The sequence below is a fragment of the Pseudopodoces humilis genome, chromosome 5 (genome assembly GCF_049639895.1).
Source record: "Pseudopodoces humilis isolate 2021_Gansu_Grassland_sample_001 chromosome 5, ASM4963989v1, whole genome shotgun sequence".
NCBI lineage: Eukaryota > Metazoa > Chordata > Aves > Passeriformes > Paridae > Pseudopodoces > Pseudopodoces humilis.
In genome coordinates, this window is record NC_142204.1 from 32,554,478 (window position 1) to 32,626,566 (window position 72,089).

The 72,089-nt window shown below is 36.8% G+C and overlaps 1 protein-coding gene across 4 annotated transcripts; it reads left to right on the plus strand.

Moving 5' to 3' along the window:
* The first annotated feature begins 3,269 nt into the window (after positions 1-3,269).
* Positions 3,270-29,856, plus strand: RASSF9 (Ras association domain family member 9). Of its 4 annotated transcripts, none has more exons than XM_014249112.2 (2): positions 3,270-3,497; positions 26,203-29,856. In XM_014249112.2, the coding sequence occupies exons 1-2, from the start codon at positions 3,451-3,453 to the stop codon at positions 27,476-27,478; spliced, it is 1,323 nt and encodes a 440-aa protein (XP_014104587.2). In that variant the 5' UTR covers positions 3,270-3,450; the 3' UTR covers positions 27,479-29,856. The 4 variants fall into 4 exon arrangements, with proteins under 4 accessions (XP_014104587.2, XP_014104590.2, XP_014104589.2 ...); XM_014249115.2 differs by having other exon boundaries at positions 3,443-3,510; XM_014249114.2 differs by lacking the exon at positions 3,270-3,497 and adding an exon at positions 3,929-4,060.
* Positions 29,857-72,089: the final 42,233 nt, after the last annotated feature.

The window sequence follows — 72,089 nt, forward strand, 5'->3', positions numbered from 1 at the left end:
CCCCCTATTTCCAAGTTCTCCTTTGTTTACTCTCTTTTTTCTCTTAGTATTCCGTCCTTGCATCAGCTCTGGAAATCACACTGCCTGACTGAACTTTTCTGATCCTGAGGTAAGTCAACTCATTTCAGCAATCAGCCAAAGTAGAATAAACAAACTTTTTTGCTGGGTTCTAATTTGCATAGATTACATCAGTTTACAAGGAGATCAGATGAGATCCTGGAGACTGTTTAAGATAAACACTGGAGATGAGTGGTGGGTAAGAGAGGTGAGAAAGGGCAAGAGGGAACATTAGAACAACCATTCTTTGCTTCATTTAAGAAGTTAATTTGAAACTATACCCATGGACTGATATGGTTAAATCTGGGTTCTAAATCTGAATTAAAGGTGCGGTTTAAAGCATTTCTGTGCTGCAGTATTTTTGCAGAGAAGAATAAAACACTCAGAGTGACCTGCTTTGGAAGATGACAGGTAATACTCTAGTGCTTATAATTCCCTTTCCTTCTCCTTTAAATGTAGGAAGGAATTGTTGACATGTCTTTCTGAAGATCTCAAGATCCATACATATGTTTGGGGTTTTTTCCAAAATTTTTTCAAAAATTTTATTTTCAAAAAATGAGTCCTGCAAAATAGACTGCTTGTAATTCATTCATTATTTCTCATAGAGAGAAGATACTGTGATGGAGAATGATTTGGTCAGCTTGTGGGTGAAAAATGTCATGTTGGCAGCTAGTCACTTTTTAGATTTTTGCATGCAGAAAGTATGATTTGAAGGTGATCATTCTCAAAACTTGAGTGGTTGTTGCTTTTAATGTCAATGTGGCAAGCTGGGAAGTGCCAGGGCCCTGGTCTGGAATGTTAGCACAATATTCCTGGAAGATCAGAGCTTCAGTTTAAAGAAAACTACGGACATGTACATACAGATACAGATAATTTGAGGCACTTTGGAAGTTTAAGGACAAGCTAACTGAACTGTTGTGTCAACACTGCCTACAAAATAAACCTGTCTGTCTTACAAAGTTTTGCTACTATTCCCACTCTATCCAGAAAATAGCTTTTGTGCTGGGGAATGGAAATTCAAATCCCTTCTTTTAATAAGACCAATATCCATGCATTTTTATGTGTTTTTTTATGTTTTTCTTTAAACTAAGTTGGTCTTTTTGCCCCCTATGTTTCTTTTCTTTGGGTTCTACAGATTAATTGAATATTGGAAGAATCTGCTTGTAGTCACTCCTTTATGGTATACTAAACATCCTTTGCTCTTGTTTTTAGGAAAGATATATGTTCCTCATTCTTAAGATTCTCTCCTTTATTACTCTGTAAGACTTTATCATACACTCAAGTACTTTCTTCCTGGTTTTGGCTAGCCTAATTGTGAAAGTCCATAGACTGAAAGGCCTCTCTTTTCCCTCAGTTGTGGGGAATATGTCTGCTTATTATGCTGGAGTCTTTTCTACAACTCTTTGCATAGCTACATGAATGTAACAAACATTTTGATTTACTTGTGTAGAGGGACCCACATTACATATATTTGGTTGAAATTTATTTTGCATTTGCTAGGGGAAGAGGAACAATTTACATGATATTTTAATTTTTGAATAAATTAAAATTGTGAGATGACTGTTCAGAAGTAATAAACCCAGCTACAAATATCTTTGAGTTCCCATTTATTTTCATAATTAAAAGTGAACATTATTTTGTAGATAAAGCTATTTAATTTTAACTTCCCAATATAAATAGTTATTTGAATATTAATTATTCTCTAGGAAGTTCTACACTGGTTTGATTTTTTTATGCCAAATATGCCTTGAACATCTCTTAGGGACTGAAGAATTTTCCCACCCCTTTAGATATAAGAAAATCCCCACTTTGTGCTGTATATAACCTGATTAAAGCAAAAATAAAGACTTCTCTTAACGCGTGCTTACATTCATAATGCTGAAACAAGACTATTTCAAACCTACCCTGGCAGCAGGATAAGAAATCTGAGTAATTTCATTTCAGGTTCCCTATTTTTTGTGTTATTTGAATGAATACACAAACAAGGCTTTTAAGAGGCTCCGGTCCCTCTCTTTGTAGTTACAGTTCAGAGAATTCAGAGGCGTGGGACTGAACTGAAAATATGTGGGGTATTCCTAGAGCTGCCAGTAATAGGTAAACCATGAAATGGGCCTTTGCTTTGTTTTCTTCAGGAAAATTGAATTCTTGAACAAGGGAGGAAAGGGGAAATTTAGAAAAATACTTTTTTCAGATAAGCCCTTACTTTGGTCGGCTCCTATGTAATCATTGCAGTTAGTTGATAAAACAATTCCCTATTGTGCTGTACCTTTGGGCAGCCACATAAAGAATCGTCCCTGTGAGGGAAAAAAGAAAAAAAAAAAGTAATTACTTACATCTAATATGTACCTGTTAAATTACTGCAGAAAGGAGAGGGCTACGGTGTGGTAGGGCTGTGCACGGGACTTCCCACCTGCCCTGGCACCTTCACCCGCTGGCATCAGCCTTTTGGGCACAATGGGTTCTCTTTCCCTTGCCCTGCTCCGAAATGGAGGAGGGAAAGAAAAAATAAAAATAGCTTTTTCCTTCTGAAGCTCTACTCCAAATCTCTCATTCCCAGAGGGTTGCAGTGAACAGGAACCATGGTGTGTGTTCACTTCCCTTCTGGCAAAGCCAGTTTAAAATAATAACAAGAAAGGTCGTGGAACAGCTTAGTACGAATCCAGTCTTTCGTGTTGTTGCCTCACTTGTTCTCTGCTAGGCCACATTTTCGAAGGTGCATTTAGCCTGCCAAGGCTTCCATGCAAATAGCTCTTTTACTTAAAAGTCCAGGGAGAGCAGAGGGGCCACAGCGGTCTTTTTCCCTTCATCTTCCCCTTATTCGTTCAACATCTTGTAAAGCAGCACCGAGATACTGAAAAGGCAGGTTACTATGCATTGAGAACTGGTGTGGCAGCTGTAGCTTGCCCTGCATTAATGCGTGTGTTTAACCTGAAGTGGCTGGAGCCTCCCGGGGCAAGTTTTCAAAGCTTTTGTGTGTGAGTGTGTGTGTGTGTGTGTGTGAGTGTGTGAGTGTGTGTTCGCCTTTACAGAGTTCCACATGGGAGCAAACCCCCTCTTTCCCATTTGCTGCCTGCTGCCCTGAGGGAGACAAGGCTGAAAGTTTAGCGAGTTCTGTGCATAACTTCACATCACAGGAGCAAGTGCGTATTCCCCCCTCCCCTTTCTTTTTCCTGCTTCTAAACACCTCCTTCAAGTTCGCAGTTGGGCAGGACTCCAAAGGTGCAGCAGCAGCAGCAAGCTGGAGTTCAAAGTTAGCAGTAAATTGCACAACTTCCAGCTCATCGCTACGCTCGGTGACTATTAACAAGCTGGAAGGCGCTCAGGCAAAAAAATAGGGGAGAAGGGAACACCCTCGAATTGTTTGGGGATCGCTGATGTTATGCCGCTGGGATCATGGCTCCTTTTGGAAGGAATTTATTAAAAACACGGCATAAAAACAGGTAAAGTGCGTGGGTATGTGGAGAAAAAGGTAGGGCGCTATGGGATGAATTATTTTTTATACTTTTTGTTTAGCTCTGGGGGCAGGATGTGTTATCCGGACCCTGCCGTTCCCGGCAGCCGGACTCCGGGGCTCACCTGCGAGCGGGAGCCGGGCCGGCGTGGGCCGAGGGAAGGGGCTTTTCCCTTGCTCCCTTCCCCCGGACCTGTCGTGCCCCTCTTCGCTCTGGCTCTTCTGAGTCCTGGGCAGTATTTTCCGTGAGCGGGAGGTACTTTTCCGGACTCGGAACCTTCCCCGGCTAAAGCCAGGCGGTGCCCCGCTCTCGGAAGGGCTCGCCGGGGCCGGGAGAACCGGCTGAACCCCGACGTTCGCGCCCCGTCGGCGGCCAGGGGGAAGCCGGAGCTCTTCCCCCGCCCCGGGACAAAAGTCCCCGAGTTTCTCACGGGACGGCCGGACTCCGGGCCCCGCGCCTTAGCCCCGTTGCCCTGGGAGGCTGACCGGCAGCCTGCAACCCCTTCGGATCAAACCCGTCCCTTATCTTGTCCGCTGCTGTCAGCCTGGGAGGTAGGACAGCATCGTGCTCCCAGCGTGGGGGGTGGGATGGTTTTTCTTGTTTAGCCTTTAGTGCGGGATGGACTTGTACTGTATATACTTTTTGGTTTTTTGTTGGTTTTTTTTCTTTGCGTAGAAAATTCCTCAGAGGGACTGCTGTGGTCCTTGGGTCTGCTGCTGCGAAGTTTCTTTATTGGGACTTTGCCCCTTACTCTGTACATGCTTCCACATGCCCCACACACGGGCTGCAGAAAGGAGAAGGAGGGTTATGTAATCATGTTTGGTGCTAGGGTGGTACTAGATTTTTTAAGAGTAAATTTTCTTGGACCCTATGGAATGTACAGTGGCTGAGCCCATCTAGCTAAAGCTGAACAGAAGCAGGTCACTGAAATTTTGCCTCAGTAAGAAACTAAAATCACTTGTACTCTCATCCCCATTTTACCTAGTGCTCTTCACTGAAATTTAGTTTGTATTTAAAAGAGTGGAAAGGATGATCTTTTCTATGGGTAATATAATTCAGCGTACTTTAAGGAGTCTTGTAAAAATATCCCATTTCTTTTCCATGTTTGGCTTTTGGTTTTCACATTTGATTTACTGAAAATTATTTTGTATTTGTTGGGATTCTGTAAAAATATTAAGTTAGCATATTATGTGGAATATAAATTAGAAAGATTGTAACAGTTCATTATTTAAAAATTGGATACTATTTTAGAATTATTAATATTGTAGTTTACCAATTAAACAGCGTATTTTGCTAATGTGTCTGAACACAGTAAAACTTCGATACAATTCTCATGTTCCCATTTTTTGTTTAGAAAATCTAGAAAGGTGGACATGAATTTTTCTATGAAATTGCTTTCACATAGAGCTGGAACTGTATTACTCTTAAAGTAGAAGTTTTGTTCCTGCTACCACTTAGCTGAATAAGGACTAAATAACGAAGCACAGTTCCACTGTGTTCAACGGTGAAACTGTTTCTCTTTTGGTTATTTACAATATCTTCACAGTAATTGCGTCAATCTCACTATGTTTGCTGATGTGCCATTTTATTCCTCAGGAAAAGAAAGTCATAATCCAAAGCTTTAAATAGGCAATAAAAATTAAAATACCAAAGGAACCATTATTGTGAACATCTAGGACTTTCTATTCATTTTATCCTCATATCCCCAAAAATAAATTAATGCCTCTAATGGCTGAGAGGGTTTGTGGCAATAAGAAGGGGCTGTGTGACCACAGAAATGTAGGGGGAGTGGGGTCAAGAACAAAGTAAACTACATACTTCTTAAGATGTGTTACTATCTATTCAGATATCTAAATTTCTGCATATTTAATGTTAGCTTTGATATTTAATTTTGAGAATTAAACTTTGCTTATGCAGTTAGTAAAATGGTTTTGCAGTATGACTGAAGAGCTACATAATAATTATTTCTCATTTTCTTTGTATCTTGGTGAACTCGTTTGAAACCTTGAGAAGTGAGTTTAAAATCCTTCACTGTGTTTAGGCTGGTAGTTGGAATCAACTTGTGGCTCACTATTTTGTCTAACTACCTGTAAAGAAGGATCGAAAAGGGACATAGAGAAATGTGTATCTTTAACCTGCTGCTGCTTTTTAAAATAGGCCTAGTGCTCAGTCACATTTATGGGAAACACAGCTTTTTCCTTTTTCTCTGGAAGTTCTTAATGACCATTTGCTACATGCAAATATAACTCCTGAAAGTCATAAGATAAGCAAACGAGGAATAAAATCTATGTTTACATGAGGACATAAAGCTAAGTTGATGCAACAAAGGTAGGTGGAAGAAGAGCCAGAAGGAAAATGAAGGCGTTACAGTCATTTGCTCAGATAACAAGATGACACCACTGTAATTAGTGCTTGTCTTGCAGCATTGCCCAGAGGTTCCAGATCAGGGCCCTGTTTAATAGTAGGCTCTTCACATCCAGGTTGTAAATTGTCAGCCTCTGCCCCTTAGACCTCAGAGTTTAAACAAAGAGGTTACTCCAACTGAGTCTGTGCCTGAGCAAGAGGCGACGGATGTTGTCCATTATGCCACGAGTCTTTAGAGAAAGAAGCTGAGATTAAACCTCAGGAAAACAAAACATGTCCTGAAGTACTGTTAGTATTTGAAAGACTCCAGTGAATATTACTCTCTTGGGCTGCTGAAGTGTCACTCCCATAGAGACAGCACAAAGCCCACGTAGCCAACGGATCACTTCAGCCCTGGTTTGATTTCAGGGGAGTGGCCTCTAGGATTGTGACTCCAACATAGGTTTCTCGGCAAGAAAGATCGTAGTGATATTTTGATATCTTTTTCAAGAGCTATAAGTAGTTTTTACACAATTCTTTGTCCTTCTGTGACAACCAGAAGTAATCACAGTCCCCAGAATATGTATGTGCTTGTCGCTATGTCCCCAGGAGAACAATACTTCCAAGATGCCCCACCCACTTACAAACCCAAATGTGCACAGCAGGGACAGGTTGTACCCTCTAAGGCAACAAAGGAAAAACGAAAGTTTCCTGCAGGACTAAGGCTCTGCAACATGAATAAACCCAAAGGGATTTTCTTTTTTTTTTTTTTTTATACAAATCTCTTGATGCGTACTTTGAGAGTGAGAGGAATGTTCAGCTCACATCCCACTTCAGAAGTGTAGTGAGAGCAGGAAATGCTTAGCTGAAGGTGGAGGAAAAGAAAAGGCTCTGAGTTCTTTGCTCATCAGGTCTAGTATTGATCTAACACATTGCTCTGCATGGAGTCAAAACATCTTCCTATCCAGATATGAGAAATACAGGACATATATACTTGCAGTGTTTAGGTACCAGGGTTTCATATTGTATTCAGTTTCCTGGTTGCTAAGCAGAACAGGAATTTATGCTACACTGATTTTCGGTAGGATTAAAACTTCTCTGCTCTTGGGCACTAGATTTGATCACTTTTTAAAATGGGTCTTTAGGTTTGTTTAAATACTTCAAGGATATTTGGATCTGTGTCATAGTGATAAAACTGACCTCATTGCTATTTATTTGAGACCATTTCCTTGGGTTTTGCACATAAGCCTTAGACAAAATTGTTGAATCTCTACTGTTTCATTTGTGTTGCAGCTGGGATACTGAAAGGGAGAGGGTACAGATAATCCATCTTGATGCTGTAGGGCTGTCCTGTTACACTCAGCACCTTGAAAAATACATTTTGCCAATATACTTCATACTGGTCCTATGTTTACTACAAAAGTTTGTACATTCTGTTGGCATGTAACAATTCTGAACCCAGAGTAGTGTTTCAGGATTAAACAATTGTGTTACAAATCTGTTAATATTTAAATGTGTTTACTGGTTTTGCTTTTCCTTCCCATATGTTTTTTTGGCCTTTTACTGTTTACTATTTTCCACTGTTTTCCACTTTTACTCACTGCCACAGGAGTTAGTGTTTCTCTGTAGGAGGGAAAGACTTACTTTACCTGCCCCTTAATTCTGCCTGCCTTTCATCAGCTCATCTCTGGTCCAGAGTTAGAAAGAAAGACCATGTATCTCCATGCAATGTTACAGATATAAGAGAGAGTTCTTCCTGCGCTGGCAGTCAGAGGCCCCTCCCCACTGAGAGACACACTCAATTATTCTCTCAGTTTATATATTACAGTGCAGGGTAGTGAATTAGATTAGAGACTTCATCTGTCTGATACTGACCTAGCATTTCCATGATCCCTCCCTTTCTCCCTCCCTCCAGTAGTTTCTCATTGCATCTAGTTAGCACAGTGATTTGTGTATTACTCTGAACATCTCTCCTGCTCTACCTACGGTTGAGTACACCGCTGTACATTTTAAACCTTGATGAAGTAAAACTGAAAATGCTCAGCATTGAGGTTTGGACTGGTAAAGCTCTTGGAGATCAGCTGCTTGTCTGAATGAACTGTGTATGACCCACACTGTAAGTCTCACGGGATCATGTGAGATGTCTAATACTTCTCTTGGATGAGCATACCCGGATAAAAGTCTGTATGAAGCTATAAAGGTGCTTTTTGATACAAGACTACGAGGTATTTGGTATGTATATTGGAGGGGGTAGGTAAAAGTTTTAGAATCAATGGTGCTACCTGTATTAAAATTTTAGGTTGAAAAGATGGTGCTTGTTTGGTAATGGTAGAACTCATTCTCTTTACATATTTTTTTTTCTAACTTTTCCCTGAGTTTGAGATGTATTAGTGAACTTTCAAAGAAGTTGTTCTTTTCTGAGCCAGATTTCATACATTACGATTTATTTTCTGGTCTGCCTTGGAAGCTTTGTCTCAGGGGTCAAAATGGTTGCATACATTTTTTAATAATCTTTGTACATATTTGTTCACTTCACTTTCAGGAAGAGCTTTTCGTCTAGCAAAACACTAACCTTATTTCTAAAGAGTTAATTATCTACTATTCCAGGAGGGCAGGCAGCAATTTCATCCTGAAGGAGTAAATAAAATGAGTAATAGAAGTGTAATACTACACCATCTAAGAGCATGACTTAGGTTAAACTGAAGTTAATCTGAAACATTAATATAGTGTAGAGTCAGGCTGAGAGATACGTTTCAGATGTAACTCCCATTTCTTTAGTAAAATCTTAAAAAGAGGAAAAATCTTGCTGGTCAATGGTCCTTTCCTATTTTACTGTTGAAAATCTAGTATTGTGCATGAAGAAAGACACATTGCTAAATATGTAATTAATTCAGTAGACAGAAGTTTTCAGAGCTGGGCATTTTTTAGAATTCTCTTAACTTTAATAAAAATTAGTGATAATAACAGAGTAGTACCTCCTGATTTACCTATGCTCAGAAAAGAAGGTTTTTGTTTGTTTTATATGATTAATAATAACAATTTAAAACTCTGGTCTGAAAGACTATTATTTGAAAACATTAACATCTCATATGCTGTACAGGCCTTAATTAGTTCATCCAGCTTCTATATTTAGTATGTTGGTAAATCCTTATTAATAGTGACAGAAAGGATGATGTAATATAAAAATGTTAAGACCACGCATTAAGTGAAGCCTAGAACCGAATGTTGGACATGGTGGTACCCAGTTGTGTGCATAGGCAACTGGCTATCATTGTCACTTCTGTTGTTTCCCTTGTGTGTTATGATACTCTTGAGATGATGACTCTCTCTCTTCTTCTGTAGAGTGTTTCTGTGCTGGCAGTCCCTCAGGTATCACACAGGACAAAACAGATAAGAGAGTTTCAGGAAGCTTTGTCCAAAGGAATGCTTTTTTGAGCATGTTTCTGGAGCTTGACTCAAATGAGCTCCAGGATTTACCACATTGCCTTTCCCTGGTTTGACCTAGCCAGAAATACACTCAGGGTGTAGGTGTTGCAACAGTGATAACAATACCGATTTGTTTGTGACCTCAAACAACCGATAAGCTTACTTAGTTTTCCTTAGCTGTAATTTGGGTGTTAATATTTACATGCCTCAGGAAAATAAGTAGGACATGACTAGACGGTGTAGAATGCGTAGAAGCGCAGAATGTGAAAGCCAGTTTGTGGGAGAGGCATGAAATAAATCTGTGTGCTATTTTTTTCTATTCCTCATACAGTCCACTAAACCTAGATGCTGTGCAGGAAAGTGAGAATGCACTGTGGATTGTTTATGTGTTTATGTGGATTGTGTGGTTTGATTTTGTGTGATTTTTCTGAGGAACTTTTCAATGGCCTAAAATTTTCTAAAATGTTAAAAATATCTAGTAAGAAGGGTTTTAATGCCCCAGAAAGAGAAATAAATAAAGAAGTACCATGAGCATCTTAATATATTTTGAGGTGGTTTTGTGAAGTGAGCAAAAGCAAAGAAAATTGATTGCAGAAACTAAGAAAAAACAGAAAGGAAGGTTCTCATTAATAATGATAATAAAGCTGTCATGTAATTACATTTTTAATGCTATGAAACCCAAGTCCTGATGCCATGTGGAAATGAGCAAAACGCATCAAACTTGAAATAAAAAATTCTAGTGCATGTTTGGCACATCTCTCATGCACTTTATTTATACCCTTTATGTAAAGATGTGCTTCTCTCACCAACTTTATTGTTTCATTCTCACTCCTGTCTGCCTGAGTGCATTTTTGCCTCTGTCAGTTTGAGAGGTTTAAATTGTAGTTTAGATGGTTCTAGACATGCATTTTTGAGCATCAGCATTATAAGATGCCAGAGTATGTTGTAATCTTGGAGGTGATGTAAACCTCTGTTTTTCTGGGTTGTGGTTGCTTTTTTATGATTTTTTTCCACATTAATTAGTAAGTTACAGAATAATCATAGGAGAAAAACATGTTTATAGAGACAGTAAGTGTTTGCTGTGAATATAATATGTTGTTTATATCAAGGGTCAAAATCATGAATCTGATTAAGTTGCTTTCTTTATTCTTCACTCCTATTTGCTCTCTTTCATTGATGTAAAGAGTTCTGAGTTACAAATTTCCCATCATAATGGTAAATAAAAACACCTCTATTGAAAAGCAGATGATTTTATTTTTTTCCTCCTTTTAATAACACAAAAATATTGAAGCTTAAAATAAATATGCAAAAGCATAATATTCTCATGTTGAAGGACAAAATCAGGTTTATGAAAATTTAATAATCTATTAGACCTTTGTTTTGGTCAGGTATAAATATGTTTACCTTACTTTAGCTTGTAAGGGTGTATGACCTCACTGGAATAATACAGTTGAGTGAAGACTACTAATTTTTAAGAGAGTCTGCCCTTGGGTCTTGAACATGCAATTTGCTTTGTGTTAATAGATTCCATCATCCATATAGAGCATCTTACTTTGCTTTCCCCAGCCTCCTTCAATTCAAAGGAATTGTTTCTACAGAGGTTATTTTCCACTGTGAACGCACTTTTAACCTACAACATTTGTCAGAGCAACAGTTGGGACACAGTTTTGGTGACCTAAAGTATACCTCATTTGCCATAGGAAATTATCAGATTTTGCTCACTGATCAAAGAGTCATTTAGTGATATTTATAAATGTGAGCTCTTGTGCTGATCTTGTTCAGCTGCTGGTGTTTTGGTTGGTAAACTGATGTTCTGAACCAGTTTTGTTTGGACATCAGCTGCTGACAGACTTCCTCTGAACTGGTTGCTAAGCCACTGGGTATACTTTTTAAACTTGATTCTTGCCGATATCTCTCTCAGGGCTACTTCATTGTTAATATCCTGCTTTACTGAAAAGCCCTACACAAATTCAGTTTTCTAACAACAATTTAGGATAGGTATTGATTTTACTGCACTTTCCCAAACTCCTGGTACTTTAAGGATTAGGTAGATAACTAATAATTTTTGTTTGTTTATCTATAGAAGTCCCCACAGGTGTCAAAGATCTAAGTTATTTTCGGAACTGCAGTTGTGGATGGTCACAGTACTTTTGCTGACACTCATATTGCTCCTGAGATTCAAGTACACAGTAAAACACAAATGTCAAGCTCCATCTCACTCTACCTGAGCCACTGAAATTTAGGTATCTAGTCATCTAGGTACTCTTTGTAGTTAATGGATACATCTAAACACTTCCAGAGGGCAATTCATTCAGTCTTAGACAGGCTGTCAGTATGGGATTAGTCACCCTTTTGGAGGTGCCTATTTTATGCCACTGATTACAAGGAAGGTCAGAAAATTGTCTTTGACTGCACATCTACATTTTTAAATAGCTTAAGGTAGATGATATGAGCTCCACCCAATCACTTTTCACGGAGCATGCTCGGATTTGTTGGGCAGGTTATTAACCATCTTTTGCACCACTCATTTTGGAAATTAAAAAGGGAAACATGAATGGAGGGGTGAATTACAGGTAGATAATGTATGATTAAGGAAGAACCATCCTAATAGCATGGATGTCTTCCATGACCCTGCCACAAAATTCCTACCTAGTTTTGGGCAAGACACATAAACCACAGTTTACAGAACTGGTTATTCACTGTGTATTCCTCATTTGCTAATTCAGTGTCCTTTAAACTCTTTTACATAAGGGCTCAGCAAAAGAAGTTTATGGATGTCTTACCTTGCACATGGATATCAATTTAGTTAGACAGAGTGCGAATTTAAATGGGTGAATAGCTTTGGTTTGTAAAAAGGAGTTTTTTCCCTACAAGAGTATGTGGAGATAAATTCAGTAATGTCAGCCTGAAAAGCAATTGAACATCTGATGGTAAAGGACATATATTTAAAGTTTAAATTTTGAAAAGTGCCCTCTAAGGGGGTTGTACCATACCTAGGAGAAAAGATACAAATAAAAATACACACATATTGAACAAAGGTAAGTAATAAGAGCTAATGTTATGGAGGTGCCTAAGTGTAATTCTAGTCACCCAGGATAATCTTTAAGAATTTTGGATATTTAAATTCTGACTGGTAGCACTCCCCAGCCACCTGTACTCCTATCATGTCTTACGCTGGTCCTGAGCACCGTGTAATTTGAACTTCCCTCATTATTCATTTTCCAGGAAAGTCTTGTGAAGTTATTCTAAACTGAAATTCTCTTAGTATTTCATGTTGAAGCTGCTTCATTTTGTGCTGGCCTAAGTTACAGTAAGGCGGACAAAGACAAGGGTTAGTGTTGAAAGCTTCAGTGAGAGAAGGGACTCAGGTTTTGGGTTGCTGTTCTAATTAACATTTCTCTTTTTTTTAATGCGATGAACATTTGAACATGATGTAACAGCATCTAAGTCCTTCTCTTTTGTTCATGTTTCTGATTGCTTCAGGTCAGTTTCTGCTGAACTTGATGGTGTCAGCAAACCCCATTGCTGGGAGTTCAGGTCTTCTGTAGTACTTTCTGTGGAAGTTGAGATGTCCAAGTGAGCATTATGAATTTCAGCAGCAAGGAAAATACTTGAAAGTTGTAACATTCAATGTCTGCAATGCCTCAGTACCTTTTATGTTTCTGACAAAACTGAGTACCATCTCTAATATTCATTTAAGTGAGGCAAGTGACCAGTGTAGCAGAGAATGAATCTTTCTACGGATACACTGAAAACTACTTAAAATTCATTTTTGTTGAACTAAGTAGCATGGAAATCTTTAACAATGGCTGAAATTTCTAAGTACTTTGCTGCATGTTAAACATATTTCTTTGTGCTAAAGCATTTGTGCCTGATAGGCATATATTCAGTATAAAAATGCATTTATGACAGCTTGTGTTGGATGTGATCACTGAATGCATATGTATAGCTCATAAGATATACTGTCACATATGTACAATAAAATGTCTTACAACCCCCAAATCATTGTATATATAAACAATACATGCAGAAATAGCCACTTCCATAGATTGCATATTTATGCATCTACATATTACAAACCTGAGTACACACCAGCCTGTCAGAAGTGACAAACAGAATGTGCACATATCATGGAAGAAAGCTAAATATGTGTATTTCTCCCAACATGACAGAGCTGCTCACATGGCAGAGGGAAGCATGCCTTCACCCAGCTGTCACTGTGGTAACCACTCAGCTTATGAAGTACCTTGTTAAAAGGCCTTTTTATCCTCCCTGAGCTAGGAAGCCATCTGAATGGCTCATATGTTGAAAGGATCCCCACCTGCAAAGACATTTGGATATGTGAAATAAAGAAACATAGGATTAATTTGAATGTTGACTCAGTCTGACTTTCTGTGAACTAAAGAAAACAAGTAGTTTGAAATGTCTTTCTGGTGTCACAGCCTGCTTGGGATAATCACTATCCTGCCATAGATGTGTCTCACAAAACTAGCACCATTATTTCACAGGCCTGCCTTGGTCTTGGTCACAGTCACGCAGCCATGCTTAGCTTCAGCTATGCCCATTGCAGATCTTTGGCCTATACCTGCTCTCCCTGTTCATCACAATTCTTTTGCCAGGAGTTACCACCTTTTCAGCTGATTAAATTTTTGAAGTTTCTTCTTAACCGTTCAGTCACATTTGGATGGCTATCTTAGATGGTTTAACAAGGCTTTTATCTTTATGGCTTAATTCATCGTGACTCATTAGAGATCAGACAAGAAGCACAGCTCCAGTGGGAGGGTTGTGATGGACAACTGATGCAGTTATGAGCCTCTTCATATGGACCCAGCTGGAAAACAGTATCTGAGCCATAATATCTGTCATAGAACAGGTTTTGGGCTTAAGTCACAATTGTTCAAATATTTTAATATTCACATGGCCTTTTTATCTGAGTCACATGGAATGTCTTTCCTCTGCAGTTGGCTTTCCTCATCTTCTTACAGCTAAAAATGGGGAGGGGGTGGGGGGGGAGGCTACTGTACACCATTCTCTGTATCTCTCGTCTTTCACCTTTCTTCTTTGCATCAGTCTTGTACATTTCCCATTACTCTTGGTAATAATCATTATGATCCAGCTTTAAATTTGCTTCCAGACAGAAATTCATCCCTTTTTGCCTCTCCTATCTGTATTGCTCAGCTGGCTAGAGCTAGTTTTGCAGTCTCCTATGGCCTGTTTAATATCCATTGCTTGGGAAGAGCACAGTTGGTGAGGTTAATAATTTATTTCATTTGTTCAGTAGCTTCTTCAGAGAAGATGTGGTTATGTTTCAGAGACCCTATCAGGCTGTGGCTCACTAACTACATATTGAAGCATTCATTGATAGGCAATTTTAGAAAATTACTTGAAAGCATAAGCTGCACAAATCTCTCAGTCTGATAGTGGACAGTAAAAATGCTTCAGGTTTCTTTTAAAAAAAATTATGTCCACTCTTCTCGTTAGCATAATTATCTATCTAGTACTCAATTTAGCTCTTTAGAATGAACATTTATATAAGAGTCCACTTCATTATCTCTTTTTTTCCTTTCAGCTCTTCAAATACTATAAGTAATGGAACACATTTTTCACTGAATTGTCTTTCAGAAAGTTCGAGGGAGAAATTTAAAAGAAAAAAAAAAAGAAAGAATTTATTGTAAATTAAATCTTGATAGAACATCCTTTGAGATGATATTTTTCAAAATGATTTAATGAAAGCAAATGAAATGGGAAAGATCCCAATGTAGCTTCAGAGTGGGGTGGTTCATTCTGTAAAATTTATCGCAATACATACAGGAGAATATTAAAGCCTATCCTGTCTTTCTCACTCCTAGCCAATCGTAGAGAAATACTCAGACTGGAGTCTATAATACACAAAAAATCTGTGTTGACAAATCATTAGATTTTCAGCAGTTAGGAAAGGGTAATGATTGATGAAGTTGTTGATGAAGTTGTTGAACTGCTCTAAAGGCTTGCTGTTGCACAAAGAACAGTCCTAAGCCCCCTTTCCAGGCTCCTGGGCATTCTCTATCATTTCCCTTGCACTGCTGCTGTTCTTGCCAGACACCACAGAACCCAAATGAGTACTTTTCTTATTTCGTTTCCTGAGCCTGAGTTTAACCTTAGGATTGGCAAAAAGAAACCAACTCCTTCTGGACATTCCATTCATTATGAATGAGAAGAGAACTTTTCTTGCATGGTGCCACCAGGAGCAGAGAAGAGGTGTAAGACATACATAGCATATAAGGGTTCATAAGAAGGTAACCATCCCAGCCTCCTTCAGATCAGGGAGTATTGGAAAAGCAGCAAGAAGTCTTATTATTTCCCTGACAGTATTTTATTCCATTATTTAACTTGCCTTATTATCATCTGTCTACATATAGTGTGCTTTGTTCATGTTTTGGCAGCTCAGACCCAGCCTCAGAATACTTTGTGTTTGTTTCTTCACTGGGCAAAATGTCAACAAAGGCAGGGGAGGGAAACAGTACACTTTTACCTTTCAACAAAAGCTGAATTGAATTTCATAGAACCACAAAAAAAAGGGAAGAAAACCCAAAAAACAAAAACAAACCATAAACCAAACCAAACAAAAAACTCTTCATACTCTCAGTGCTTGGAATTCCCCTCACTTCTTTGATCTCAAATGCTCATAAACAACCAGGGTGCTTCTAAAAGGCAGTTACAGAAATTCTAAGGGGAGAAGTTGGATAACACAGACTTCTGTAACAGCAACTCTATCATTTAGAAGCCTGTGTTCCAAAGGAGCTATAAATTATTCTGCTTCCTCTATCCTACTGAAAGTGATGGAGATTTAAACACATTCTGTACATTATTCATAGGAGCTCCAAAAAGCTTGTACAAAAAGCTTAAATATGCATAGGCACTTAAATTAGACACAAGAACAATTTAAAGAATTGTATTTTTGCAATGTAGCAAAATTCTTGTGGTAGATGAAAATTATCAGTGACATTTTCATTTGTTCACTAGTGACAACTACCCACTGCTCAAAATCAAAATGTAGCATTTACTGTATTGATATTTCTAAACTTCTCATGTTGCTTATTAACACAGAGGAATTTGAAAATGCCTGTTCCCATCCCCCCCATCATGATCTAAAGAATTACTGTCACTGAATGTCAGTGTTTGTTTTGGCTCTGGAGTTTTTCCTGGATCTTCCATTCCTGTATAACAGCTGCTTCCTCAGTAGCAGTTGCAATATACACATCAAAGCATGTTTCCCCAGTAATGTAAATTGTTGATGTTACTGTTGCTCATCTTGGAAAATATTTTGGTGGAGAGTTATTTCTTCTCTTCTTTTCTCAAGCCTCCACCTCCACTATGTCAGACTACTGCAAATACAGGCCTGGTATGATAAACAAGTTGCCTGCCATGACATTTTGTGTACACACCACGCTTGCTGAAATTCCAAACATTTTTTTGACTAATATCCACTTACCAACCTTATGACTTTGACTATACAATGGAGAAATGATGATTAGTCTGACAGGAAGGCAGATTTAAAGCAGATGTAATTTATTGAGAATGCGTACCCTTAGGGGCAGAGGAAAATTTCAGAGGTAGGACAGGAGGAAAGGGCAGGGGTAAATTCAGTCTCCACTGTAGCCTTTGCACTTGCCCAAAGTGTAAACATGGTATAGGACAGAGCTAATAAGTGAAGGGGAGGACCTGATAAACTTTTGGGCAGCTTTGCTGAACATCTGCACTCGGCCCTTGAAAATGAGGTTTTGCAAAATAATATTTGCCATTGTAGCAAGGAAACAGAGTCCTGTCATTATTAAATAGAGCAGCAGGGGAATGTTCAGGTTAATCCATCATAACTATCACTCTTATCTAGTGAATGAGGTGTATAAGTTCTCTTACAGTATCTCTTACTTCTGTCTTTCTGTTAGTACAATATCCTGAGCTAGTGAAATTTCCTGGCTTATTTTATTTGTATTACAAAATCTGCAATCCATCCAATTAACAGATGATAGAATTATTACTGTCAGTCCTTGTTGGTCCTTCTTGTTGGATGCTTTAGTTTCCTTTTTATCTGTTATAAGTACTGTCAGGGCTTTTTTCCTTTTTTTATTTTTCTTAACAATTGGTCTCTGTTCAGACACCTGTTTTCAGGCAGTACAGTTATTAGAATTAAGCACATGATTTCCCATGGGATTTTTACCAAAGTCTGACACAAGTCAGCAGCAGTCTGGTGTGAATGAATTATTTGCAGTAAAATAATTATCAGACCATATCTTTCATGTTTTTATTCTGTAAAAAAAAAATACTATCCCATTGCAAGTCAAAACTATTTCACTGAAATAACTGAAATAGAGCACCAACGTCATATAAAGTGTTGAAGTGAGCAGAAATTTCAACCACAGATCATTGCTGAAATAAAATGTATGCAATTTTGTACAGTAGCTAAGATGATGGCATTTCTCTGAAGAAGAGATGAAGGACCTACTTACAGTTTTAAGTACATAAATTTTAATTCATATAGAACATAATTTGCAACAGCTGTTTCTAATTAAAAAGCTTCATAGAGCCTTCCTGACAGTATGGGTATCTTGTTGAATTAAAAACTTTTGCCTTTAAAAAAGAGCAGAAAAAAAATGAACATTAAATTTATACCAGGAAAAAAAAAATGTTGTAACTAGCTAGTTATAAAAATAGTCTTTCTTTAAATTGTTTTCTTTTTTCAAATATCTGAAATATTGCAATTAGAGCATCCAAACCACTGTGTATAGGTGTATGTTTGAAATATATCACATGGCTCACAAGATGCCTAATTTTCTTTTATTTTTAGTAAATGCCTATGTACATTTCTGTAAAGGAGGTAGTTTTATCATAGACCAAGGTTAAATGGATACAGAAAGAGATGGTAGAGAGAATTTTTTTTTCTCTCTATAAATAATAATTATTTTGTTTTCAGAAGTTCTGTGGTGTTCTTTCCAAGTCTTCCTGCAGTGTTGGGACTGCACTGATGATCTGTATCGAGAGCTTTATTCTCACAGTTAAAGCACTAGTTCTGCCTTGCCATGATACCTTTCAGGTGACCTTTCCCTGACTTTCATATGATGTAAAAGGCAGGAGGAATCAAGTTTCTGACGTGTCATGTATGGATTTTCTGTGTCCTACATGACAGGAATATTAACTGTGCCTGCATTAATATTGTTTTTAGGGACTTGTGAAGGGGAATGGGAAGGCAGTTACTTAATAGGCTCACTTGAATCCCTAAGGCTTTGGAGTAATTCCAGCTTCACTGGGTAGTGAGAGAGTAGCTACTTCCTCATTGCTGCCCTTAGGAAACTCAGAAGTGAGTAATGTACTTAGGCAGGAGGCATACCAAGTATAAGATTTGGCCTTTATTGCTTTTTGAATAACTTTACAAAAGGGGACAGAAAGTTAAGAGAAAAGTTGGTTTAAATCTGGATAGTCTGAATAAATGTAATAAGGACTTTCAGCTTGAGCCATTTATTCCTGAAATGTTGAAATATTTCTGACCCTCACTTTTATATGGACTGTGTATTCTCTATATCTGTAATGTTTTAACTCACTTTCAAAAATCACTTTGGATCAAATTAAGTTAGTTTCTTCCACACAAGAGCTTCAATACATGGCCCCAATAGCTTTAAATTTCACAGATAAAAATCACAAAAAGCCAAAATATGTTTTGATCTTTTCTTTCATGATGATAATCTATTGTTGTATTTATATTTATATTTATATTTATTTATATTTATATTTATACACATGTACATGCATATATATGTGGTCACATGCTGAAATTTTGAAAAAGAAACAGTAAAAACAATAATACAATAAAAACAATAAAAGCAGTGTTACCTAAACGGTATGTGATGAAGTATGTATTTTCTGTGCTTCAACTTCATATTTGGTTTTTGACTTCATATTAGGTCAGAGGTCTGGTAGAAACAGCATTCCTGCACCATTTCCACAAATCACTGGACATTAGGAAAAGGTTCTTCACTGGGGGAGAGGTTGGGTAGGAGAGCAGTCTCCTCAAGGAGGTGGTCATGGCACCAACCTGTCAGAGCTCAAGGATGATGCTCTTAGTTATATGGTTTAATCTTAGGTAATTCTGGGTGTTGGAGTGGATGATTCCTATGTGACCCTTTCAGTTTGAGATATTCTGTGATTCTGTGACTGATATTAGTCCTTATATACCCTGACATGTAAGAGTCACTGGTATCAGAAGCTCTCAAATTACATGTAGCATATGCTCTATGCTACAAATGTAAGCCATTTGTGTCAAGTAGGTATCCCTGTAACGTTGGCTTCTTATTGTTTCCATCAAGTAAACATAATTACAAACCATCACATTTTTGTTTGATAGTCAGTCTTATCTTTGATGATAGTTATAGCTTAGGTCTAAGAGGTAAAACAGAATGATAAGCTTGGCACTAAAATAACAAGATTTTTAGAAATTGCATGAAAGCAAGGCAAGTGCTTTCTGGGCCCTTGCACATGGATAAGCCTCTGTGGGTGTTGAAGAGAGAGAAGACCGTAGCACAAATGCATACTTCCCAACAGGCATTTTTATGTGCCCCAGCAGCACGCTCAAAGACCAGCACCTTGAAAACACTGGACTATTAAATGTTTAGTGTCTCTTGTTTTCCCAGGATGATACGTGCCACTGTGACACAACATTTTCAAAGGAAAGCAAGTAGCTCAGCCCCTGAGCAGGCCTGGCTGGGAGGTTGTTTCCCCTGTGCAGTGGGGCAGGTGGGAGGTGCGGCACTGAGCCTCTTTCTGAGAGCTGGGAGCATACGGCTTAAGGAAAAATTTGGGGACTGCTGAGCAACACGGGGAGCAGAGCCCTGCCTGGGTCTCCCTGAAAGCATTATGTTCCTTAGTGGACTCTAGGAAAGCACCTAGATGATAAACACTGAATCTCTTGGCAAGGACTTCACTGCAAACATGCAGTAGGCAGCAGCGAGGTTGCCTCTTAGAGCCTTTTTGTCTGCTCCATTGAAGAAAGTGAATTGTTCTGGGTGGTATCTTGGCCTAATGTAGGGATTTGCTTAGAAGTTTAGAAGAATTTTGATCCTACTTTGGGGAGGTCAGGGCAGTGGCATACCTACATACCTACATACTCTGGTCAGCTGAGGACCCCACCACAGCAGACTGTCAATTATAAAACACAATTATCATCTGATATTTTGCAGATTAGGCTTTATGTGCTATTGAGAGGGCTTAGGCTGTTGTAGAATAAAACATGATTTTCCAAAAAAATTGGTGAAAAATGGCTAAGATATTTTACACAAATGGCTCTCTAGCATGAGCTCTTTGATGGAAAATTTATAAATTATTAAAGAGTTCTATTCATTTTCAAGAAAAGGTTAATGTATTGCTTGGTGTGCTGTCTATTTTTGCCAACTGACATTTATTCCATATAAATTATTTCAATGACTGGGAGGAGGCAACCAATAACATTTTTGGTCATAAACATAATCTCGGGTTTGAATACCTTTCCTAAGTATTTTTTAGTTTATCAGTTTGATTTATCTTTGAAGATATGTCAAGAAATATGGTAATATTGAAAAAAGAGCTAATATTTTTTTGAGGGGGGAGAATTCTAGAAAGAATTTATTGCAGCAAAGGGAGATAAGGTTTTTATATATGCTTTTTTTTCCTCAGCAAAGGCAGTTGTTGGCAGTATTCTTTTAGTGTCCATTATATTTCACAAACACTGCATTAAGTTGCTAACAACATGATATGGAAATGATCTAGTCCCAGCAGAAAGTTTGCAGAAATTAGTCAAGAAAAAGAAGTATCTTGTTCACATGAAGATGAAATTCTAAAAAGTAGGGGGATACCTTTACTTGATTGGCATGATTTGTTGTAAAACTGATATATTACATAATTAGGGAGATTGTTTCTGGAAGGCAAAGAATTATGTTTGGTATGTATATTATTGGGCCAGACATACCTTAAAGTCAGTGAATATCAAAAGTTCCCCTTCCAGCATTTAAGCTATCTCATATTTTGACTTCGTGTGACATAAGTAAATGTTTTTGTTTTGTCTATATGTTGCTGGAATGTATTACCTTCCCCTAGGCCTGAAGAATAAATTAACAAATTATATATCTGACACACAACAATCAGTTTGTGCCGATGTAATTAAGACTGTGTGAGGTCTAGAGCATGATTGAGATGGTGTTTTGGGTCAACTTGAAGAGAAACAAGGAGCAGAAGGCATGAAAATAGCAGTTGAACCAAGTAAACAAAAAGATTGGAAATGTATTTTGACCATTATTAAGTTTAAATTCCCATCTGTTCCTAAGTAATTAGTGTCTTTGTAAAAAAAACATAGACTTGCATATTGTTATCATCAGTACTTTATAGTCTTAGACGTGTAAGTAGAACATTTCAGTGATCAATTCAAAGAAACAGAATTCAAGCCAGAACTGAAAGATTCAAAGCCTGTTTACTGCAGCATTTTTTTAAAAAATATAAGTTGCTTAAAGCCTTCTGATAATGTTTTTATAGTTTAGTTACTTTCCCATTAAAGTTCTATAAACATAAGTTGTTTATCACATTCCTTCTAAGAAACATCTTTTGATGGACGTTTCTCATGACCAGTGTGCTTGGGAAGGTGGTAACTTAATTATCCAATCCCTGGTCATTGTTGAGAATCTATAAATACTGGAGTCAGAGAATAAAGGTGCTTCTTTAATGAAAGGTGAAAGGGGTTCGTGTGAAACATTTCATGTCCTTTAGCCTAGCTATTTTTGAAGAAATTGTTACTGTGGTCTTCAGGAAACACTTTGGCAGTTATACTGCTATTAACTGCTAGGTTATTAAAAATGTTAGTTCTTTTGTGTCCTTCACAAAACTGCAGGGCACAAAATTCAAAGAACCTGTATATTTGAGAAGATTGTGTTAAAATGACTGTTTAAAAGCAGATCTTGCTCCTGAAGACCATGTCATTTCTAATGACCAAAATTTATTCAAGACCTCTTTCTTAATATTGAAATGAATTAATGGATTTCCTTATAAATTACTTGCTAAATTGAACAGTCAAGGTCTAAACTAAGGTGAAGTTATGATGTGTAGGTCCCACATTTAGTTGTCTGTACTAAATCAACTGCTGCTGTAACCATTCTTGTTTTATTTCTCTCAGATAAACCAGAATCTGGATTTATCTCACCTGAATGAATCTCATTGGATTAATCTCACCTGATTTTACTTACCTGAAAGTGAGCTAATTGATTGGAGGTGGTCACATAAGTCTCTTGTAGTTAATGAAAGAGAAATAGCTTCCTCTGATGATAATTCCCAATGATCAAAGATGGGCTAGGCAGTAGGGATTCTTCTTGGAGATCTCCTCTCTTCCCTTTATGAGGAGGAATTTTGATGGTAAATTTATACTGAAATCTTAATTTTCATATTAATTCCACTTCATAAATGCAGAATCTGCTCTTCGCTTTCTATGAGGAATGCACAGTTTAACAAAAGATAATTCCTAGTACTGGGATCTTCTTGCATCCTGAAAACAAGGTTTTATTAATTGTTATTTTGTGACTGACACAATCATGCTTCAGTTTTGTTTGGAATGACCTGAATTAACGATGAAAAAAAGAATTGTACAATAAATTTTACTTAAAAAGTCCATGGTGAGGTTCCAGTTTACCATTTTTAGTGGAAGATAATGAAGAGCTACTTTTGATATTTTAGGATATATTAGAATTTCATGGCAGTGGAAAATTATAAACATTCTTTTTGCTTAGATGTAAACATCAAAAATTGAGTGAAGTGACTGAATAAAAATTGAGATAATATATGTTGGGACAAACACAGAAAAATTAAGGATTTTTTAGTTTATCAGTATAATGATATGTATAAAATATGTTTAAAATGAATTTATACTTTACTATGCCACTTTGATCCAAGAATTACAGAGAAGTTCAGAATTTCTTTTAATTTCTTCTCTCCTTTTCTGTAAAATGTGGCAATATAATTAAAAGATGTAGGGTACATACATTATAAGCATATATATTTTTTTCATGTGTAAGCTACTTGATTTCTTTTTATACCTGGATGTGCATACATTATCCAATTTTTCTACTAATAGTTATATACTACAGGCAAAATAAAGAATAATCCTTCCCCAAAAAACTGAATGTAGAGCAGATAGGTGCATCATAACTGAAAAAGTTACAGGGGGCTATAAACAGCTAGGACAGGGTTGAAAACAGTAATTTAAAGATGTTATTTTTGCATCCATATTGTTTTCAGGGATCCCGTAGAGATTGCTTTACAATATACAGTGTGTTTCCATCAGAAGTTTGCTTAACTCCTGCTGAACTCTGTGGGGAATCCCGTATAAGACAGTATAGTAAAAGTATTTATCAATACAATAATGATGAGATGTCTAGGGGTCTGTAGATTTATCTGAAGATTTTCTGGTAGCACTGAGAGAAACTGCCTTCATAAAGAAAACTTTAAAGGAGCCCAGAATAGAAGAGACAGTGAGCTTCTGCTTAATCCACATAATCAATTACATTCTGAAAATATTGACTAGGAGAAAATATGCCAATCAAACAAAATCAAGGAAAAAAATATAGGAAGAGTTTTGACTTGAAAACAAATTGTATAAGACACTCAGAAGAATGCTAGAGGAGATGACATTCATTTCCTGAAATGTATTTCTTGATTGCAAAAGAAATCAGGAAAGATACAGCCTGAATTTACTGCCTCAGGGTCCCCAATATGGTATTTCTTATATTTTTATGCCTTTTTTTTGTCCCAGTACTTTTATAAATTTAAATTCAATGGCTGGTAATACACTTATATTTGTAAATCAATTATTAAGGTATCAGTAGTGAAAGTGGTTTGAGACACTGTATTTTTCCTTACTCATTTCACATAATTTTATGCATGATAAATTACTTGTTGCTTTTTTTCTTTTCCTATCTGTAGTGTAAAGCAAGTACTGAGTTATTTTAGTCACAGCTGACTTATGTTGCAGCTGGCTACTTACCTGAATTTCACTTTACTGTCAATCTGTCAACAGGAAAAAAAAATTAGCATTTTGCATATTGTAAATCTCAGAGGACTTAGAGATATTGATTTTTTAGCATGTGATATACTTCCCAGTAATGCCATTTAATCTAATATCATCCTCCATTCTTTCCCCCACCTCTTAAACTTGAAAATCACCTTTTCTTTGTGCTTTTTAGCCATTTTCTGTGTCTGTGATATGTGCTTTCTTATTTTGGGAAGTAGTCTACGGAAACATTAACTTTTTGAGCATCAGTTTCAAAGAATAATTACTGTAAAACTCTGGTCTATGAGGGGGAGCTATTGGAGAGGGAAAATGATGTTATTACTCAGTCATCTACCAAAACACACATTTTACAGAGAATGTTCCAAGACCTGAAGCAATGTAGTTGGACTGAGCTCTCCTGTGCAATAATACTAATAAACTTACACTTGTCAGTTTTATTAGTATTCATTTGCAGTTTCCTTTCTTTTAAGGATTTTTGCCTCCTGGTCAGAATGGCACCTAGAGCTGAGTCAGTCATAGTTCAATTCATTGGATTGCAGTGTGTCTGTCATGTTGTGTAATAATTAAGAAAAAAGAACAAGTTGGATTGCTTTACTAATCATAGGGTATAACCATAATTAAGCCAAATAAACCTCCATGCTTACTACAACTCAGAAGACTAAAAAAGTTCTGCGAGTAAATAGTCCTAGATAGAAACATATGCTGTATTGCACCCTTTGAATATGGTCTGAATAGTTATTTTCTTTTTCAAGCTTTCTCTGTCAGACTAGGTTAAACCTCATTCATTCAAATTAACTGCAAGGGATACCAGAAAATCCAAAGACATTTTTCCTCAGGGAATTTGCTGTTTTATCATTTCATGCAAGAGGTCAAATCATCAGGTCTGGGCAGGAAGTGGAGTCTTTAGGACAAGAATATCCAGGCAACTCTGCCAACACAGGCCCACAGCAGCCCAGGGCCAGATGGGGGCAAACTGAAGAATTAGCTGTAAAGTTAACTTCTACCTTTGGCCAGCTGCAGTGCTGTCTAGGCACTAGTGATCTGGAGCTACAGAAGCCATAATGGGATCTCAGACACCTGGAGTTAGGTATCTCAGTGCATAAGGAGGTACCAGGTTAATAGCAAATTCATTATAATTCATAAACAAGCAAGTAAATAAACAACTAAATAAAATAACTTTTTTTCCTTTTCTTGTATTTCATATTATTTCAAATAACAAAATAAAATGCAGATGCATTCTCTTGCAGCTGGTATCCTCTCACAAGTCCCCAGAATTCAGGCTATTTGGTACTTCAGGAAGAGCAACACATTTCTCGATCATTATTAGTGAAAAAAAAAAGAAGAAAGGAAAACAATTGTTTTTATGCTTTTGTGGGTGCAGGTGTGGCAGAAGAGCTGCAAATACAGTTTCATTGGTGTTGTTCAATCATCTTTCCTCAGTCCATATATGCTCATTCTTCCCTTCAGAAGCCATTTCTAAGAGCTTAGAAATGTCTGTGCAGTCTTCGTAATGAGAATAGATATGAAGATCTGAAAGCTGTGCTGTCCTTGGACAGTCTGAAAGTGTAATGCAGATTTCCAAACTTTATTATTGGTTATTAATACACTCTTACTATGTATACAAAGCCAAGATTTGATAAAAGACATTTTTAGTGAGATTGTCATTCAGTTGGACTAGTAATAATATTAAAATCACTAGTCAATTAAAGAAGTTACTTAATCCAAAGACATTTCTTCATACAATTTAAACAAGTATATTGTCTTGTACAATACAGGAGTTTGTCAATGTGTTAGCCACATCAGAATTATAGTAATTATTCATACTGTCTCTGCCATTGATATGTAATTTATACATGGTCCCTTGTTTTTCAGATCTCCCAGCAAGGACATGGCTTCAAATGAAAGAGAGATTGTGGTTTGGGTTTGCCAGGAGGAGAAGATTGTGTGTGGCCTGACAAAGCGCACAACTTGCTCAGAAGTGATTCAAGCACTGCTTGAGGAACATCAGACAACATTTGGAGAGAAAAAGGTCCTTTTTGGAACACCTAGTGATTACTGCATTGTAGAAAAATGGAGAGGCTCGGAGCGAGTACTGCCTCCCTTGACAAAGATCCTGAGACTCTGGAAGGCCTGGGGGGAAGAGCAGGCAAATTTGCATTTTGTATTGGTAAAGTCAGATGCTTTCCTCTCGTTTCCATTGTGGAAAACGGCTGAAGCCAAGGTAGTACAAAATGTAGAAAAGCAGTGGGACCTCAGTCCAGCAAACTACATGAAGATGTTGCCAATAGACAAGCAAAAGAAAATTGTGAGGAAGACTTTCCGGAAACTGGCCAAGCTTAAGCAGGACAGTGTTCAGCAAGAGAGAGATAATATGGAGACACTGATCCATCTGATAATTTCTCAAGATCATACCATTCATCAACAAGTCCTTAGAATGAAGGAACTAGATATGGAAATTGAAAAATGTGAAGCAAAATTCCATCTAGATCGTGTGGCAAATGATGGAGAAAATTATGTGCAGGACTCCTATTTAATGATCAATACAAGTGAGGCTGAGCAGCAAGGGAGTAGGCCAGATGATCAAAAAGAGATGCATGACTATCTGAGCAAAAGTGAGGGAATTTTACAGGTTGAAGAGAGACTGAAACATCACAAACAATTAATAGAGAACCTGTGTGCTGAAATTGAAAGAGAAGTACACGGTATATGCATGGAAAAAAATGGAGAGGATGTTCACACAGAAGGAGCAGCTAATGTTGAACTGGAAACCTCGGATTTGGAAAGTGTGAAATATGAGCTGGAAAAAAGTATGAAAGATGGTCTGAGAATCAACTCATACCTGAGCTGCATCCAGAAAGAACTTACATACAGGGACTCACTGCTTCAAAAGAAGGAAAAAGAATATGAACTTCTTACAGAAGAATTTAATTTACTACACGTTAAAGACAATATTGAAACTAGGCTTCAACCAAATGAAGAGCCATCGAAGGGCAGTGGCATCTCCAGTAACAGCATTGCTGCTCCTGACTTTGTTCATAGAGTGACTAATCTGGACATAAATGATACAGACTCTGACACTGGAATCAGCTCTACACACAGTCAGGACTCTGAAATAACTGCAGGGGACATGGTACTGCTGTCAACATAGTTGAAAACAGTTACGCATTTTTAAAAACTTTATTTTGGAGGGTATTTATAAGAAGTAGTAAATCTGATGTCTTGAAAGTTAAGCTCTTCAAGGTATTAAAGCTGTGGCATTGCTTCAGCAAAGTAAAGAGTGTCTATTTATGACCTTAATAGTATACTTGTGCTCAAATGCTGCATGCTAGAATGGATTAACTGGTAATAGGTGCAAAGCTATTGGCTGTGCTACATCAGGACAGACTGTTCAGACTTCGTAATGTTGACACTCAGTGAAATGGGAGCATTCTGACTGGCTTGGACCAAAAGTTTGGAGATTTCATATCCTTTGGTCTTTGGGTCCACTCCTGCATCTCCCTAACTTTTTAGGAATGAGAAGTAGAGACTAGAGAAAGCTAGACCAAGAGCTTGATTTTCTGCTCTGTTACATTAGCTTTATGCAGACGGAGTTTACTTGCTATGAAGCTGCTGTAAAAGATGATAGAATTGAGCATTTAAGCTGTTAAAAAATAGTTTTTTATGATAATGTAGAACAGAAGAAAAGTAATTGCATTTATGCTGTATTTTTAAATTTAGTTTATACATATCAGGATTATATTTTTAAAAACTCCTAAGTCCCATTTTAAAAATTACCTTCTACACATGGGTTTTTAATTTTGATGCTCTTTCAGCAGCTTTTATCTGCGTTTAAGATCCTTAAACCCCCTACTTATCTGCTGTTACCCTGTAGTTGCCCCACTGATGTTTCAGTCCACAGAGTTCGTGCCAGCAGGCATGTCAGAACTGCTTACGTCCTGCTGGTGCGAGACGCTCAAATCCCAGGCTCACACCCAACCCGAGGGGCATTTTCAGCAAGACTTTCTCCTGCCTATCTCACTGGTTGGATCCAGTGTCTTAAGCCTCCTGAAATCATCACTACCAAAAAAAGCATAGCAGAAGCAACAGGTAGGAGCCAGACATTTTAGTCTCTGGCTAGACACTGTTTCCCAACAGCCATATAGCAAGTAGGTTTTCAAATCCCATCTCATACTGTTTTGGAGCAGGAACCTGTAAATCCTGCTTCTTCAGTGAGGACTTTGGGATACAGCTAAAACTGATCCACTTTCTATAGTTAATAAAATATTGGGCTCTAGGTAAAATAAAGTAAAAAAAAATTTTAAAAAGGAATGCAAAATGTGAGAGTTTTACATCTATGTGGTTAAGTCAAATTTTTTCATTTTTTCATTTAGGATATTTTTCTCAAGCCCTTCTCCAGTGTATTGCTGTAAGTCCAAAACAAAGCTGTAGAATTGAAATGTCTCAATTACCAAACAAGACTTCAAACTATGGTAGAGGCTCTGCTAACAGAGAGCATGTGCATAATTTCTGGGTTGCCATGTTCATATTTTGCAGATCAATCTGTTTAGTACTTCAGATTAAAAGAATTGAATGGACAAATAATTAAAACATTTCTGAATAAAGTTTAGTTCTGCAAAATTCAAAGCAATCCTGGAATTAACAGCCTACAGAGTAAGCAAATATACAGTACCTGGAAAGTGTAAATGTAAAATTCTTTCAGATACACTGCTGTGTTTTTCTATAATTTTCTTCTCCTAAGTGTCTGTCAACCATGTTTTCTAAAATGACCAAAGTGCTAGGACTGATGAGTAGCACATATTTAATGCAGAAAAACAAAACAAACAACAACAACAAAAAAAAAGTAAAAAACAAAAAGCCTTTTCTAAAAATAAATTTTTTGTGGTTTATTTGTTGTGGGTTTTTCCCCTAATCCTGGATATTATAAATAGTTTCTGTTTCAACAAAGTGTGTTAGTTGCCTTAATATATTTTATGTTGTATTTTTTTTCATACAATGTTGTTTGAATGCTTCAATAATAATGTGTAATATTTAGACTCATCAGCTCCTGATGGAATCACATGTATGAAATATATTATCTTATCTTTGTAATAATTTATTAACGCAACTCTGCATCTTTTGACCTCTGTGGTATCACTGACAAGTAGTTAAGCCCAGAGCTCTGAATGCTGAGAGTAGACTAATGTGTTCTATGAGTTTAGTTACCAATAGCTGCAATTTCTATTGAGTCATTTTTTTATATATAAATACTTAGAGGCTAGAGAATTGAAACAGAGTAATATACACAGCTGTGCAGGCTAGTACAAGACCCGTCAGGGGAAAGATTAATTTCCACTCATACACTACCAGGTTTATTTTACTCATAGGAATTTGTGTGGGTTCTCTCAACTGATCTTTATCCACACTTGGTGGTTGTACTTCCCCTGGGACTGGTAGGTCTTAAGGGTATTACTGTGTTTTAAGAAGAAAATAGGAAAAATAGGTTGAGAGAGAGTATTTCTTTAAAAATAAAACAATATTAAAAATCCAGTGTTTTGAAGCATTTATTTGAAGTTTGTACTACAATATCTCAAATAAAATTTTTTTCTTTCAGAATTTAGAATGTACAAGGTGATTAAAGACTGTGTGCACTCTTTGCTGTTTATCTGCCTCTAGACTTCCCATATATTTGTTTGACCTGGTTTTAGGATGCTAAAAGTATTCTTTATGACCCTTTATGCTCCTTACTTCCTCCTTTTTCACAGCTGTCTATATTTTATTTAAATTTAAAATGTCCATAATTTAAAATTCACAATGAAAACCTTTGTATCGTTTCCTGTCATTCCATTAAGCCAGTTACGTATCCATCTTCAAATCTGGTTTTATTTTATAACATTTTACGTGGACTATGGAACACTTACTTACAAAAAGGCAGATCAAGTAAGTCCTGCATAAGAGAAGTGACAAATTCTACTCAGGGAGTGGAAACATGACATTTCAAAGTAAAATGAAAATCAGAAGGGCAGTTATTTCATAGAATCATAAAATTATTTGGGTGTGAAGGGACCTTAAAGATCATCTTGTTCAACCCCCAGCCAGTAGGGATGCCTTTCTTTACCCCAGGTAGCACAAAGGTTGCATGCAGCTTGGCCTTGAACATTTCCAGGGGTGGGGTATCCACAGATTCTCTAGGCAACATATTCCAGTGTCTCACCACTATCACAGTAAAGAATTTCTTCCTAATATCTAATGGAAACCTACCTTCTTACAGTTTCAATGCATGCCTCCTTATCCAGTCACTACATGCCTTTGTAAAAAGTCCCTCTGCAGTACTCTGTAGGCTTCCATTAGGTCTTGGAAGATGCTACAGAGTCTCCCCAGAACCTTCTCTTCCCCAGGATGAACAACTCCAACTCTTAGCCTGTCTTCAGCCCAGAGCTGGACACAGCACACCAAAGGGTCTCACAAGAGCAGAGGAGAAAAAGCCCCTCCCTTTGCCTACTGGTCACTTCTTTTTTGATGCAGCAAAAACCAGGTTGTGGTTGGCTTTCTGGGCTATGATTGCTCACGGCTAGGTCAAGTTGAGCTTCTCATCCACAACCCTCACCAAGTCCTTCTTTCCATGGCTAGTCTTGGCTCCATTCTCTGCCCGGCCTGTATTTGTGCTTGTGATTGACCCAGCTTAGATGCAGGACCTTGCAGGCTTGGCTTTGTTCAACTTGATGAGATTTACATGGGCCCAGCTTTCCAGTCTGTCAAGACCCCTCTGGATGTCGTTCCTTCCCTCCAGCATGAGCACTGCACCACAGAGCTCGGTGTCTCTTGGTCAACTTCTCATCTGTCCCCAGGCAGTCAGAGCTCTGTGCACTCCAGCTGGTCACTGACATAGAGCACAACATTCCCTCCTTGTCTACCCTGCCAGTCCTTCCTAAAAAGCCTCTATCATTCCAGTCCAATGGTCCAGTCCTAAAAGCCATCCCACCACATCTTTGTGATGCCAATAAGATCACAGCACACATCTCTAGTTCTTCTTATTTCCCACACTACATGCACTTGCATACAGGCCTTTAAACTGAGCTTTAGATGAAGACTATTTTCTGACTGAAGAGGCAGGAATTCCTTTGTGCTGCTCTCCTTCCTGACCTGTGATCGCTTTCCAGGCTCTGGGCATCTCTTGCTGGCACTGGCATCAAACTGGTAAGAGTGAGGTGAATGGAGGTTCCTCTCCCTCAGCAACTTTAAAATACAGCCCTTTTCACCAGCTTGGCAAGCCTATGACCAAGGGTGATCTCCCACTTCTCTGATAAATGTTCCCTGTCAGCCCTCAGCAGTTTTCTCAAAGTTGGTCCCATGGTATAAGTAGCTGAGCCCTGGCTCACCACATTTGACTGTCCCTTTCAGATCCTTTCCCTCTGAGTGGGAGGACTCATGAGAAAAGTACCTGTTCTCCAGATTCCCTTACCACCACTCCCAGAGCTCTGTAATCCTTCTTGATTGATACTCAGAGTGCTCCAGGCTGCATCAAAGGTGAAACATTCCCCCACCTGAGCACAGCTTTTGCAGCCAGGTCTGTTGCCAGTCCTCAACCCAGCAGAATGGTCGAGGCACTTAAAGTCTGAGATCTGCAATGCAGCCCCTCCTTCCAGCAGCTCTGTCCCAGGGCAGGCATCAGCCAGCACCAGGTAGGTGGTGCAGTCCTTCCAGCCAGAGCACAGCCTTTAGGGGCAGGTAGTGCCCTTGGCCTGTGCAGATGGTTGCAGAAGGGTGCCATTGGCTGGGTTATGTGGACATCAAATCTCTCCACACAGCCAGTGGAATGCAACTCCTTCAAAGAAATGTCCTTCCACACACACCACTGTGCTAAATGCCCCTTTTGTCTGCCCTGGTCACAGAGTTTCTGCTTTTCTCCAGCATTAGAGAGGTGGTGAAAGGTGCCAGACAGCCAGACTCAGACTGGTTTGGGGTGGGATAGTCTAGTCTCCCATATAAACATAGGCAGAGACTTTCAATGACTGTCATCTGGTCTAACATTTCTGAAGTTCTCTGGATTCTACATACATCAATAGTCTCACATGTATATTTATAAACAACATAATTTAAGCAATTTCCAGGGAATAGTGTATACCCCAAATTACCCCAAATTCATGTTTCTGATAGACTTTTTTATGTACCTTTACAAATTTGATGAAAGCAGATGAGTCAATTTAGTTACTTGCTTCAGTTCCTTGATGACTATTTCAAATATAAAATGCAATTATCATTTGGTCATACAGAAATTTGCAGTATTTACTATCCTTTTATGGTCATAAAAATTACAATATAATTAGAAAATTATTGTATTTCTTTTCCTGCAAAAGTGAGCACTCCCTAAGAGTTGCTATCACTTCAAACTTATAGACTATATATTCAGACTGTGCATTCAGCAGTTGTTCTACTGGCTGGTTTGTGTTCTATACATACATACGTGCTTATGAATTACTGACACAGATTCAATTGTATGATACTGACAGATTGAAATTCACAGTTTAGAGCTTCAACTTACAACTTTAGACTGCTAAGATAGGCTCCTATCTTACATTCCTCTACATGGGCAGAATCATTATTTTACGCATATTTCCAATGGTGTAAGGATATAAATAAATGCAATTTAACAAATCAGTATTTCAAAGTCATATAATTTCTATTTCTGATAATCTTTGCTTTGAAGAGAGGTTCACATCCGTGCACCTAATCCAGCAAAGTGCTGCTGTATCTAGTGTTAAGCAAATAGTGATTTGAATGATTTTGTGTGATTGCATTAAGTTTGTGTGCCAAAACTTCGGCAATGGTGGGACTACAAGGGTGGCTTTTGTGACAAGCTGTGAGAAGCTTCTCCCATGTTCAACAAAGCCTATTCCAGCTGTTCTCAAGACTGCTACAAGGCCATGGCTGGCCAAGGAAAACTGCTAGGCAGCAGTGGATGGAGAGAGGAATGAGAACACATGAGAGAAACAGCCCTGCAGACACCAAGGTCTGGGTAGAAAGAGGGGAAGGGGGTGCTCCATGTGCTGGAGCACAGATTCACCTGCAGCCCATGGGAGGGTCCATGGTAGAGCAGATACTCCCCTGCAACCCATGGAGGACCCTGCTAGAGAGTAAGTGGATGCATCCAAAGAACTCAGTGTCTCCTTGGGATGTCTGGATCAGGCATCTGGCAGGACCTGTGGCCCTGTGGAGAGAGGAACCTGTGCTGTAGGACTTGGGACCCCATGGGGGACCCATGCTGCAGCAGGCTGTTTCTGAATGACTGCAACCTATGGAAGGCTGCAACCAAACTGGAGAAGTTTGTGGAGGAGTCTCCCAAGGGAGAGACCCCATGGTGAAGCAGGGGAAGAGTGAAAGAAGGAAGAGATAAGCAGAAACAACGTGTGATAAACAGCCTGCAACCCCCATTCCCTGACCCCTTGCGCTGCATGGACAAGAGGCAGAGCCAAGTCAGGAGTGATGTTGGCCTGGGAAGAAAGGAGGGTGGAAGGAAGGTGTTTTAATTTTAGGTTTTATTTCTTATTACCTAACTAGGATTTGATTAATATACAAATATTATGCTTAATAAATTAAATTAATTTCCATGAGTTGAGTCTGTTTTGTCCACAACAGAAAGCTCTTCTTGTCCTTCGCCCAACCCAAGAGCCTTTGGCTGTTTTGTCTCCCCAGCTCAGCTGAGAAGGGATAGAGCAACCTTGGGCAGCTAGTGTCCAGCCAAGATCAACATAACACAGTGCAGCATATATTTTCTTTTACCTTTTCTGAGCATTTCTTGTTAAATTTCTAGTATTCTTATGGCTGTTCATTTTGCTAGAAAAAAGAAAACAAACAAAGAAAGCAACTCCAGGAAAAAAAAAAAAGCAAAAAACCCCAAAAAACCCCAAACAACCAAACCAAAGTGTATTAATTTCAATTTTCATCCCATTAAATCTTGGTTTTGTAATAAAAGATCTTTGGTAATGATAAGCATTTTCATTTACACTGCAAGTGAAATATACATTTTAGAACAGAAATCTCTAATCCAAAGGACTTTTTTCTTTAAACTTACCTTGGACCATCTCTTTCTGTCTTACCAGTTTAATTACCTTGAACATAAATGACTACTTTTCAACAATGGCATGCTCAAAATTATTACACACAGAGTATTTTTCTTTTCCTAGAGCTCTGGTGTTTATCCTTCTGGGTATTTTACTATGTCATTTAAAAGACATAGTTTTGCCTTTTATAACTTCCAAAAAAAAATTGCTACTTGCAATCTTTCTCAGGGCTCTATCTGACAACATAAACACAGTTCAAAACAAATATTACTAAATTTTCAGTGTCTGTAGCAGAATGTTTTTTCCATATATTAAACCCATTAATATTTCCTGAAAGGATTTGAAATGAGTATAAGGGCGGGTGTAATATTATACTGCCTTTGTGATATAGTATTTTGTAAAATGTAATAGTCTCATCCTGAAGGTTGCTGTTGTTGTTTGCTTCTTTTTTAAAAAAAAAAATTAATAAGCAACACAGAATATATTATGCTATGTCAAAATCTCAAACAAAACTGTCTATGACTGAAATTATTGTCTTCCGAAGACAGGACTGTCAGTGTTTAAAGTACAAACACCAAAATTTTCTTCCTAATACTTAACAGATTCTAATATGCCTTACATCAAATATAGCATTTCAGACAGATGATTACAGACTGATTTTCTGAAATTAGATTTGTAGCTGCCTTGCATTGCCGGCAGATCAAGTCTGACTGGAATCCAGTAACTAATTTCAATGGGAGCTGTGCATATGGTTTACAAACCTCCAGGTTTTGTTCAAGAAACCTTCACAAGAACCTCTAGCTACTTATGGCTGGGTAGTGTATTGCTTTTTTTTTTAATTATGATTTATATGCTTGCATTTTTTACTACATATATTTTTCAGGTTAAAAAAAATCTGACTAGTATTCTAGCCAGTTTTCTATGATTCATCTGGAATTTCGGGGGATTTGCATTAATTATTTGTTTAAAAAGCATATGATCATTAAATTTTCAAAAATATTTACAGCAAGAATTTTGAATTTGCTGTTCTTGTCAACTGAATGCCACATAAGGGTGGGAAAATGTAATCTTTGTGCATGCAAATGAAGGTTTTTGCTTATGCAATGACTATATACATTTGGCTCTACTAGCTTGTTGGTTGAAATTTTAAAATATTTAAAAGTTGTGATGTTCAATCCATTCTTCAACGTCCATTTTTCAGGAGATAATAATTCTGGGTAGAGAGGAATTATTTTGTTGAGAACAAAACAGTGATTGTTTTGTTAGGATGCAGTTAAAATAAAAAGTTTAGCTGGTACAAGAAGTTCAGTTCAATAATTTAGTGTAATCCTAAACAGGATTGAGGCTGGATAAATAACACAATATTAACTATGGAGAAAGTCACACAATCACTTGCTATGATTGTTCCACAGTGTAAAACTGTTCCACAGTGCAAAAAATTATATCCAAAAGTAGTTGAGCCCTTTACCTGTGCATTCCTAGGAATAATACCTGCCAGCAACTCTGTTACAGATTATAGGGGGACAGAGTTGTTTAGGAAGTTATTTACTATGAGGAAGTAGTTGTTAATACCTTTCTATCTGTATTCAGAAGTTTTTCTAGGCACAGAGAGGGACCTTCTGATTTAGAGAGCTTTTTTTATTCATGACCTAGAAGTAATGTGGACTTCTTTTGTATTAGACTATAGTGACAGTAAAATACACATGGTAATTTTAATTCATTTGCAAATTGCCACTGATTGCATGAATGTAAACCTTATTTGCCCATTTTTTCCCATTCTGATTTGACTTTTTCCATAACTTTTTTTCCATAAACTACCTTAAATAAATGCCTATCTTAAGTATTTTCAGCTCCACACAACAATTCATTATGTTCCTGCCTACAATTTTTTGAGTTATTCAGTGGTCAGATCAGATTTTATTAATAATTTCTTCCAATATCAAAAATCATGCTCTTTTCTGTTATGTCCATTCTTATTTTGCTTCAGAACAGCTATATTTCAAGTTCTTCCTTCTGAGTTCATACTTTTGCTTTAAACTGTAGATTAAATAGCTTCATATTTTATTTTGTTCAAGTGGCCACAAAATAGATGCACATACTATCTTGGAGAAGGATGTTACTACTTAAATCTCAGTTCACCAAGGTGAACTGACTTTTAATAGTTTGTATATAGTAAATTGCCTTAACTCTTGCTCATCTTTATGTATGAAAAAAATAATGTGAATCAGAAGATGATTTTATGTAACATAGGAATGTTTTAATTAAAATATTTCCAACATTATCTATATTTATAAAATAATGAATTCTGAAAGCAGAGGAGTTATATGAAAAAAAAAAAAAATTGAACTGCTATTTCTTGTCTGGTATTTTCATGTCAAACAGGGCCAGGTCAATCATAAACCCAGGACTGTATTGCAGTCACATATTTCTAGAATAATGGATTAGTAATACAGTTTGGCTAAAGTTCACTAAACTGTTTTGGTATCCTTACGGCTGAGAGCTTGTAAGAGTTGCTATGAAACTGTTACTGATGATGACCTCAAGAAACATAGCCCTCATCTTAACATTTACTATTTTCAGGGTGGGTTGTTTTTGCCATCTGGATGATTATTTTATTATGCAAAAAAATTTGTTTCCCCCTTTCTTTGGGAAGGACTTAGCATTAACAAGCAGATCTTGAGTTGCTTTTCATTTCTCTTTTTTTTTGAAAAAGAAAAATTATATAAATGAATTTTAGCTCAAGTGTTCTTTAAAAATATTCCTTTCTGTACAGAATAGTCACTTATGCACTATTGCTGCTTTCAGTGTTTTTTCCCCAAGACATATTTCATGTATTTGGTTTTGATGTCTAAAATTACAGGCTGAGGGTGTTTGTAGTTAAATCAATATTTGAGCTATGTAACATAGGCATTTAGAGAAAGGCCAAGTCCTGTTCTTGTGTAACTGTTTCATTGCTGTAAATTCCTCAGTAAGTGTTGCACCCCCGTATATTGAAACAGTGATACAGTAATTCACATTTGTGCTATAAGAAAATTCGGTGAACTAAAAGAGAGAAAGAATATTTTCATCTGTGTTCTAAGAGTAGATTAATATCCTGATATTTCTGCATAAAAGCACAACAGTTGGTTGTGATTCCCTGCTAATTTTCCACAATTTCATAGCATTAACTACCTCATATCCATTTTCCTATTTTAAACATATTATGGAGTTTTATACACTACATATTAACTAATGTTTATGTTGCTAATAATCTTACCATTTTTTTCAATATGTACTTTATTAATTAACATTTGGTTTTTCTTCTGTTTAGACTTTAACTCTCCAAAAATAGCATTTTGACCCTCATCAGTGCACACAGATTTAAACACCTTAGTTTGTTAATACAGCTACTACACTACTGAGATAGACTTTGTAGCAATACTTTAAAACATCTTTTTCTAAGGCAAATACATTATTTTGCCAATTACAGATAAATAATAATGAAAATGGAAAGTCACCAACTCATAAAGAGAATAAAGAAACCCTATCTGTAGGATTTCATTGTGAGAGAATTTAGGGGATTTGTTCCTTTCTTTTTTAAGACAGAAAAGAATATGGAAATAAATTGGGAATGGATTTGTTATGACTGTTGCATTTGGATGTATCTTTTTCAATTTGAAGTTTCCCTGTTACAACACTAATAATTCTGGAATCCACCATGTTGAGACAGTGCTGCTCCGTGACCCCCTGTGTCTGATTCAGTCTGGCAGGCTCAGAAATTACCAGTTTTGGTAGTTGAAGTCCCAGTGTGATTACGCAGAAGTCAGAAAGTTTATGCCTGGCAGATGCTTGGCTCACAAGGCAGATAGCTGCCTTGTGCTACCATAGTTTTTCTCCTAACACATAATCTTCTATGAGTAAAAAGTACCATCATCACACAGTGCACTGCCTGTTACATCCCATGACATACCAGACAATTCCTGCCTTCTCTTTCCTATGATCTGGGACCACTTTTGTGAGGCCTGAGAAAGGAATGAGTTTAAGTATGGTTTAGCATTAAACAGGATAAAAGTAAAGTAAGGGTTGAACTGGAGCCAACCATAGCATAAAACCCTTAAAACATAGTTATAAAAGGCCAGCAGACAAAGGACATATGCAGAGATAGAAAGCAGAATATTTTGTATCTTTTTGTGGATGTGACAAACTCTCAGGCCATACTCACCGGTATCATATGGAAGCCCTGTATTTGGTTTTGGTTCAAGACAATAATTAGAAACAACTGGTTTGCAGTGACAGTAATCATCCATTGCCAAGGAAGAAGGAAATCCATCATCTCCAGGATTCCTTAAATTGAGACAGGATGTTTTTATGCTCTAGTAAACCACAAGTTATTGGGCTTGACAGTATTCACTTACAATTTAAGTGAAGATGATATGTTCCACTACAGGAATTATTGGTGAAATTTTATGGCCTGTGTTAGGCAAGGATCAAACCAGATGATCCTTTTGTCTTAAAATCTGTCCTTAAAATTTACAGCTGCTCAAAAAAACCCTTGTAAGCAAAATGATGAAGGGAAAGAGGAGGACTGAAATATCAATCTGAAATATTTTCCTCATAATAAAGCACCATTGTTTCCAAGAACATAGGGCATTTCTGTCTGTTTGGAACTATTACGTCCCCAGACTTGTTCACAGACAGGGCCTAACTGAAAATTTCATAAACACAAAAAAGCAAACTGTGAGTTCTCTGCTACTTCTGGCAGTTGAAAGAAATATTGCCTACACCTCCGCAGTGTGCATCACTCATGTCAAGCCATGTAGAGATTTACCTGCCTGTGCAATGACTATCTATGCAGACAAAGAAATAGTGTCTGCTTACATATAAGAAACTAAGTTCAGGATGACTGAGTCACTCAAAGTTGTGAAGTTTCTGGCAGAGCCAAGGGATAAATAGAAATAGGCATGAATCTATCATGCTACTAGTGTTAAGGCACTCCCTCCTATCCAGTCCTTGCCATTCTGTCTCACATCTTGGAGCATTCTAAGAGAGGAAGACAAGAAAAAGGATCTTAGGGTACTGGACTATCAAAGTCCTGGCACACAGTAAATCTTTTCTGCTTCCTCTTGCTGAAACTGTGGCGCTACACAGTGCTCAGAGAGTGGGAGTATGCTGTGTGCAACACTAAGACTGGTGAAAAGAAGATGAGGACAATGGATGAATGCAAAGGGAATTTACAGGGAATATGAAACAAGGGAAGGGATGCAATTTCTGCCTCTTTTCTGAACCAGTGAAAAAGATAGAGAAGGCAAATACCAAAGCCAAAAGCTAGTAATTCTATCTTCTGCTTTAGCTTTTAGCTGTACTCCACATCCTTTTTAGAATTAATTGTAAATTTTCAAACTAGTGCAATTTTAATTCTCCATTCACTATTTCTGTTTAGGTTTGGGACAATTATGATGCAGGAAAATGTAATACATGAAATTCTAAAAGTAAATCTTAGTTTTATTTTATTAGGGTTAAAATCTGAACTGATTCAGTCTATTTAAACTTTCTTTCATGTAATCATGGTCAAGTTGCTTTAACTTATTCCTACAAAACTGTAGCTGCAAAAATGACTTTGCATTTTTTCCTTTATACATTCACTTTAAGTCAAGAAGCACACAAACAGAAATGCTGCAATTATGTTTTGGCTTGCACTTCTGGTTAGCATAGCTTAGTAAATTCTCAGAAGTTTGTAAGATTATGGATTAAGAGGTACATTACATGTACTTGGAGCAAATGTCAAAAACATGAGAAGAACACACTCTCACAGTATTGACATATACCCTTTTATATCACAAAGTATTGATCTTCTCTCTCGAACTTGCACAGAAAAAAAAAAAAAACCCTTGTGTAGGTAAGGAAAAATGAGTTTTTAATCTTTTTCAGAATGTTTCTAGAAGTTTATACACAATGGATCCTCCAGATGACTGCACCCCAGAAAACTCTAGGAAAAACATCCTTCTGTCCCTTCTTCCTTTCAACTCTCTACATCACACACTGGCCATGACTGGAAAAGGATCTAAGGTATTTCTCAGAAGAACTGTGTGAAAACTTCTCCCTAAATAGAAAAGTGGCAGATCAGAGCACATAAAAGACAGTATATCTGACCTAATACGTGGCTATGGCAAAAAAACTTGAAAAACTAATATAGGATGAGAAATCTGGGGTGTTTGATAATCTCTAGTCACCAAAGCATGAAGTTTTAACAACCCCAAAATCAGACTTCAATGCACATTAGCCAATGAAAAGATCGAGAAGGATTGATCTCTCTTAATTTATTTAAACAGAAATATTCCCTCCTACATGGCATTCCTCACTCATAGTTTGCCAAGCATTTTGTGAAAATTATTTCATCTGTAGTTACTGAACTGAAACTCATCAGTACCAGATCTCACTTTCTTTGTCTTATCTGCTGATATTTCTTTTATCTGTCATGGAAAGAAAGAACATTTAGTTAAAAGAGTCAAACTGAAGCAAAAGAAAGCAAAAGCTATTCCACAAAAGTATCACTCTTTTGAGCTCAAAAAACAGGTGTTACCAGAGCCTATCCATCTTTAAATTATCCACAGAATTTCACTGGGACAGCAGGTTCAGGTTCACAGAGTTGCAATTCATCATGAGTGGTTCAGGTTATAACACATGAAGGTCTCAATACAATGACAGTTCAATCTCAGAAAGTTGAGTATAATTGTGTTTACTCTGATTGACAAAAGTAAGATGAAGGATCTCATTTAAGGTGTAAGATCACAATAAGTAGGAATGCTCCTGTGAATTTTTCTGCTTTAGTTTCAACAAAGACATCAGCTAATAAAATTCATATCATCCCGTAAGAGACATCCTCTAATTGCTGCACTCCATCAGTTGTAGTGGAAATTGGATAATTTACTATACAACTAAATTTTTAGATTATTGGTGCAAACTTGATCTTTTGATAACACCCTCTGGAAAGTAATTTTTCAAATAGCCTTTTATTGAATAAACTTATTTGAAAACAGCCTGCTTTCCTGCAGAACTGTGGATCTCTGAATACACACACCCATGCTGAGAAGCAAATGACATGTGAAGGCAGAAGAACATTTGCAATTTAAGCTCAATTTATTACTTAGAGAATAGCTATTTCATACAGAGTTGCATGACTTTTCTCACTATTTAAATACACTTTTCCTTAGCTAACTTGGAAAATGATACAATATTCTTGGGAAAAGAGAATTAAAGACCAAATGAAAAACCAGGATTGTTGCTTTGATAGTCTCTCAAAGCCTAGATGTACTTAGAAACTGTACCATGAAGCCTGAAAAAGCCAAGAGACATTGAAAAAAAAAGGGGCTCAGGGGCTGTCAGTGTGGAAACATGATTTAACTTCATGTAACTGGCAGGGAACTTGTTACACTTAGTTCTCAAATAGGCAGGACTGAAATTTTGGCAAAGATTATGTTGAATCTTCAAGCAATTTCAAGGCTGATACAGCAAATATGGTGATGATGAAATGCTATATGATGGTACAAGCACCAAAAAGCAGTTTCTCTGCTATTCTGTGTGAAAGTATCATGTGTTTATACAGGATGCAACATAATGCTCCTGTTTAGGATGCAAGTAATCCACAGCTAGTAATTTATGAAATTGTGTAATTTTCAGGCCTATGCTATGGACCTTTTGCTAAAAATGGGAAATTATGATAGCTTCCCCCTCCTCCCTTTTTTTTTTTTTTTTTTTTTTTCTTTTAATAATGAGCTCCTTCTCTTTGCAGAGGCTGTTTGGGTTTTTTTAATAAATCTCAGAAAATTTGCATGTGACTTAGAAGTGTAAAATTTTGCAGGAACATTGACAGTGAAGTAATTTGTAGCAAACTATTTCTGTCAGTGGAAAGAATTAAGGAGCATAAGGTATTTTATAAATACATCAAAGGAAGAAAGTGCTAGAGAGAAAACTGATCTGGGAATAACTATTCAAAACTAGTTATGGCAATGCAGATTTCTAAGAAAACAACATTTCACAAGAGTGAGAAGAAAAAATGGTAAGATACTGAAAAATACTCAGTCTTAAAGTCTGCCTAATCTCAGTTGCCACTCACTTTAGATCTACTGATCTCAACCCACAGAAGGAATTTTTTTAAAAAGAAGGTACTGTACAAACTTTTTTACATTACAAAATCTGGCTCAGTTGCAATCCAGACATCCAACAGAGCAGGTCTCCTTTGGACTCCTTGGGAATGGATATTTACCGCAGAGAAGAAATGAGCAGAGGTAAAGGAAGTTGCATCAGCACTGAAATTCTGTACTCTCTTGCTAGCACTAGGATGTGGGAGAGAAAGGGGGAAAAGGGCTCTCTCAGCTCACAAAAGGGTGAATGGATGGGAGTGCCAATGCCCAGGACGAAGAATCACTCTCAGGTCTGGTTTCTTTCTAGAGCTCAATCTGGCTTTTCTCCATCTGTGGAGACTTGTACTTGCTCCATGGCTGCTCATGGACCCCAGGTAAGCTGAACATTGAGTATTGATTGCATCTGGAATAAAATAACCCTCAGATTTACAGCCAGTTGTTGCTTCCTCATGAGGAAATCTCTATTGCACAAAAATTCTCAGTGTTTACCAACTATCATTTTCCAAACACAATAGCAGAGGTTTTCCCAAGAGCACAGGGGTTATGCAACAGCCTCTCTACTATATTTGTAGTAATGTTTAGTTCTATACTGTAAAGTAGCTATGGGTACTGAGGTAGGATGAGCATGTAGGATTGACTTTAAATTTTCTGCCTTATGATGCATTATCTGGGGCATGGTCGGGAGTTTCCTGCCGTGGCAACAAATGACATAGGATCTGCCACTGCTTCCAAATATAATAGGTTCTCATGGCATTTGTTACCATCATAGGATCATATCTTGAAACATTTTCAAATAAAAAGCAAGAGAGAAAGGCACTAATGTCAGTCATTGACACTTGTGACCCATGCTGGGGTCTATTAGGCAGTGACTAGGTATATGTTCTGAAAACTTCCCTTCTTATATGCTAGCTGAACAGACATCCCATGTTCAAATGCCTGCTGAGAGGGCTGGGATCTCTTGCAGGTACATACTGGAGAGGCCAATGGACCCACAGGCGTGTGGGATAGATTCTAAAACCAAGCATGGTTTTAGATACACAAAAATCATGTGTGGGTATTTACTGGGGAGGGTGAATAAGGAAAAACAAGGCAAAAATGAGAATGCCTGAATTTCATAACACGCAGCAGCATTTTAATTACATCTGACCATTTCAGCGACAGCTTTTAGGAAAGCATGGCTCTTCTACTCGTTTTCATCCTGAGACCTTGCAACACAGTATGGAACATGTTAGTATTACTATTTCCTAGGTAAAGCTAGGCAGAAGAAGGAAATGGAGTTGGCCAGGATCACTTAGTCATTCAATCAGTGGGAGAATTGGGATTTTTAATGGGGACATTTAGTTCTAGAAGACTCTTCTGCTCATTATTCTCTACCCATTCTCATTTAGGTGAATGAAAAGATTCCCAGTAATAGTTATTGCTGGGAGCAGAGGTTTTTAACTCTGCCTTCTTTCAAGAAGATTTTCTTCCATCTAATCCAGAGAACACAGTAAATGGCAAATAGAACGGCTTTTTGGAGGTTTCTGTGATTGTATAAAATAGTAAATTTATTTGTAAAGGAGCCCAGCATTTCAAAGATATAACTTCCTTTTTTAAATAGTAAAAATATTTTATCCATTTTTAGTTACAAACCTATGTTAAATGATCATTTATAATCATTTCCATTTATATGGAAAAAATCTCAGTGCCGTCCTTTCACTTCATCAATGTGCAGGTATTGTATATGAAAGAAGATTTGTGAATTTTCAAGTAAGGTAATAAAAATAGTTCTTCTACATTTGGTAGATTTAAATAGTTTCCTACTTTTTTCATATTTGTGTTATATCTGCATGGAGATTATGGAGGCACAATTTTTATTTTAAAATACACTATTCAAGGAAAGCACTTTAAACCATGCTATTTTAATGAAAAATAAGCATGCCAGGGTTAGTTTCTTTTCACAAAATTAATTCACTTCCTTTGACTTCTTCTGTTCTGCTATGCAGACACCAATCACATTAACATACTATTTTTCAGCAGGACCTTCCTTTATGCAGTGTAGGTAAAGTTCTTACCACATCATGTGCCCCTGTTTCAGATATTATTCTCTGCTCTTCCCTGTGTAGCCACCTGCTCTGCACATTGCACACTGTGCAGACAATTAGAAAACTTATTCATTCCCTTTCCTTCCATTGTGGGAAGCATCCATGAAATCAATGACACATAAGATTTCCAAAAACTTACAAATTTCTTCTTAAAAGCAGCTCTTGGAAGAGGGGAAGCTGAAGCAAAAGGAGCTTAAGGTCAAATATTTCCATTAATATGGCATGTTAAACATGAGTTCAGCTTTTGACTCACAGCACTAATGTACAGCCCTCAATGACACAAGGTCAATGCAAGGTACAAGCTCAGAATCCTGCCCTCCAGTGATTTGATTTACATTTTGCTGATTCTCAGGCATTAGGTTGTCAGGAGCAAACATGGTCTAGCTGGAGGGGGAGGGAAGCAATGCAGCTTCAGCACTGCAGCCACACGTGATGCACAGCACAGGGACAACATGGGATGGTACTGTTTGTCAGAAAGACAGAAAACACGTCAAACTTCCTCCTGTGGAACCTCTGTCTGTTTAGGAGTCAAGGAAAGCAAGATCACTAACTGCCCTTGAAACATCTATTCTATCATCATGTCAGAACCCCAGATTTTCTTATCTTGCACCCAATGGCTTAGATCATTTGCTTACGGTGAGCAACCCAAGGTTTTTACAGTAAAAAAAACCAAAAAAATAAAAAAAAATCCAACCAAATCAAATCTGTCAAAACAACCCTATCAAATCTGCAGCTAATTTTGGATTAGAAATTACAATGCAGTCAAAAAGAATTAGAAAAAGAATAGCAACAAAAGAAGTCACCCTTGTCTGTCCACTGTGTCCCTAAAGACAGGTCCTTGTTGTCTGCCAGTCAGTCATGTAGTAAATGTCGCAGTCCCTGCTGGTCCTTAGGTATTTTCTCTTTCCATTATCTTAGTGACATCCATTCTCTGATCTTTAATACTGGTTTGTGATCCTAGCTCATTGCTGTTGTTTATGTTTCTTATTCTGCTTTTCTCTGCAGTCACCCTCACCCTCTATGACAGGAAAGAAGGTATTCAATTTGGAAGCAAATTGATAATACACTCTTCTCTTCAAAGTCTTGTCAGAACTTCTAAGAATAATCTGGTCTGTTATTAAAAATTTCAGTTCTCTGTATTTTTCCTAAGTTTTCCTGCTTGGTCTGCAAAAAATCTCTTCTATTTTTTTTTTATTGTTGGTCTCTCATACAATTCCTACTCCTCATCATCAGAAAAAGTTATAGGTGGCAGCAGGAATCTCATGGTCAAAAGGGAATAGTTTCCAAGATCTGCCACTAAACCTGATATTTCACAGCCAAAAAACTTACTTTTTATCAAGGGAGTCAGAAAGGCAGTGAAAATTTTTTGAAGAAGAAACTGGGGGAAATGAGTTCTGTGATGTGGTTTCCTATTTATATCCCTTATTTAAACCAATGGAATAAGAAATAGGTTTTAAGCTTACCAAAGCTAATGAAATCTCTTCATGGACAAGTCATAGAGGAGAATGAGAAATTTTGTCAGGCTTTTATGGCCATTTGTCCACAAGAAGAACGAACAATGAGTTTATGGAGCTCAGGACTCCTCTCCAAGCTCCAGAGAAGGTGGTGCTGTGACAGCGCAGGCTGTTCCAGCATTATAGTCCATCCTCATGTCCCAGCTTCTCTCTTTCCCAGATCTGCATCTTTTCCACTCATGGTTTCTTGTACCAGTCATATTGTCCTATCCATAATAATTTTATCTCCAGCTAATCAGGCTTGTCCTTTTTTAAGGACATTAATTTCTTGAGTCTCTCTCTCACCCTTTCCTTGTAGTCCAAGATTGCTTTGGCCACTGCCAGTCTTTTTTCATCCAGACATTCCCAGCCCCACTCACATTCCCTGGTTTACCTGTCCCAGTCTTCTTGCCAAGTTAGTCCTCACTCTTGAAAAGAACTAGTTTTGTTTGGATTTTTCCAGAAGAATTCAGCCTGAGGCAGCTATGAAGCATATGGAATTTCAGCCTAAATGGTTAAAATCTGGCAAAGTTTTATGCAACATGAAAGAAGGTTTTTAATAACAAGCAGCACCACTAGCCAAGTCTGTATAAATCCTAATCTGGTTCCCTTTGAAGTCAATGCTAAAAATCCCAATGGGACCATTAACTTTAAAACTTTAATACAGTAATCAAGTAAGCACATGCTTAAAGTGCTTTTGTGGATTGGACAGCAATTAAAAATGAGTATCTACCTTGAGTTACTATGAACATGAATACATTATTTGCATTTACTACTTTCACTTCCGTTTTATGAATGCATCCAATGAAATTTGTAAACTTTCTCCTTGAAATTATTTGTTGAATAATGTGGTCACAAGGGCTGGGCTTCCAAGCACATGGAAAATGAAGAAAATTGATAAAGTGATGTTTCTGCATAATTTCTGTAAATATTCCACTACAGCTCTTTGTTGTGGCTGCTTTGGGTAACAGTATTTCAGTCTGTAAGCATTTGGAGCATGTGTTCAAAGTAACATGGGAGAAGGGAACATGATCTTTTCCTTTGTTTTCATTTATTATTCCAAAGAACATGAAGGACTCTTTCATGTTCTCCTATGGAGTGCAATGCTTTTGAAATTCTTATGCAGGGCATGTTGCAGTCTAGTAGCCTTTGGCAATATGGCCAGGATACAAGACCTCACAGAAGAAAACAAATGTGAAGAAAATAACTGATGAGGCTGGGAAAAAAAAAAAAAAAAAGACATTGGCAACATGACATAAAGTTGTGACATCCAGACTTTTTCAGAGTTCAAAACAATGAAGAGCTGTGTGTGTCTCATATATTATGAAGATGCAGTCTTCTTTTGATGATAAATTGCTCAAAACCCTACAATCACCTCTACACATCATATTTCCCAAACTAACTCACAGGCCATGCATAATAACAGTCAAAATTTCCCTGTTTATTTTAATAGAGTTGTGAGATCTCGAGCTGTGCTATCTATGAAGTTTGGCTATATTACCTAGAAAATCATCTTCAGCCACATCACTGCAGGCTGTTCTGGAACTTTCAAATAAAAGCAAAACAAAACAAAACAAAATAAGTAAAACAAACACCATCTTAATTTTGATTCAGTCATATTTAACTCAGATATAATTATTTTATTTATGAAAGTTAACATATCCTAATCAAGGTAATCATGAGAAATATATGAAGGTGGAAACAGTGTAAGTAGTATCTAATATTTTTTATTATTTTTCCTTGCTAGGAAATTCAGTTTCTCTGCTGCTCTTTGGAAATAATGAACTGTTTTTATTCTTTATTCTAAATTCCATAGTGATTCTTCTAAGTAGCATAATTTGTAAGTAATTTTCTTTACTATTCACCTCTGACTTCTTCCAGGTAAATCTTGAAGGCTGAATGACTTGTTTGTGATGTGACTTTCTCACTGGAAAATACATTATAAAGATTAGTCTCATTCATATTGGTGTAATTAAAATCATAAACTAGGTCCAAAGCCTTTGCTGCTTGTAAAGTGTCTCAGTTTGTCATTAATCGGAACCCAATCCTCTCCAGAGCTTTCAATAAAATATTGGTTCATTCTTTTCTGCCAAAAGAAATTGTTTCCAGGTTAACTTGACCTAATTATAATTATAACTATAATGGAAAAGTTGTTAATTCATTTTCTCATTTCAGTTCTCAAATGTCAGGGTACAAATTGGATTACTACCTACCTTCTCTAAACTGACCAGCTGATTTCTGATATTTGCACATGTTTTTTTAATACATGTAAATTTCCTTCTTGCTTTTTAAAAGGATTGTCTTCTCCGTTCTGTTTTGAGGTTTTTTTTCTTATTGCCAGTACTTTCATATTCCCACAAAAAATTGCTCTCTCATTCTGTAATAGGCTTCAAATTATTTTCCTAGCCATGTAATAGCTCTCCTCAGAAGGTAACCGGCACAAAGTTGAACAATGTTGTTTTCTTCTTTGGAAAGGCACTATTGGGATTCAAAAGTGTTCACCTGCTGCATTGTTCCCAACAGTATTTAGACAACTGTAGATTTCCAGCAAGAGTTTTCAGTCATCATTTGCCCCTGTGGTAGAACTAAATGAAGTAGTTAAAATAAACCCCAAATTAAAACCCTAGAGCCATCCCAGCGCATTTCTTTGCTCCCTCCTCTCTCCACCCATTTTTTTTTGCCCTGAAGCTTTTTCCCAGGCATTATGATCTTTTCATATTGCTGTGATTCTGCATGTATCTTATCCTGAATAAGAAGAGGCCTGCCTTCCTTACCCTTTTATCTTGCAGGGATAATGCTGCCTTCTGAAGTGATTCATCCCAGAAACAGCATATGGGGAAAACATAAATTCTTACACCTTTAAAGGAAAGTTTGTCCAAGCAACAGATAAAGACAATTATTAATTCTCATGGCAATTTTAATTGAAAATCTTTAATCATATATTATACAATATTATACAATAACTCAATAAGGAAACATCAATAATATCAGAATGTAGTAACACAAATGCAGGCAAATATATAGAAATTTCTTTCATATTTACTGTCCCATTAATTTGCAGGACATTTATTGCAATGCCAAGGATAATTGGCAGAGCATTCATGCTCTGGGATAGATATTGTGGAGGCACCTTCCCTTTGGCCTGCTGTGCCCACATATTATTGCAGAACAGTTCTAGCGTCTAATGAAGCCAACCAGGGTTAATAAATTCACTTCTCTAGAAGCAAAGGAAGGCCCAACATGGCACATATAGGTCCCTCAAAGACTGTATTTAATATTAGAATTTTAGAAAAATAGAAAATAATGTAAATCCTCTAGTAAGTTACTCTATTAAAAATATTTATTGCTTGGAAGGACAGGAAACTTGATCTCACAGTAGTACTCAATTGAGATTTTTAAGAGAGTAAGGAAACAAAACAAATTTTAAGTCTTCAAAGCCCGGATCCTGGAAGATATTTAGAGGGATAAATTGATGGAAGCTAGGCCCTGAAATACTTTCTAGGGTAACTTCTAGCTGTTTACATACCCAGCTGCCTCCAGTTTCAACACATGTACCTCTAAGAAGCAAGGGCTATAGGTGTGTAAGACACATATCCTACATTTCCAAAAAGTTTCCACCATCTATACCTGATAAGGTACATGCAGACTTGCCAGATGGGCAGGGCTAGGAGATACAGGCCAAGAGAGAGCCTGTTCTTTGGAAGTTCCCAGTTTTAGCAGGATAACACTGCAAAGATGAGTGTTGAAAGCATCAAAGTAGTGTCATTCTGGTGAAAACAGAAACACCTGCATAATTTTGCTTTTTGTCTCAATGGGAAGTTGAAATGCATTCGGATTTTAAAATCCGTTTGAGCACGTTCCTCATTAGAGATTTTTTTTCTGGTTAGGAAAAAGAAATACCTCAGGAAAAACAAATGAGGAAAGAAACAAAAAAATAACCCCACATTGTTTCTTTTAGTTATCTGAGCTTTAAAAAACGTTTTTCTCTTTAAATCTGTAAATTAGGAAGACACTTAAATGATATAATGAAATTTACTATACAGAGAGGATACAAAATTGGGTCTGGACCTTGTTTGGTCTTGGTTATGTCTCAGTAATAAAAAAAAATATATATATAACTAACCTAGAAACAGTGTATGAGTTGAAAAGGTACCATGACCAGTAAACAAAGGCAAGAAAAAAGAAGTTTAAAATTCTTCAGTGAGAAAAGGTGATGGGCTTATGTTTGTATTCCGTCCTCAGAGACTGAACTCTTTTCTACTTGTAGAGTCCCTGTACATCTGTATATTGCAGCCTTTATTCAGCTTATTTACATGGCAAGTCTGGGTTTTTTTTTAAGTGTTCTATAAGCCAGTCATTGGAATGTTGTTTAAAAAAAACCTATATATATATATATATATATATACATATTTTAAAAAAATACGTTGTCAATAAAGCTCTTTATTGCATGTCAATAAACACAGCATATTACCCGTCCTTGGTGTTATATTCTGCTCTTATACTGCGTTGTCTGAAGTTGAAGTAGTTGAAAGGGAGAAGAATATACTAAATGAAAGTGTCATGAATGTGAATATACTAAGAGAAAAGAGAAAACTGCAAAAAAAGAAAAAAATGTTGAAGCAATAAGAAATCTATATCTCAAGAATAATGGGTTCCCAAATGAAATTAATTTTAGCAAGTTATTTTAAACATAACAAGAATTAGCAATATGCACTTAAATGTTTCAATAACTATTTCAGTTATTGGCCAAGTTAATCCATAGTCTAACAGTTATTTTGCTTGATATATACCTAAAAACCACCCTTACAGTTCTTATTTCACAGTAAAGTTAAAGTGATGTTAAACATCATCCTAACTTTACAGTCTGATATTAATATTTATACTATTTCTATACAGTATTTCTCATATATGAAAGAAAGAGTTTTGTGGTAACCTAAAGTATGCAGTCTCAACTTAAAAACTGTCATGTGATACTATTTTTCTTGAGCTATCATTATTGTTATTATATATGTTACAGATGAGGAATTCCTGGAAAGTCAGAAGATTAAATTCTGACCACTTTGGCAGTGTTTTGCCCTTCCTGTGACATTCATGTATAAAAGAGTGAGAAGCAGCACATGCAGTTTCTTAATGCTGGGTTACAAGATGCCTGTAGTCTGTACGAATATGGAGCAAAGCAGTCAATATTTCCTCTTCTAGAAAAGTTAGTGTAAATATATATATTAACATATTATATAATACACAGCATGTATAATATATATTATATATGTACATTTCTTAATGTAAAATATATTACTGTTATTATTATTATGAATTATTACTGTTGATGAGGTGTCTGTATATGTGGCCTTTTCCATGGGACAAAGCAGCCTGGGTGCAGCCCCCTTGGTGCTTTCTGGTTTTCCCATGTGAGCTGTAAGCTGATGGGCTCAGGGGAGCTGCAGGGAGCCAGGAAACTGAGGCACTCTGAGTGAGCTGTGAGCTCTCCAGCCTCTGTAAACTCTCCTCCTTGAAAATTAATATTTTCAGGAACCCTTGAGGAAACCTGCCAAAAATGAGTGTTGTTAAAACTCTGTCCAACCTTAGCAACTCTCTGGAATATTTCGATCAGATCTCAATCCAGATATCAGGGAGAGGAGCTTCCTTTGACTAACAATGGTAGGACTTTACATAATCTACAGCAGGAAACTCCATCCTTTATTTCAATGCACAAGTAAACAGAGCAGCAGTTGCTGTTATCAGCAGCTCATGGGGCTAACTTTTAAGCAGTCTTTTAATCCAAAATTTTCCAAACAAGTCTTCAGTCACACAGCAATAATAAGGAAAATAGTACTGTGAGACAAAGTTTAATGTTAGGAAAAAGAAAATAAATACAATTACTGTTTTCTGCTCTGTTTTAGAATTTTCTCAACCCCTACAACATGGATGGCTAGAAATTACACTCTGTGGACTTGCTTGTGCTTATTAATTTAATTTTGAGAAGCAGGTGTGTTTTAAGATATTTTCCAATTACAAATTCTAGCTTTTCTAAACAGCCTAATTCTTGGATAAGGCTCTTCAAACCATAGAGCTCTAACATCCTGCAATGTGGTTGCATTTCACCAACAAGTTTTATTGTCCTTACAAGTTCTTTTTCAAGTTTCAATGCAATAATTGTCTTCTCTTAGTTCTACACTTTTAGTATAGTACCTCTTGTTCTTTCAAGAGATATTTTATTAGCAATGTGCTGTATCAAAATTATCTCCAAGTGAAATAACCAGGTTAAAGGATGAGAACACTTAGTGTGTTTGTACATTCTACTATTGCAAAGTCCATTTAGTTTTGGATCTAACACTCATTATTTATTTTTAATAGTTAATATCATTAATACTGAAGCACTTCTAAATTCCACACTAGTGTGAAATGGTATTCAGGAGCTGACAACAAAGTCAAAGAGAAAATCCGTAGGAACTAAGTATGCTAAAGCCAATTGAAGTGGAATACTAGTCAAAATATGTGGTAGGGAGAAGTTGTTTAGAGTCACTTGACAAAAAACCCCAAATGTAACACTGTGAAATAACTCTCAGGTAAAGAGCACTGGACAGTGTAATTTAACATTTTCTACACTTAGTAATCAAAATGTACAAGTTTTATTGTGCAATCATTTGATTACCAAAAAAGCAAAGAGAAAAAAAAAAAGAAGTATCATGACTGTCCACCTCTAAATTCAAAGTTTAGATACAGGCTGGATGTAGATGGAAAGATCCAAATTACAGAGCACTGGAGAACAACCACAGGAAAAATGCCAGCCATTAGCAAAAAAGTTTCAGTTTGGGCTCCAGCTGCAAACTGTTTTCATGGAAAAATGTCCACATACATTTGAAGAAGCAGCCATGCGGAAACTGGAAATCCTTTGTCGGTTCTACTAATTATTTAAAAGGGAAAGGCCTAACTAATTCCCTAACAGAAACATAGAAAAGCTACCTTAGTGTTAAAGAATAGAGGAATTCTTCAGTTAGTGCTGAGGAGAATGGGATTAATGAGACTAATGGTCCCTGCGCAGAGCTGATTTCTTGCTGCCAGAAGCCAAAGTGATTTCAGCTATAGCATTCCTTCACTGGCTGATCCTGGCCCAAAGCCCAGCAAGCAGCCAGGGACCAGCTCCACTGGCCTCTCACGCCAAGAGCCTTCAGATCAAATCCTCTCTGCTATGGCCTGGGGGTGTGCTAGAGAAAGCCAGGAATTGTTAATATTCTCCAGCTTGGCCTTAGTGAGTTCTGGAAGGTAAATGGATTATGGACAGTCAGTCAGTTTGACTTCAAGCCTGACACAGTGACTTCATCCTACTCCCAGTGGCTCCTGAAGAGCTTTCAGGTGTCCTTATTCACAGTTCATGTGCAGAAATGAAACACCACAAGAGCCCTGAGGCTACTCTGAAAATTTTCCAGGGGTGAATTTGTTCTGGTATCTCAGAACTAGTTCCTGTCACAGAGGAGAGACTGATTAAGGATTTAAATGAAGCCTGCAAGATGTCGGCAGCAGCTTTGCCCTTTGGCTTCTCTGGTCAAGAAAAAATTCACATGCAGCTCAAAGTCTGGCACAATGCTGAAATTTTTCTGCCTGTAGTTGCTTTCCATTCCATTTTCCTTTTCTAAAAATAGCTTATTATACAAAAAGAAAAAAAAAAGCAGAAATAACATTTAAAATCTCATTCATAATTCTGTGTTAAAAAGAATATAATAGATGTTGCATCACATAAAATGGCAATGATTGCTCTTCTTATAATGGATTAGGAACAAAATTAATCTTAATATTCTATATTTTCACTTTTTTCTCTATTTATCATAGTTCAGAGATAGCAGGCATTATTTTATCAAGGCATAATATTCTAACTTACCTACAGATTAATGACTAATTTTATTCTAGTAAATCTGTTGGGTTTATGGTTTTGGGGCATTTTGTGACCCTACCTGTCTAGTCCCCTTTGGATGATGAGTTGCTCACCTGTCAGTTTTGCTGAAGACAGGACATGCTCAACCTGCTATTATACAGCACTAATGATCTGTCTGTCCATTCCAGGCAGAATGGAAAGTAACACTGCTTTTTTGAGATGGCAATCTACCTTCAGAGTGACAGCAAAATAGTAATGGAAGAACAGGAAAAAGACCACAATCCTCCTGGAAGCCCTTTGGGATTAACTAGGAAAATGCAGAGGGTTTTTTTAAAAAAACCACCAATTTTATTGGATCTCCCAGGAGCTGTAACAGTATTCATCTTTGAGGCTAATGAAGTTCCCTTGTGAATCATGCTGTTTGAACTATGTGGGGCATATCTTGATTACCATATGTTTCTTCTAAAAATACATTTTGAAACCCCTGGAACTCGCCATTTGTTTGAAAGTTGTACTGCACTTTCAACCTTGCATCACTGATTATAGGACAAAAACTTTACTTTTAATCTTTATGGAAGGATGTCTGACTTTGTCTGCAATTCCTCTCCCCAGTGAAAATTTAGCCCAATAATTCCCTTCAGAACACAGTTAAAAAAAACAAGCTTTCTCAGTGTGAAAGTGCAATAGAAAACTTTGAGCTAATACTTACTTTAATATAGTCTAATCTAGGAACTCCCAGAGAGCTGAAATCTCAACCAGAATTCTCAGTTTATGTTTTTGGTTTTATTTCTTATATTCAAGTCTCTTTCTTGGGGTGTCTATGGCCCTGGCTTTAAGGACATAGGGGTTACAGTGTCAGCCCTGGCCTAAAAAGAGTATCATCAGGGAACACTGCTAGATCTTGTTCTCACAGATTTACTATGTGTGCTGTCTATATCCCATCCCTGTTCGAGCACCAGACTCAAATGGACAGCTAGGAACGTGTTGTGCCTAACACTACATTCTCACTTTGGGATTTCAAGGTATAAAGGACAGTCCTGAATTGTGAGCTCTATCCCCAATTATCATGAAATCTGTAGAGCCAGTAAAAGCATGGCTACTTGTACTTCTTCCCAGGAAGATCTTCAGTGTGATTTCCACTGGTTCAGAACAACCATGTTCTCATCACTGGTCATGCTTTAACAACCTGCCCTGCCCTTGCTCATAAGCCAAGTCACTGTGAGGCAAGAATGTAAACACAGAAGACATTGTCTCTTGACATGGTTTGTCGTCCTTTTGTCCTAATCTAAATACTTTTTCACCCTACCTGATACATCTTTTACATGCCCTGAAAACTGAAAAATGAAAAATTTTCTTTTCTTACACTGCATGAAGATTAGCACTTTGGGAGCTGACTTGACTAAAATGATACCGCAACAATGTCTAACAATATTTGCAGATGTTTTTGTTGCAACTGTATCTTTGACAGGTTTTTTTTTAATATATATCTATATAAATAAAATATGTTGTGAAACATACTTCTCTTTGACCTGTATATACTAACAAATTTTAATGTAGAATGATACATAGGAGAGTATTATATAAGATAAACGATATATTAAACCATGGCCTTAATCTTGTAGTAAAACAAGAGATTAGTCTTTTTTTCCTTTACAAGATATAAAGCATATGCTGCAGTTTCATCACCTCTGTCTTTCAAGGAGGTGAACTGTAATGGAAGATGAAAGTCTACCTTGTAAATACTGTTTCTAAGCACTATATAATGATCAGCCTTCAGTGGTTTGGTTAATGTATGAGGCTTCTCGTATGTTCTATTGCCTCTTTTAATCAAAAGTTCTCCCATTTTTTTAAAATTAAATCACCTTCTAAGGTAATCATAGACACAGAAAATCACTCTTCTCTACACAATGTCTGATCTTATTCCAACATTTTCTGATTATATGGACTAGGGTTGCAGTCAGCAGTTTCTTGATGCCAGTCATTGTGAAATGGCCATATGCAGCTGTCTAGGGCATGTTAAGCAATGTTTATACACCTCACTTTCCTTCAAAGTATCTAGTTTTCCTTCACATGTGTAAAGCGCATCAGCACTCTCTTTTGATTGTTCATGCAATTGGAGCCTGCCAGATGCTTAAAGATCATGGTTTAGTTTCCTCTGCTGAGGCATGAGGGAAATTGCTTATGTCTTAAAACTGCATTTATAATTATAATTATGTTACAGTATTTTCTTGCTGAACAGTTACAAAAAGATAATTTTTGTCAGACTGATTTTATTCAATCCTCTGTAGCAAGTTTTGCAAATTTTCAAAATAGGTCTTTCATGTGAAGCATTTGCAAAAATTAAAAATTGAAATTAGCATAGAATTATGTGGGCAAACAGAGGATCACTGCTAGCTGTTGTGCTGCTTTTGTGCTTCCAACCCTCCTTCAGGCTGGAAAACCTCTTCTCCATGAGCTGACTTGTGTTTCAAAAGTAGTTATTCCTCTCTTCTGCTGGTAAATTCCATTTGGTACTGCTGAATAAATCTCCAGTTCAAAGTGACATTTCTGTGTTTTCTGCCTGTCGGTGTTCCTTCAGCTCTTAGTTTTCATGGAGATTAACCTTTAAGCAATTAACACACAAATTCCATATACAAATCAGACTCAAAGAGCTATTTCCCAGAGGATGCAAGCTTTTTATCTACATATTCAGAGCTGGGAAAGCCTGAGATATAAGCAGCAATGATCCAAATCCATTTATTAGTCTGGGAAGAACAGACCTGCTATCGCTCAATGCCCTTGTGCACCAGCTCATGAATGCTTTGTTTAGTGAGGCATTACAATTTTTGAGATATTCTCCCAGAAGACTTAGAGTCAAATCCAAGAAGCGTTGCACACCACAGTGGACTTGTATGTCTGTGCTAAGGGATAAATACAATGGTGTAATATTGCAAATGGAAGTGACTAGACGAACTAAGACTCCAATATCCTGCACAAGACAAGTGCAGTAGTAAGTGTGCACCCTGGAAATCCCTATGGTTTCCTTCTTCAAGGAAGAGAAGAGAATGGAAACTTTCAGCAGGCTGAAATAATTTTCTACCATCACACAAAGAGAATCGCAAGGCGTAGTGAAAAAAGATTTGGTAGTGTTTCTAAGCAACCATCCCTCTAACTCTCATTAGGAATCCTTTCTTCTTCCATGTCATGGATATAATGTATAAGTGTAAATACATGTGTTTCAAAAAATGCTTCCAGAAATGAAAATAACTATACAAAGAATGTTAACTGATGCCAGCATGCCACATAAAAAAGTCATAAAAATAATGGTGACACTGTTGCATGTTTATCATTTTTGCTAGAACTTTGCACCTCGTTTAGTTGTAGCATATGGACATAGTAGATAGAGATTTTACTGTTTGTGGAAAACTTTAACTAGAAAAAAAGCTGTGTTCAAGGCAGTGGAAGATCCATGTTCTGAGTTTGTCTCTCTTGCTGAGCCTTTTGCCTTCGGGATGACTGAAGTAGCCTGGGTAAAGTTAAAAAAAAATATGATCTAAAGTTTTATTGATCTGTGTATGTAATATTAATGCAATGAATTGTTTTAAAAATCAGTCTTGTGACCATTTCCTAGTTAAGTTTTGGGTTTCATCTGAGAAATATTACATTCTAAACTTGCAGTTAAAATTACAAAAGGTATCAGGCATTAGCAAAGAAAATCAAGCAGAAAGCAAGATAACTTTAAAAACTTTTGAAAGATTTTATGTTTCTTGAATAATTAATTTCCCTTTTCTTTTGTAAGCATACAGAACCCTTTTCATTATCAGTACATTACTCCTAAAACAAAGGTGATATAATAATCTTAAAGAATTCTTAAATGTTTTTGTTAGTCTCAGTGAAAATAAAGGTGACTTATCTAAACATCTGATTTTCAGGCTTAGTCAATTAGTTTAGTAGGAGTTAAATTGTGACTCTAGGATGTGATAAAAATAATTTTAAAAATTGTATTTAAATTACAAAAAGTAGAAGATCATTGAAGCACTTCAAATATGAAACTTTACTTTGAAGATGTGATAGAACTTCCTGGAACTGTTTATATGCATGATGAATTATAAGTGAGGAATATTAAAAAGAGGACTTTAACTAAGTACCAATTATTATGAGAAATTAATGTATTTGAAATTAATATTCAAAATACTGAAAAATATGATGATATGTACTTTTGCACCATATTCTTCTAAAACTCTTGAGAGTTTAAACTGCGTTTATGCAAATGCAACCATTCATCTAGTCGAGAGGATTCCTGTGACATTATATACAAGAGAAAAAAATAATGGATTATTATATTGCAGTTGATGAAGTGAAACACACAATATGAAAAATGTTTTTCAAAATTAATTGCTCAGCTTTATCCAATGCTACGAAGTTCATCAAGATAGATGACACAAACTAGATCCACAAAGGTGTGGAAATGATCAGTCTGGAATCTTGTGAGGAGTAATATACGATCATCTGGGGTATGAAAATGAATTTTATTCCACATATAGCAACAATTAAAACATTTTAATCTGTGCAGGGGTCTTGGAGGTGATGTGGATGAACACTGCAATTGGTGTTTCTCTTCCTACCTTGCTTAAGGAAGTCATCTTAACGTCTTGTACCCAACCATGCCCCAGAATAGCCTCACCCTTTGCTGGAACTGCTATAAAGACCCCAGTCTCACATTTTATGAAGTATTTCTTTCTAATTACTCTTAGTTTACCTTCTATTATGAAGAGAAAGAAATTATAAATACATATAGATGACCTTGAGAGCAGGAGATTCCATATTTTCAAACAGGCTACACTAGGAGAGAAAACAATGTTTTACTACTTGAAGAGTTTCACACCACTGGTGTGAAACACCAAAGTCAGAACTTTGGTGAGCAGACTGCCACTACCAGATAAAATGGGACCTGAGGAAATCTGAGTTTGAAATAAAGGCCATCTGTATGAAGGCTACAAACCTGTCAGTTTACTCAGTGTGTTGACACGACGTTTAGATGAATCAGTGTTTCTGACAGAATGCCATGATCTAGATATTCTGTTAATATTAAGTATGTGCCTGTTAAATCATGTAAACCTGTGCTTATATTCTAACATGGGAATCCCGGCAGGAAAAGATGAAAATTATGACTCTCCTTTCAACATTGTTTTCTGAAGCTGAGATTGATAAAATACTTGACAGACCATCCTCCAATGCTTCTTCCTGGCCAGAGCTTCCAACAAATCCTAGTGTGTGTCACCCACAGGAAGCTCTGGTGAATGTCTTGCAGCGAAGTCTCCTTCACCACCAAAGGACAGATTTTCAGGGTGGGACAAGGGCTGTACTTTAAGAATAAATGTCTGTGAGTCAGCACCTTTTGGCACCCCCTGCTCTGGCAGATGTCCAGCCCTGCTTCTCCCTGGCAGTGCTATCTGCAGTCAGCATGAGGAAAAGGCTCTTTCACTGGCAGGTCTCCAAGCTTTATTCCCTGAAAGCTCAGCTCCAGCCAGGCAACTCTCCCACACAGCCACAACTATGTCACTGCTTGACTTCCTTCCAACCAAGGCCAGTAGTCACAGTCATGGTGCACTTTTGCTGCAGCCATCGCTGCCGAGGAAAACTGGGCCTGGCAAACCCCTGCCATTATTCCTGCAGGAAAATATTACATGGAAAAGCAGGGCTATAAATACTCAACCCAAAGTGTCTTCCTTATCCAGAGCAGCTGCAATTTGAAGGAACGCTATTTGTCTGCCCTTATATTGGTTAAAAACAAATAAATCCCCTAACTCCCCCTCTGCGTGTCTTACACATCAAAGCATTTATATTTACATGCTAGACCAATAGGTTCCTCACCAAGTCAGGAGGAACAGTAGAATAAAGTACAGCAGCTCTCATACACCTCATTTACAAAAGCACTACAAGCACAGTAACATCCTTAATTACCTTTTCAAGGTGGTTACAAAGACCAAGAAAAGATGACTCTGTCTGTCTTTTACCTCTTTATCTCTACTTGCCAAACAGCTTCTGCTGAATCTCAGGTGCCAATTGTTGTAAAGTTACAGGCAAGATCTCTTTCTTCTTTTCTTCAAGGTTTAGAGAAACTTCCAGGTTACAGATGGGACAATTTACCCGAGATAGTTTTACTAGAAATCCTACTTTGACACCATCCACAAAGGGGTTCTTCTAGCCTAGAGATGCTGTTTTACAGTGGAAAGTGCAGGTCCACATCATCTAATGTGTGCAGGGAGGAGGAGTAATGAGGAAAGAGGAAAAGACACTCACAGGTTTTGCTCCATTAGATGTTTCTGGTCCAATACTATCAATCCAAACCAAGTTGAACAATTTCAGGGGGTGGGTCATGAAAAAAATGGTAGTTTTATACTGAAGTTTTACTGCTAAATATATATATATATATACTGATAGTTATACTGAAGTTTTTACTTCATATATTTTTATTACGTAGATTTTATAATTTGTTACAGTAATATGTAATGTAGTCTTTTTACTATCATGTGCAGGTTGTACTGCAAAATTGATTGCTCCTCTATTCCTCTTCTGTCACACTCATCTTTTCACACTATTTTTTTCTTGGATGTATGTGATGAGGGTGTTCCCTAACACATCTCTTAGTCTATAAAAATTCAAGGGAGCTACTGTATTCCTCTGATTTGCAAAATTATTTGGCCATTTTCTGAGCTAAATCAGTAATCTGTGATAATGCTCTAACAAGGAGATCCACAACTCATTTTCCATTTGTCTACCTGTCAGTATTACATGTTTTATCTAGCTGGTGAGTTTGCCGCTGACTCATTAATGTATGCAGTTCATATCATGTTAAACTAGATCCCTGCCAAGCTTTTCCCACCCTGATGCTATCTTTGTGGTCTTTTAGATTAACTGGAATTTAGGATTAAGTGAAAGCCTGAGGCATTTGACTAAGAAAATGAGATTAACATAGATTATGTTACTGAGGACTGCTAAACTAAAACCTCAGGTGTGTAGATTACTCATTATTTTTTTAGCATATAGATTTGCTGACTATTTAAAAATAATTAACTTTTCCTGCTACCATATCTGGCAAAAGTTCTTCACTCCCTGATCTCTTTTGCTGCTGGTTATCTCATTTGTACATGCTGCTTCCTCATAGGTTCTCTCTCTTTTCCATAAATTATATGTTTGTTCCACTAATTATGTGTTCTCTTTTCCATCTCATCCAATCAAAAAACTGTTTCAAAGCATTCCTGTTGGACTAAAACTTGCATTCAAAGCAGACACAGACTAAACATCTTTCTTGGTTCATTTCCAAATATTTACAATACTCAGTCTAGGAGTGGAACCCCCCATCCAGAAGTCCATATTACTTAATTTATACAATCTCTTCAGCAACGTTTAGTGGGTATAGCTCCATTTCTTATCTGTATTTATAACTCTGATACAGATATTTAATTATTTGGAGCCCCAGATTAAAAAAAAATTAAAAAATAATAAAAAAAATTGTTGTATCATGATCATAGATGTTGCACAATAATTAAAGCTTGCTCTTTGATTGTGGAAAGTAAAAGCAGAACAATTATTTTATAAAGATTGCTAGTAGATGCAAATATATTTTCACATAGATTTTTCTGGTTTAGATTAGTAAATATAATGACAGCTGCAGAATTTTGAGGAAGAAGTTGCAATTCTGTTCCAGCTCTGTCATCCATGTCTTCCCTTTAAAACTGATTTTTTTTTTTTTTTTTTTTTTTGTGAGGAGGGAGGGGTGTCTACATGTCTTTGTGTTACACTAAAGAAAAGAAGATGCCCAGCGTGCTGATAAATTGTGTAGACAAGAAAGATTAATATAAAGAAAGATTTATATAAAATCATTATCTTGAGACAAATAAAATGGAATATACTGCTTGCTATCATAATCTTATTTCATCCTGAAGTTGCAGTTGACATTTATCATAAATCGTCTCAAAAGATCACTGCATGCAGAATGAGTTTGGGATTCACTCATGTACACTCTACGTTAGAGCAGTATACTGCCTAGGTATCTGATTATTTCAAATATGGATTTTAGACCAAACAAAAGGCACAATTCAATATTTAGATTACCAGATTACATTACTGAATTATGGTGAAAATCCGCATTCAGAGCATTGTCACCAATCTGCTTTATGAATGATTTTCCCATCAAAATATAATGCCAAAATAGGTGTGCTTGTTGGTTTTCTTAATTTGTTTTTTTTTTTTCCTTGAAACATTGCTAATCACTAGGAAGTATGTTGTAGATAAAATGAGAGGAAAGCACCAGCTGTTAGAGTTTAATAGTGCAGCATTTTCTAAGATACCTTATCCAAAGGCTTTCATGTTCTTATTACCTATGTATAAACCTAACTCCAATTTTGCAGAGCTGTGTAGTTAGGAGTGGCAAACTCCAGAAAGGGACCTGGGGGGTTTTTCATCTGCAAACACCCTGTATTATCCTTTTGGCACTGTAACAGCCTTAAAACCCCAGGTTCTTCAACAGTGCTCTTATGTCAGTGTGTTTTCCCTTCACAGTATCTCAGGATCTGGATATCTATTATCTCAATCCTTTATATGTCTGTCAAACTTTTAGATGTTGTGGAACCCAGTATCAGCGTCCACACACCTATGGGCATAAACCCAGGTCTTTTTCTGAGCCTGAATATATTACTGAAAGGAGCAGGGGTGAAGAAGTATACTTGAAAATAATACTCATGTTGTTCCTCAGCCTTTCCAAAAAGTAGTGTGATAGATAGCAGTCTGAATTCCATGATCCTATAAGCATGTCCCAAGGCAAATCATATGGAAGAGTACAATTTTGCTTTCATCATTTTCATTTGCAAGTATGTTTTACTTTGTAGCTGTTGATGATATGTATCAATGCTCTATACATTTTTTATTTATTTTTTTGTGAGCATATTTCTGAGGAAATTAAAAAGATGAAGACTAGGGCAAGCACCATATAAAAGGCTCAGGCCCTGCTCCAGATGTCTTGTAAGCACACGCTTAATTTTCAGATCTGCCTGTGTTGAATTGTGTTTGAAGCAGTTTTCCTTTGAGTTAAACCATGTTATCATCTCCAGAATAAAACTTTCTCATCAGTGTCTAGAACATGCATCTTTTACTAGCTACAGTAGTAAAATAGTGGTATAGTAATATAATAGCTACACATATTTGTACTACTACTGATGGCTAAAATAATTTTAACCAAACTTTGCAAACAAACTGTAGAGCTTTATTAAAACATCTTTTGTACTGTTTTGGTTTCTCATAAACAAACCAAAAGAATTAAACATTTGGAAAGAAAAATACAGTGAAGCAGGAATTATAAGTTTTGACTTCCTTCCCCAGGGAAAAATATTTTTTCAGCCTCATTATGAATTTAAAATCTGTAAATTTTTACTGTAACAATAAAAATCCAAAAGCTGTCTTTTCTGGCCTAGCTGTAGTAATAATTAAAATAAGCTTAATTCAGATTTCCTCCAGTAATATTTTGGTTACTCTTGCTAAAACTATGCACTCATATTGATAAGAAGTTGTAAGAAATCCACTTTTCCTATAGATTTTAGCGTTAACACTCATGACTAAATATTGTCATATGAGCTTTAGTTAAGGCTGAAAATTTTAGTACTTTGGATAGAAATGTTTATGCTAGTTTTTTCTTAAGTAGTTTTCTATTCAAAACATTAAAACTAAAAATTTCAGAATAGGAACAATAATTCATCATATAAATGAGTGATTCTGCAGAATCACATCCTAAGTTTTTGAAGAGTAAAGATTATAAAAGCTATTTGAGAAATTTTATCTTACAGTTTCACTAATAATTTGAATTACAATTAATACCAAATGACAAAACAGAAGAAACAGTTGTTATAACTGTGATTCATAATGAATTATTGGCCTTTTTTGGTCAATACTCAGATTCCTATTTCTTGGAATAAAACCAAATCTGTAAATTCTATAGACTTTTTAAAAAGGAAGCTGGGGGAAGGAAAAAGAAAAAGCAGGAATTTTTCAGAATGCTATGAAGAAAAGTATTTCTCAAACTTTCTAAGGCTGCTGGACAATTTTAAATAGCTCATTAGCCCAAATTGAGGTCAGGTTTAGTTTTTAGGTTATGTTAAATAATGCAGAAGAGCACTGCACTCTGTCCTCTGCCACTTCTCAGATATCTAAAGTATCCTCAGAAAATTTTGAGACATTACAAATTTTCAGGCAAGTGTACATGTTCATATGCTGACATGAATTCAACAGCCCATGCTCTAACTTTAAGAACTGACAGGCCCCTCATATCTCAGAACTTTTCATTTCCAGACTGTCTTATGGAGCTGGTTATAAGAAATGGGTAATTCTATAGAATGAGAAACAGAGGTGAGTATTAGCATTTCTGTATTCTCACTAAGGTCTTAATTTTCAAACGGGCCACAATCCCAGACTAATTTCTTTAGATATTTTTCTTCATATGTTCAATTTTAACACTTCCACCCTAGCCCTCATCAGAGACAAGAGATATTAATCTCAGGATGTATCTAAACCACAATTCTTATAAAATTTATTCCTTTGATTTTGAAGCCTTCTCACTATTCATTTGAATATTTTCTCTATTTTAATAATCTCCATTTTTTCTACCTGCATTTCTATGATTATGTGCATTTGTGGGTGGTGTTTGCAAGTACTTCAAATGTGGCTGAGTATCTGTGGCACTACAATCCCTTGCAGACTCAAGGGATTTATAATGTTTCTGCATCTGGGTACATGTTTCTAATGCCTGCTTTAAAGAAGACAGCATATCAAGTAAGTATCTTGAACTCCTGCAGATGTTGCAATATGCAATAATTATTCTTTGGCTGTAGATTAAGGTCTTGTCAGGCAGAATTCAGTTCTTGGTATAGCTTCTTCTGTACAGAAAATCAGTCAAAACTTTTCAGTTGTCTGTGCCTGACATGTGAAAGCCAAAGGTTTGACCTTGCCTTGGTATGTTCTGCGTAGGGCTCTTCTCAGCCGTGTTCATTACAATCTCACTACACCTGGGTGGAGCTACGGCTGCATTTGCACTTCAGAGAGGAGAGCCACTGAGGAGGCAGTGCAAGGCCACATTCTCAGAACACAGCACTGCAGCTGCCCCTTGCTGCAGAGATTTACACCTGACAAGGTGCCCAGTGCTGGTATAAGAATATGTATACGTTACAATGCAGAGTTGCATGCTTTCACCAGAAACTTAAGGGACATGAAGGCATTTGTTTAGCACAAGAGATAAAATGATCATTTGATCTAAGCCAGCGAACATGTGTACTATGAAAATATTTATTAAAGATATACAAGCTAGGGACGATTTATCAAGAGAAATATTGCTCGTAGGGGAAAGACTTAATGTGGTCATCTTTTAAATAATCATACATAAAGACTTTTGAATTTTATTTTTAAAATTCTGTATCTTTTGGCCACGTATACGGCAGTCAGCACTAGTACTCTTCAATGCGCTTTCAGTTGCATTGAGAATTCTCTGATGCTATTTTGATTTTGTTTGATTTACTCCTATTCCTATTTGTGTTCCAGGACTATCCTTTCACATTAATTTAAATTCTTTCAACTCTCTACTTACTCAAATTTAAATGTAATTCTTTAAGTGTTACCTTACATTAAAACGTGATATGTAATTTTTCTGTCTAAATATGCAGCCATCTTTTATAACATCAAATTTTTATAGGGATTAAAATTATAGATGAAGTTAAAACATAGAATTATAGAATTGTGAAGCTTGAAAAAAGACCTCTAAGATCACTGAGGTGTTCAGTCATTAACCCAGCATCACCACGTTCACTGCTAAACCATATTCCCAAGCACCACATCCACACGCCTTATGAACACTTATGGAGTGATGATTCCACAACTTCCCAGGGCAGCCTATTTCAATGTCTGACCACTGTTTCAGTGAAAAAATGCTTCCTAGTATGCGATCTGATCTTTCCCTCACACACCTTGAGTTTCCTCTTGTCCTGTCACTGGTTACCTGGGAGAAGAGACCGACCCCACTCGGCTGCAGCCTCCTTTCAGGCAGTTGTAGAGAGCAATAAGGTCTCCCCTCAGCCTCCTTTTCTCCAGGCTGAAGAACCCCACCCCTTCAGCTGCTCTTGTGCTCCAGACGGTTCACCATCATCATTGCCCTTCTTTGGACATGCCACATGAAACTTTTGCAAGAATATGTGGGCTTAAAATATAAAAGGTACTGTCAAAAAAGGAGTTAAAGATGACACACAGTTTTTACTTATTGCTTTAGTGAGTGAAATATTTCAGTTGACCAAACTTTTTTGACAGTATATGCATATGCAAGAAGCAATGCCACACCTAGGTTTAGGGTTTTTTTGGTACACTTATCATTAGACCTTAAACTGTGGCAGAAGGAAGAGTTTCAAGTTAAAATGCTACTGACCTCAAGCTAAGACCAAACTGAGGATACAAAAGAAATGGAAGCCATTATCGTGTTCCAAACTACTGCAATTCTGTGTATCATTGCATTGGAAGTTCCTTTTTCTGTGGTATTTTTGAAAGCAGAAATTTTCCTTAAGGTGTCCATGATCTTCTTTGTCCTTATTTTCAGCTATCCTACTGTTTGTACAGATGCTCCTGAAACCAATTTTATTCTTGTCTATAAGTCTTTACCTTGTGTTAAACTGAAATGTGTCGAGTCCTATTCCTTTTGGACTTCCATTGAAATCCTCCAGTCTTTTCAATTTTTTTTGCAAGATCACATTTAATGGTAAGTCACAAGTGAAGAAGTCTATTCATAGAGATAACGTACATCCTGTCCTGGAGGAAAAAATTTCTTGAGTGAAAAAGTAATCCAGAAGCAAAGTCAGTTTGATCCTCTCTGTTCAAAATCATATGTGTGATGTGGAAAAATGTTGACTTGGAACAAGTGGACTGAGAAAATCAAATTTCTTTCAATTTTAATATTGTAATAATTTTTTGCTTGTAATTTGAAACAGAGAACTGGAGGTGAAAATTCTGCTAAAATTATCTGATATAGTAATCACTTTTTCTTGAAGATTTCCTTTTAAATGCTGTTTTGAGGCAGAAAACTCAATACATTTTAATTTCTAACAGTGAACAGACAATTTTGGTTTAATATTTGTGTTTTAATTAACAGTGTTTTAATTAAACTTTAATTAAGTTTAGATTATCATTGAGTGTCACAGGGTTCTACCCCTTCCATAATATAAAAAATGGATTTTCTTGTTATGTTTTAAATTTCTCTGTATTTTTCTTGTTTACACTAATCCACTTCTGAAATCATATTTTAAGTTTCTACTTCATTTGTTTCCTTAGCTGATGCCTTTACAGAGATATTCTTCTGACATTTATCTTTTTCTTCATTGTTACCACTGTTTCACCTCATCTTCAAGCACTGCGGAAAATACCTCCTCCAAAATCTCAGAAGTATTTAATTCATTGTATAGTTAATATATAATTAAGGACTGGTCTCTGGTCTTTCTACTGAAGCTTTTCAATTTGTGAAGCTTTTCAATTTATTCTTTAGTTTATTTTCTTTTTGTCAAAGAAAAATAATGAGAAGTGACTTCGCTGTAGAGTGAGATTATGATTGATGTAAAATGTAAAATGTATTCCTATTTCCTTTTAGAATTCTCACTAAACAAATTAGTAACCCATTGACGGTTTATTCAGTTCCAGACTCACTGTGCCATGTAGACTGCTCACAGGGGTACAGGTGCTTGCAGACAGCGTTGCACAAGTGTGGGTACAGCAGCATTTTGAGGACTGCTTGGGCTCTGAAGAAGTACAGATGCTCCCCTGCCATGTGGCTCTCCAAATAAGGAGGTTGTAGGAGCCAGTTCAGGCCTTTTCACATAGTGCTACAGTTTCTGTGGCTCCTGAAGCACAATGCAGAGACAGCTGAATCCCTCTCCATGTAACCATCTCTGCTCTGACATGGCTGCATAGGAGCCCCAAATAGCAAGCTCAGAAGACCCAAGCTGACTCTCCTCAGTCATGCCCTGTTGCAGCTTCAGTGGCAAAGGAGTTCTCTCAATAGAAGATACTTCAGGCACTGATAATATATCCTACCATATTCTGTTAAATTTTCCACTGGGTTCACTGCAAACCCAGCAGGGATTTTTAGTCTGAAATACACCACTTTGTATCCAACAGTTACATTTTATCAAAATGGTGCACACTGTTTTTAGTACAGGTGTGTGATTGTGAGCCATTCTTGAGTGAGATGGATTTTTTATGACTTAATACATCATGTGCCGCAATACTAAAATTTGTCAAGAATTCTCAGTAGCATACAGGCAGACATTCTGAACTAACATTTTACAGCTGGCACAAAACAAACATATGTTCTGTGATCTTCCAGGAGATTTCGCTTGCATCTCTCCCTTGTCTAAAACTATCGTTTTAGATTGAGAGGATATGGATACACAGAAAAACAACTTTTTATAAAAAAATTTTCTTTTCATTTATTTGAGATATGAAGGGAAAATATTATAATTTTTATTTGTTTATAAAGATCTAGGATCTATCCTGGAAAAAATCGAGGATATATTGGAAAAAAATAGCCAAGCACAAAAATCTAATAATTATACCATTCTAAGAATGTCTTAGTCAAGATAATTTCTGATGGCAGAAGGAGTGACAACATCTGTACTCTGACTAAAATAAAATTGAACAATTAGAAAGTGAATTCTGATGTGGTAAATGAGGCTTCAGCTTCTGCAGGCACACATTCCCTTATTTTCTTTATCAGCAGATGCTGATGTTACAAAACCATAACTAGCAATTGAGCACAGATGGTTATCTCTGTTCGTCACAAAAGCTCAGAAGGGAATAAGCACTTAAACAGAGACCTAAGTCACCTCCCTCAGTAAGTTTCCTGTTCTGACTTTCAAACAATACGTCTCCTAGCAGTTTTCCAATCACATGGAATCTGTGAATCCAGAGGGGTAACCTCAGTTACACCCAGCACAGACCAGGCAGTAAATGAAAGCTGACCTCACCTGGCTGAAGCACAGATTTATGTTCTCCCACAAGTGGATCTACCTTGGGCTTGGGTTTTAATGGCCCCCAGCACTCTGGGCACAGCTTGCTCCCTCCTGTCTCAAAATCAGACCACAGACAGACAACTACCGTAGATACTCGATCGCTGTGATATATTATATACATATATTTTCTCTTTTCACACTGTTTTCACCAGTTTCCCAGATACTTACTGCAGTTCAGGCTGGCTGAAATAAAGAAATCTTTCTAATGAAGTTTAAAATTCCTCAGCTTGAGATAAATTAAAAATATTTTGTTGTTCTGTGGTTGAATTTGCTGAACATGAAGCAAGGAACACACTGGCAGTGTGGTGGCTAGGTAAAGTTATCTCTCTGGTATTTCAGAAAGACAGTGAGATGAAGAGTAAACATTGCACAAATTAAACATGGATTAACTCCATGTACACTTAATTATACCACTGAACAGGTTTCCTCTGATCCTCTCCTTTAATGGTGAAATAAAAGTAGTTGGAGCTAAAGAAGAAAGTTCAAAGAAGTTGTAAGATTCCCAGAAAACTTTTGTGACCCTATGGCTTCTCTTTGCAGGGATACATGCTTCAACTTTAGTGATCATGAGTAGCTGGAATCAGAGCATGGCCAGTCCCTTGTCCTGCTGTGCAGAGCAACTCGTTTGTCATTGAATCTCTTCAAGTCATAGCACAACTCCTGCTCCAAAGAAGGGTGTCTATAACTGGTGAATGCAATTTCTCTGTCATGGTGCTTAATTACAGAGAATGTGTTCTGATGAGCTTCATGAAGGTTGAGTGCTTATTCAGTTTATAAAAGAAAATAAATTATATATCTAAATATATTACACAAATTCATTTATATAATCTACATAATATATGAGATATTATGCATTATGTGACATATTATTAAAATTACATGGAAAATTTCCACTTTATCCTAAATTAGATAGAATGGAATAGTACATAAGTTGAGGACTCTTAAAATTGCTACAGTCAGCAACTGCACAATGGTGTGAACGTGAAAAGTATCTACACCTTTTTTGAATAAATGTTTGAATAGCTCTGAACAGAAGTAATTTGGTCTCAGTACATTTGCTTAATGGCATTTTTTCCAGCTTGTTTGGTCTTTTTTACTGCCAGTCGTTCTCCCTACATTATCTCTTTAAAATTCTTGGTTACAATGACTTAAGAAAATGTGAACAGATTGGTGAGTGTAAAGTACATATTATGCAAAAAGATAGTGGGTGTGTTGTTGGTGTGGCTGTCTCTCCCTCTCTGCTTGTTTGAGAGCATTAGTCATGCAGAAAAACTGGTACAGCTCTATATGACTGCTATGCATGCAGTCAAACAAATACCAGAAACTAGAATAGGCTGATATACTGTGGAAGATATTCAAATTGAGAACCAAAGGGGAATTTTCTCCAAAATAATGGTTTCTAGTGTCCATGAGACTTTTGGCAGAATTACCTAAGTGTGAAAGACGACCATATGCTAACGTTGCTTGATTGACATTTAAATCAAGAAGAGTTGCTTGTTTCTGGAACAAGATGCTTGTAAACTAGTCATGAGGTAGGTAGTGCTGGGTGGTGACATATATTAATGAAAGGCCTTTGTAGTATCTTTTATGATTAGCATATTAAATATACTATTGCCCTAATTTTTTCCCCTTATTTAAATAGGTCACTGTTCGGTGGAAACTAGAACAGAGAACTATGCAAATCGAAAGGAGCTTTGTGATCCACATCTGAGTGTCCAATTACTGGCCTCAAGCTGCTTGCATCTTACCTACTCACAGATTCTGTTAGGCCTTATTCAATGTGGTTTTAGACTGCATAAGGGGAAAAAAATGGCCTAGTTAGATTATTCACATTAGCCAGAGGATATTACGTTATATGTAATAACATTGTAATATCTGTAGAGGACGGGAAGATAAAGACTAGTGCTTGAAGGTATCCACCAGCTAAACTCAACATCTTCCTCAGGCTGAGGTATTTTAAATATCTCTACCTTTTTCAAGAAGTTCAACCATCAGGCTGTATGTTTTTTCTGCTGGGGATATTATTTTAAGAAGTCTGTGATCATTCTATGTAACATAATGTTTCTGGCACAAGCATTTAAAAGACAAATACCTGCTGAATCTGTACATCCCACTACCTCAGCAGAGCATGCCATGAAACAGTGTGCTGAGGTGCCTTGAAAAAAAGAAGGAACAATCAATGTCATTTTTCAAAGAGAATAATAAAGGACTGTGTTTTGAAAGACAAACTTTCAGCCTGAGATATCTGAGAACAGAGATATCTCAAATATCTTGAACGCAGTGCTGGATTTAAGGCACTTTTAGTGATATAGTGATCCCAGTTGAAATGTGCTAACCTGTATTACCATGCTTTGTGTTCTTATTTCTTCAAAATTAATTCTAAATCACTTGATTTTCCACTTACTGTATGAAAATTTGAAAACTTGTACTTTTTCTTCAGCTTTAGAAAGCTTAGGGTATAAGTAGTGAAGAGCTCAGCTGGTATTCCAAGAAAATTCTTTAAACAGAGTCTAACTGTCTAAGAGTACCTACAGGAGTTTTCAGACCCATCTAGTGAAATTTTGCTTTTAATTCAGTAGAAATAATGAGCAAGTTATCACATGTCATCTGAGCCACAGCATCTGACTCTGTGCATCCTTTCAGTCTGTGGCAAAGGATAATGCAATTTGGTTGAAATTTCCCTTTTTTATGTCTTAAGAACATGTAGGCAGACAGGTAGAACATGTCAGCCCAAACTTGATTAAAAATCTGAGTCCATGGAAGTTTGTGAACTGCAGCTCTGACCAGCATAAACTTAAGAGAAAGGCAACCATAATAGTTCCAAAAGGTAAGAAATGTGAAGTCTCATTTTATAGAAAAAAAAAAAGGTAAAAAAAAAAAAAAAAATTGAATTCTGTGTGAAAGAAATTCAATGAGAAGAAAAAACCCTAAACTTTAATTTACAATCTAGTAGCTGACACTGATTTTTTATGTCTTAGTGGGTTTTTTTGTCTTTTTGTTTTTTATATCCCCTCCTTATATGTAGGATTTATCTTGTTAGTAGATACTTTTCTGTTTTGTTGTCTCCAGGTCTTACCACATTGCATT

Bases quoted from the DNA above. Each gene is read 5' to 3' on its own strand.
- RASSF9 (XM_014249112.2), top strand. From the start codon at position 3,451: ATGGCTCCTTTTGGAAGGAATTTATTAAAAACACGGCATAAAAACAG. The intron at 3,498-26,202 runs GTAAAGTGCGTG...CTTGTTTTTCAG, and splicing joins AAAACACGGCATAAAAACAG to ATCTCCCAGCAAGGACATGG.